The 72,089-nt window shown below is 40.7% G+C and overlaps 2 protein-coding genes and 1 long non-coding RNA gene across 9 annotated transcripts; all 3 read left to right on the top strand.

The window, feature by feature from the left end:
• The first annotated feature begins 7,675 nt into the window (after positions 1–7,675).
• On the top strand, positions 7,676–8,161 carry LOC149640871 (uncharacterized). The gene is made up of 3 exons (XR_016372081.1): positions 7,676–7,744; positions 7,810–7,839; positions 7,918–8,161. It is a non-coding gene; the product is annotated as an uncharacterized LOC149640871 (long non-coding RNA).
• Positions 8,162–10,720: 2,559 nt separating this feature from the next.
• LOC149640870 (uncharacterized) lies at positions 10,721–17,440 on the top strand. Its single transcript, XM_089850523.1, has 2 exons — positions 10,721–11,054; positions 16,436–17,440. The coding sequence occupies exons 1-2, from the start codon at positions 11,043–11,045 to the stop codon at positions 17,438–17,440; spliced, it is 1,017 nt and encodes a 338-aa protein (XP_089706649.1). The 5' UTR covers positions 10,721–11,042.
• Positions 17,441–40,452: 23,012 nt separating this feature from the next.
• On the top strand, positions 40,453–52,216 carry LOC149640869 (uncharacterized). 7 transcript variants are annotated; one of them, XM_089850559.1, is made up of 5 exons: positions 40,656–41,388; positions 41,467–41,519; positions 41,595–41,674; positions 41,732–41,838; positions 50,725–52,216. In XM_089850559.1, exons 3-5 carry the CDS (start codon positions 41,608–41,610, stop codon positions 50,734–50,736), a joined length of 186 nt encoding a protein of 61 aa, XP_089706685.1. In that variant the 5' UTR covers positions 40,656–41,388; positions 41,467–41,519; positions 41,595–41,607; the 3' UTR covers positions 50,737–52,216. The 7 variants fall into 7 exon arrangements, with proteins under 7 accessions (XP_089706681.1, XP_089706682.1, XP_089706680.1 ...); XM_089850555.1 differs by having other exon boundaries at positions 40,453–41,388; positions 41,595–41,838; XM_089850557.1 differs by having other exon boundaries at positions 40,472–41,388; positions 41,595–41,838.
• The last annotated feature ends 19,873 nt before the right edge of the window (positions 52,217–72,089 follow it).

Here is a 72,089-nt window from a genome sequence, read left to right as displayed (position 1 = left end):
GAGTCTCCGAGATGGGCAGCGTACGTAAAATCTCCAAAATTTTAGAAGGTATCTACTTTAACCCTTCCCACCCCGCCAGTTGCTGAAAAATTATATTTAGCAGTAAAATTAAAGGGGATTAGTAAGAAACAAGTACTAGATTGGTTAAAGGGAAAAGACGCGTACACTTTACATAAGAGAGTTTTTAGAAAGTTTAAAAGAAACAAGGTGGTTGTAACTAACATAGGAGATCAATATCAGGCGGATTTGAACGACATGCGTTCTTTGAGTCAGTACAACGACGGGTACAAATACATATTAACCGTAATAGATTGCTTTAGCAGAAGAGCTTGGGCCGTACCTTTAAAGTCAAAAAGCGGTGTTGAAACGGTTGAGGCTTTTAAGTCTGTCTTTAGAGAGAGGGTTCCTAGGAAGCTACAAACGGATAAGGGTACTGAATTTAGAAATTCCCAATTACAAGGATACTTGAAGGAGAAAGGGGTTATATTTTTTACAACTGAGAATGACGATATAAAAGTGTGTATGGTAGAAAGATTAAATCATACTTTAAAGTCACGCATGTACAGGTATTTTACAGAAAAGAATACCAACAGATATATAGATGTTCTAGATGACCTGGTAAATGCTTACAATAACTCGGTGCATTCCGCGATAAAAATGACTCCTTTGGAAGTTACTGGCACCAATGTCCTTCAGGTTTTTAAAAATGTACACGGAAAGTACTTTAGCGAAAAGAAAGTTTACGGGAGAAAATTAAAGGTGGGCGAATACGTCCGAGTAAGTAGGAATAAGATGATTTTTGATAAAGGGTACGAGCGAACTTACACAATAGAGGTTTTTAAAATAGTGGGAAAAATTGACAGACGCCCTCCGGTATTCAAACTAGAAGATTTAAACGGGGAACCAATAAAGGGGGTGTTTTACGGGATGGAACTTCAGTCGGTAGCTAGACCCGAGACGTACAAGATCGAGAAAGTAATTCGTAAGCGGACTAGGAGAGGACAAAAGGAGCTCTTTGTAAAGTGGCTAGGCTATCCCCCTTTAATGAATTCTTGGATTCCGGCTAAAGATGCAGTCTCCCTTTTACCTAACGCTACCGAGCAACGCTAGCATGAAAATTTATGACAACAACAAGACCTCCTCTTACACTACCAAGTTGCCCCAGGCTATAGAGCTGATCGGGGATGACTGGGAGGTAGCTCTAGTAGAAGTTTTGTACCCAATGTCCTTTTTTAACATACCCAGTGAGGAAGGTCACGTGCAGGTGGTCTCGCATGAAAATAAAAAATGTCGGGACGGAAAATCACAGCCTATTGTTAAAGCCGAGGCCTTTATAGTTCCCTGGGGTTATTACAAATCATTAGAAGCCCTCCTTAAACAAATAGCTTCCGGATTAAGCGGCTTTCAATACGGTTCAAAGTTTAAATTTGATTCGGATCCCCTCTCTGATTATATTTCTTTAACTATTCAACCTAACGGTATCTTGGCTCTTTCTCCCACTTTGAAAAGGATATTAGGGTTTAAAACCCCAAAAGGCCAAAGTACGTCTTTCTCTTGCCCTTCAGATAAAACCAGCCAATCGTATAGAAGCTCTGTTCCCGCTAATTTAAATTATTATGTTCCCGACCAATTGTTTATTTATTACGATATAGTAGCTAATGAATTTATAGGCGATACGGTAGCCCCGCTACTTCGTATAGTAGGCGTAGACAGCGAAAAACCTCACGGTTCGACTATAACTAAATCATTTAACTCTCCTCATTACGTTAATGTTGCTAAACGTTACTTTGATACTATAGACATTAATATAAGGAATAGTTTAGGCCAAGCCGCGTCATTCGAGTTTGGAACGTCGACCTGTAAACTACACTTTAGACCATGCCAAAACCCCAAACATTAGAGTCTCGTTGCGAGTATAGGAGGTATTATTTAGATCATGTAGGGGGTGGAGGGGTGTCAAAAGTATTTGTCGGGACCCCCCACCAAAAAGGTCACGGGATAGGGAGCGCCCTGAAAGGGTTATTTAGAGGGGCACGCCCCTTATTAATTAGAGGTGCAAAGTATTTGGCACCTAGAGCCATTAGTACGGGACAAAAGATTCTTGGTGACGTAATGCAAGGTCAGAATGTGAAAAGTGCCGCGAAAAAGAGATTGCAGGAAATTTATGAGAACATGACTGCTGCACAGCAAGGTTCAGGATTAAAGATAAAGAGGCGCAAAGTTAAACGCCTTTCAGTTTATCACCGTCATTCAAAGCAGACGCCACGCGATATATTTAGCTCCTGAAAAAATTATGTTTTCTCTCCAAGCTCTTAAGAGTGAATTGGACATTTTTGCCCCTGTGCCGATTCAAACTAGTGTCGAACATGCTCAAGGTGTATGGGCCAAACCCTTGGCGGCCATTGGTGATAGCTCTACCCTCGAATACCTCATCTCGGGCAATGGAGATAGCTACATCGATGTAGCCCACACCATGCATTACAACAAAGTCAAAATCACCAACGAAGGTGGAAGTGATCTTCCTGATGCAGCCGTGGTACCTTTCGTGAACAACGCTGGCCATGCATTGTGGAGAACTTGCGATGTTTTCTTGAACAATACCCGAGTTTCTTCAGCCGCCCAAAACTACGCCTTCACTTCTTTTATCGAAACTGTCTCAAATTACGGACCCGCGGCCAAAAAATCTCACCTCATGATGGCCGGATGGGAAAAGGACGAAGCCGGAAAATTCGACGACTTTTCAAATAAAGGTTTCGTCGCCCGAATGGCTAAAACTGCTAAATCGGCCGTGATTGAATTCTTTACACCCGTGTTTAGTGACGTGTTTAATATTCCCGAATATCTCTTCGTCGTGTTTACTCGCAACAAGGACGAGTTTGCCTTAATGTGTGAAGAAACAGCCACTCTCAAAAACTGTAAAGTCAAGATACTAGACGCTGCACTCGCGGTACGTAAAGATAAACTCAGTCCTAAAATATTGTTAGCGCATGAAGCAGCGCTTAATAACGGTACTGCCAAATATAATTTTACGCGCACCGAACTTAAAACTAAAACTATCTCTACCGGAAGTAGCACCGAGAGTTTTAACAATATATATCTAGGCCCTCAGCCTAATCGCGTCATTATTGGAATAGTCTCCAACGCGGCGTTCAAGGGCAGTTACGCTCTGAATCCCTTTAACTTTAAAACTTGGGATTTAAATTTTTTGTCTCTGTACCTCGATAACGAACAAATACCCTCGAAACCGTTGACTCCTGATTTCGGTAAAAACTTGTATATACAAGCATATCAAACATTGTTCGCGGGTACCGGTATTCATTATAAAGACGACGGTAACGATATTACTCCCAACGAGTTTGCCAACGGGTTAACCCTCTACGCTTTTGATCTGACACCGGACCTATCGGCTAGCGAAACAAACCACTGGAACCCCGTTAAGCAAGAACAATTAAGATTGGACATGGGATTCGCTAAACCTTTGCCCGAAGCCGCAGTCTGCATTGTATACGCCGAATTTCAAAGCATGATTCAAATCGATAAAAATAGAAACGTAATTGTAGATTATTAAAATGTCAGCAACTACCACCGTAGACTTGATTCTCGCTTTATCAGATACGCCCAACTTTTTGGGTGTTTTCGCATCAAATGGGTTACCTAAGGTTACCAGATATCACGCATCGTTAATTATAAATTTAGATCAGCACTATGAAAAGGGGTCTCACTGGGTATCGGCCTTCATAGATGGAGCTCGTGTAGGGTATTATTTCGATAGCTACGGTTTACCACCATTTCTGCCTAGTATAAGAAGATTTTTATCTTTAAACTGCAGAAAATGGACTTTTGGTAAACGACATCTTCAGAGGTTAGAAAGTAGCGTATGCGGGCAGTATAGTGCCCTCTATCTTATTCATGGAAGTAAGAAGAAAAGTACGAAAGCTTTCCTAAAAGCTTTTACCGCAAATCGAAAAATTAACGATATGAAAATTGCTAAACAATTTCAAAATCATATACGGCGACTAAAAAAGTGTAAAAGGAGCTTATTAACAAACCGTGTGGTTGCCTGGTGGTAATGCGTCCAGCTCTGTGTTGTTTCAACAACATTTGAGTTTCCATTCCAGGGTTCGACTCCCTACCAACGGCGCTTTATTAGTCCGGTATAGAAAAAACATCTTCAGATACGGCTTGAATCAAGTTTAAGGAGGAGGTTTTCTTTAAATATTTAACTAATTTTATTATTAATTTAACTTAATTATGTATGTTATTATCACGCTAATTAAATGTTTTTTGATTTAAAATCTGATTGTAATAATAATAATAATAAGCCTAGAATAACCTAGCATAAGCCTACCTTTCAGAATCTACCATAGCATAAGCCTACCAGGATCTACCATAGCATAAGCCTACAATAGCATAAACCTATCCCTACAGGTATCAGCCACGTGACGTCATCAAGAAAACCACCACCAGGTGGCTCAACAATTCAAATTTCCCGCCAACAACGTCACGTGACGTCATCAATTCCCCCCCTCTCCTCCCCCGCAACACAATCACGTGACGTCATCAATTCCCCCCATCTCCCCCCACCCCAGGGATGTCGGTATAAACCAAAAATTTTACCCCCTTCTTTTCCTCCTTTCAGGGGGGAAAGAAGGGGGTAAAATTTTTGGGTTTATACCGACATCCTCACTCTCTTTTAGTTTTTTCTAAACTCTAATTTTATAGGCTTAAACAGTAGAAGAAAAGGGAATGTATGATATGTATTTAGAAAATATAACAGTTTTTTCGGTTCAATTCAATTTATTTTAAACACCAAAAAAACAAATTAACAAGTAGATATAGATTAAAAATGAGTTAGTAAATGCATTCTGGTTTTTATGAACGTTATCTGACCCGAAATTACAGAAAAGAAATTGTAGTTTTAAAAGTAGTTTTCAAGATTTTCTTCTTGAAGAACATTGTTGAATTTCGTCTCGACCTGGTACGACGTTATTAATTTGGTGAAGTATCCTACCACTGCGTTGAGTTTCTCGGGTTGGCCATCCAAACACGGTATGCTTTCGTAATCCCCGTATAAATTATCATAAATTGCGTTATAAAACTCTATGATAATATCGGCCATGTGTGTAAACACAATTTCATGGTCATGTATCTTAAAAAGATGCTCCTTTACAGCTCCCGAAACGCGGTTTAGGGCCGCTGTTTCCATACTGTTCAAAACAATAGAGTCCTCCTTTAGCATGTCTTTAATGTGGCAAGTGTTATGGTATGCCACAACCATTGTCTTTTCATTGGGGTTATCGTTTAACACGATTTCAAAATTATTGGCTTCATGGGCGGCAGTCCAGCCCGCTAATACGGGATAACGGGGAATCAGCTTTTCCCATGTGCTAGTGGAAATGGCGAAGCTTTTTACCGATTGTTTCCTACAATGGCGAACTTCGGGATCCAACGTACAAGACAAGAACAAGGACTTAGTCAAAGTAAACAGTGAACGGTAAGTACGGCTGTTACGTTTATTGATTATCTAATAGTGCCGATACGTTTAGTCTAATTTTTTTTTCATAAACTTCACAAACCAACATCAGTCAAAACGAAATTGATCGACTTAGTGCTCTAAGTCCAAGTGACGAACTACACGTTATTTTAGACAGGGCCAAAGAAAAAATGTGAATGAATTTCTTATAAAATCAACTAAGATTTTAAAATAAATTCATACCGACAAGACCTCCGAACAACTTCCAATCGAATCTCAAGCCATTAAATGTCTGTTTAATTTCATCTATTCCCAGAAATATATAGAAATCATGGCTAACTGAAATATTGTCTTTAGACCTCAACATAGCGAGGCAAAGAATTAGACAAATATTGGAAGAAGAAAAAGCGGCTGCCAAAAATCAAGAAAATAAAACTCATCAAATCAAAATGGACAAACATATTCAACCATTCGTCCAACTCCAGGTCATTGAAGATTGCGTTTTAACCGAAGACGAGAGAGCAGAATTTGGGATTACCTTCAAGATTCGAATATAGTTTTAATAACTGATCCGGAAAGTAGACTTATTCATATTAGCGACGCCATTCGGCAAAAAGAAAATAGGATTGGTTTCGTAAGTTTCTGATTTTTTTCTTTTTTCTTCGAAACTTTCTCGTAACCTCGAATCATGTTTTTTCAGCCTGGCCATTTAGGGACTATTCCATTTCCACTTAGCGAGAAAACCCTTCAAATTTTGGCTCCTTCCGGAACCCTGAACTTTGTCTTGTCAAATTGGAAGAAATACGGTGTTTATGTTAAGATAGATAAAGAGCGACTGTTCTCTACTACCCTCGTTACTTTAAAATACAACGCTTTCAACTTAATCACAAAACAATTCTCCGTCTTGGTATTGAAGCTTTTCCTTATCATTTATATATAATTTAACACTTAAATAAACGCTTTATTTTAGGTCTCCATCTTTCAAGAGGCGTTTATCGAAATCGAAGAGTCCTTGCAAAATTATCTCTCTTTAGACGGCCTTAATTCCAAAGTCGACAATGTAAAATTAACTTTTCAAATGAACGTTGTGACGCCAACTGGCGGTGGCGAAGAGTTTGAAGTCGCTAAAAAGTTTATCGAGTCCCAACTAAGATTAGTTTAGGCTGAAACCCTTAACTTTTCCAACAATTTCGACCGATCGAAAAAAGGTGAGTGTCTAGATATCCTCAATTTTTTTTATACGTTTTAAAATCACATTTATTTCCTCAGATCTCAACCTCCTCCTCGAGGAAATTAATTCGAAAATTTACTTAAAACAAAATCCGTCGTCTCAAACGTCCTTTGTGGATCACTTTCGAAACAAAGTACGAAATTTTCCTCTAATCATTTGTACAGCAACCTTAGAAAATGCTTTAGGAAACGTTTCGAGCCTTAGACTCGTGATTCCCCAAGAAATCGAGCGTTAGGATTAGGGCAGCGTCATTAATCACCAACAATTAGAGCGTAAGGCTTAGCTCTGCATTGTTGATCACCAACAATTAGAGCGTTAGGCTTAGCTCTGCATTGTTGATCACCAGCAATTAGAGCGTAAGGTATTAATCTTCAACAAATAGAGCGTTAGTCTTAGCTCAGCGTCAATAATCTTCAACAAATAGAACGTTACGCATAGCTCAGCGTCAATAATCTTCAACAAATAGAGCGTTAGGCATAGCTCAGCATCTTGAATCTCCAACATTTAGAGCATTAGGCTTAGCTCAGCGTCATTAATCCCGATATAGTGGGGTGGCGTAGCGTTTGGCGCTTTCGCCTCGCATCAAAAGGGTCCCCATGGGTTCGGTCCCGGACAGTCGCACTGGGTGAAAACCCCGGGGGACAAGCCCTTCTTCGATACTTCATTCTAATTACTACATTTTTTTAAAATGGCGGCCGAAGGCGTAAAACTACCAGACAACTTTAAGCCTAGAGCCCTAATCCCCTCTATTGATTAGAGGGGATTGTATCAACCTCTCCCGGCTATCTACTACCCATGGTTAGCCATGCCTCGGCCGGGAGAGGCCGATTTAAACATCAACAGTGACTTGTAAGTCGACCTTGTATCTTTGGGCAATATAACGTGAAATTATAATTTCTGTTTATTCGTAGTTTAATATATCAAGTCACACTGTACCTGGCGGTACTTGCGGAGGTCATCGGAGATAACGATTTCATAGATGACCTGCTGAACCAAGTTAGGCAGGTCATCTATAACCATACAATTTTCATCCCCGATGAGTAAGTATTTTTAAAGGTTTTATTCCGCAAAAATTTTAATCTAAATTTTACAATTTTTATTACAGCCTCCTGGTCTTTAATTGCCGAGGGTTCCGGTAAGCTATATACGTTTCTTCCTCCTATATACACAATATTAACTAGTAATAACTAATTTTACTCTCTCTCTTCCTCAGTGTAACCCTCGAGCTGAGCCAGTTGGCTATGTTCCGCCGGACGCGTTTTTTGGAGGTTCCGCTCGCTGCTGCACTAGTGTATGAGATCTGGGAAGAAGTACTATTCCGAGGGTTCTCTGCACTAGTGCAGATACTCAACCGGCCGTTTTGTATAAAAAAATTTGTAAATTTTTTTAAAAAAATTTAGGTAGACCGATAAACGATACAAAATATTCTAATTTCCCTTTACGTTTACGTTTCTTGAGTATAGTACCTATCTTAAACAGTTTGGGCTTCACTGTTCGAATGAGCTGATCAGAGTAAAACAACCCGGTTATATGCTTGCTGTCCAAATCTTTCAAACGATATAATACGGGTTTTCTGAAGTTCAAAATAGAGGAAATGACAAATACTTCCGTTGAAAAATTTGGCTCATAACCTTTAGAAAATGCTGGTTTAAGTTTGCTTATTCTTACGTAATCTCCGACACGAAATTTGACGTCTTTTTTTAGTAGGCTTATTACTCATTTCCGGTTTGTAAATGTTTTTGTACACTTCCAGAACGTTAGAGGGGGAAACACTGTCGGGTGTCATTTTTATTACGGAATGATAAGAGGCATTGTAGCCTTTAACTATGTCTGTCAAATGATCTATATATCTATGAGAATTAAAATGAGTCAACATTTTGAATATTCGATGTTTAAAAGTTTAAATTAAATGTTCTACAAATGGACAGTGGAATTTTTCTGACGTCATAGAGCCGTATTTGATTTTATTTTTCTTAAGAAGTTTTTGCGTCTGCGAATTAATAAATTCTTTACCTAAATCAGACCAGATGGCTTTAGGTTTGCTTTGTTCGATGATAACCTCGAGAGCTTTCGTAGCCTCGGTCGCGTGTTTTCTTTTCATGGGTACTACAAAAGCTTTTCGGGAGAAGCAGTCGATGCCCACCATAAGATATCTGTAGTCGTCATTGTATTTAGCGATTGACCCCAGATCAGCCAGATCTACTTCGACTCTATCCGAGATGTTAAAGACGGGGATTTTACGCCTTTTGAATTTATGTATAGCTGTTTTATGCAGTGTGTAAACGTCAGTGGTTTCTAGAAAGGTTTTGACTTCGTTTCTCGAAATACCTTGAGATTTGACAACCTTGTACAATGGGTTTAAACCAGTGAACCCTTACCGGTGTTTGCTGTTGAGATAAGTATTCTTTAAAGTTTCTACTTTTTGGAGCTTCGATAAACCTCCCATAATGTATTCTCGGCTTTAAAAGGTTGTTTCTTCGAAATTAAAGGGCTCGTCTTATTGTCGAAAGTTAATTTCTTCTTCGCTCTTATATACGTTCGGGGTCGAAGCCGATTCTTCAGCGGTACAGAACTGGGCGATGCCTTGGTTGAGGGGGGCGGTGCTAATGGAGACGTTGATTTGCTTTTTGGCGCTAGAAAGTTTTGCACAAAGGGTTGAAATTCTGTCCACCCCGTCGGTAGATTACCTACGAGTGAAGGGGCTACTCCGTACTTATTGAAGAAGGTAGGTTGTATAGTAAAATAAACGAGCTGAACTATATCTGAATCTGGGATCTTAAGGTCGTTCACGAAAAGAACCCCTGAGTCATCCCAACGTATACTAGGAGCGTTACTTGCTAAGTGGTCGCTCCTCTATATTTCAGGGGAAACATATTAATCCAGCTGTCTTGTTTATTCGATGGGCGGGGTTTCGAGATGTTTTGGTAGCACTTTATCGCCTCTTCATAAAAAACCCATTTGGTTATTTCATCTAAAGATTGATTTGAGATAATCGTGCTCATCTCCTTATCCAACTCCGATAACACTGTATGGTTTTTGGAAATCTCATTATTTGATGTTATTAATTGATTTGATGGGCTATGACTTTGTTCAGGTTGTTGTTGTTGCTCCAAGGGTACTTATGTCATTTTATTAGCGTAAACTAGTGTTTTATTCATTTTGAGAATAAGCCACCTAAAAGGCTTGAAATTACGGGAAAGAGGACACTAAAGAAACCGCTTCCTGTTTGTTTAGATAATATGGTCCTTTTGGCTTTCCAATGAGTGTTTTTGCAAGCAATTTTGCGAATGTTTCTTATACTTACACAATTTATTATATACGTCTGGTTTCAGATTGACAGCTCCTTGTAAGGCGTTATGACAGCACTCGCTGATTGAATCAATAATTTCTCGATTAGAATTTTTAAGAATAGCTAATCATTGAGGTTTTTTTAATTGCCCCAACGCTGCTATCAAATTGATGTTTTAGCGGGTAAACTTTTCTTTTTATTACCCGATGTTTTCTTGACCTTTCGCGGTGGTGACATCGTAAAGAATGATTAAATTTTGGAAATGCTGTTTATTTATATCGTTTTTTTCTTGGAGTATAGATGACTATTTGTTCCCCCGGTAAAATATTTGTTCTTAACCTTAAATCGGAATGACATTTCTGGGTTAAATCGCAAAGTAAATACCCGTGTGGTTTTTCAGTCGCATCCAGATAACATTCTACAATAAATTTAGAGTTGTTGGGTGCCAATTGTTTTGAGAGAGCCACTAATTGCATAAGATCTCTCACAGTTTTCATAAGAATCATGTAATGCGCGTTTAAGGAGGCTGTTCACAAGTTTTTTTCAAAAATGTTTTGTAAAAGGGTGATGACGAATAATTTCCTATGGTGCGATTGCTTAGTAAATATTTCTGATAAAATATTATTTTTATTTTCTCACATGAGATCGTCTAAGACGTTTAATATTGTTTTAGAGCCATCGTATATAGTAACGTCGGGTAAACCTTGACGCATAATTACTCCCATTTCTTTCAATTTATCGTAGCAAGGCTGATATATACTATAATGCCAAACAACTAAATCGACTGTAATGGAGCAGCCGCCCCTCCAACGCCGTCTGCTTCATTTATCTTTATTTATTTATGTTTCTAATTTCTAACAAGAGTGGCGCCTTAAGCTCCACTAACGTTCTGTAAAAAACTTAAAAGAAAAAACAAATTGGCGGGGATAAAAACCCCCGCCGCCACTGTAACAGTAGCTCAGTCTACGCATTCCGTCTGCAGGTCGAGACGTGTTTTGTTTTCGGAATAAAAATATTAGTTCAAGTACTACGGCGTTTTATTGACAACAATGGACTATCTGGTAAATACTTAGTCTTGATCAATAAGATCTTTAAGCGGGTAACCTGGGAACTTTAATTTGTTAGTTTTCTTTAAATTCTTTGTGAAATCGTGAAGTTAGGCCCCTTTCCTACTTTTAAAACTTTACGGTTACATAAAGTGGCGAGCTTGCCAGGATCCGTTAGACTGACATTGCCATTTGTAATTAAACGCGTACTTGTGCGAACTACTTGTGCCATTGCTTGACCAAATTAACTGTCGCGTCATGAATCCGCCCGATCCGCATGCTTTGATCGCCGCGATTAACGCGCAGTTACCGGGAGTCTATACTCCCCCGACTGGGAACACTCCCCCTCCAAGCCTTGGAAATAGTCCTGTGCATGGTCAAGGACAAGCGGCTGGAGGTGTCCAACCTCCACCGCAGCCACCGCAAGGTGCGGCATCAAACATTTTGTATCAAACCATTCACACGCTTGCAGCTACGTTAGCGAACATCGGCACTAGACCAGCCGCAACAATTAGGCCGATACCTCCCCCTCACTTAATATTTAGCGGGGTCGAAGGAGAAAGCGCGCCGGAATTCCTTCGGACCTTGTCGGAATTCGCGGATTATCACGGCATGTCGGGAAACGACATTATCGCGCTTCTACCCCAAATATTAAGGGGCCGTGCGTTAATCTGGTTTAGAGACCTAAATAGGCCAAATCAAGCATTAACGTGTCGTGCAGTGAAAGGCGCATTTAGAGACTATTTCTTTTCTGGGCGAGCGGAGGAATCCCTCCGCCTAGAAATAGCGCAGTTTCAACAACCTGCTAGTGTCTCTTTTGACGCGTATATCGCGAGTATTACCGCGATGAATCAGAACTTACGTGTTCCATACACTGACTCAGAACTTGTTGGTATTTGTAAAAAGAATATACTCCCCGAGATACGCATACATGTCTTCAATGACAGCATAAGGACAATGCGCAGTTTCATAGAGAAGGGCCGCGTAACCGAAGAAATTTTACGGGCGACCCCTTCTAGCGCATTGTATCCTAGAGACAGTGCAAAGTTTACCCCGTGTAAATCCAGTGGGAGAAGAAATTCTCCCACAGCCGCGGTTTTAACAAAACCGCAGGGGGGAGGTGCGACATCAAAGGTTGCGACGCCAAACGCAAGACTTTCCAATAAACCGACACCGGCTCAGACAGAGCAAAACGACTTAAGTCACATAGAATGCTATAAGTGCGGATGCTTAGGGCATTATGCTACCGCCTGTCCGAGCAAACAAGAGGTCGCGCAAAAACACGCTTCGGGAAACGCGAAAGCGGGAAGGCAAAAAGGGGATCGTCTTCCCGCCGCGCGACGAAAGTAAAGCCCCCTATGGAATTTGGCTCTATGGATGTGCGTCGCTGTGAGGTTGATCCTCCCGTGGCCATAGATGCCGTATATTCGCATGGGACTTTCGCGACCAGACTAGATTCAGGCGCTGATGCTTGTTTTATCAGCTTATATCAGTGGCGTAATTTAGTCAAAATTTTGAAACCAGACTTAGTGCTTCCGGAAGAAGAAGAGACTCAGTGTATAGTGTTAGGCGATGGACGTTATACCTTCACGAAGGGACGCGCGCGAATAGACTTCCGCTTAGGACAGTTAAAACTAAAGCAAGAGTTTCACGTCGTTCCGTCATTGCCAAACGATTTTATTTTGGGGAAAAACTTCCTCTATAAACATCGTGCCATTTTGGACTTCGGTACAAAAACTTGTCAGATTGACGGAACAACGTTTCCATTCGTGTTAAATCTCCCGGGGTTAAAGACTCCAACACCTCAGATTATCGAGGACGTAGAACAAGCTGTCGCGTCGCCTACACTGAGTCCTAAACAGAAGGAAGACTTAAAAACTTTACTACTACGATTTCCAAAACTATTTTCGGAAAAAGCGGGTCGAACTAACTTAGTGTATCACGAGATACACACTACCACCGATGTTCCCGTTAGTCAACGCGCATATCGTGTTAGTGACGAGAAAAAGCGGATAATTGAAGACCACCTTCACGAAATGATCCGCGACGGTATCGTGAAGCCATCCGTTAGTCCTTACGCGTCGCTGGTGGTACTTGTCCACCAGAAGTGCGGAAAGATACGTTTCTGCGTCGACTATCGCGCTTTGAATAAAGTAACCGTGAAGGACCCTTACCCGCTTCCGAGAATAGAAGAACTATTAGGAAAAATGGGAGCCCCGAAGTTCATAACAGCACTGGACTTAAAGAGCGGCTATTGGCAGATAGACCTCCATCCGCAAGCGAAAGCGAAGACTGCTTTCATCACGCATGCGGGAAAGTACGAATTCGAAGTACTTCCGTTCGGTCTATGCAATGCGCCGTCGTCGTTTCAACGACTCATCGACGAAGTCTTCAGGGATGGACATCACTTTTCCATCTGTGTCTATCTGGATGACATCGTCATTCCATCCAGTACCTGGGCAAACCATCTTCAAGCCCTGGAATATGTCTTTCACCGACTGTCTGAAGCAGGCCTTACGCTTCAGACCAAGAAATGTCGCTTTGCGCAAAGCGAAGCGACCGTGTTAGGGCATATTGTCAATGAAAGAGGGATCCATATTGATCCCTCCAAGACTAGGGCTATAATAGACTTTCCAATCCCGAAAAACGTAAAAGGAATCCAAAGATTTCTGGGCATGGCGGGATGGCACTCACGCTTCATCCCGCGGTATTCCAAGATCGTTGCCCCGTTAAATCATCTTAAGAAGAAAGACGTTCCATTCCAGTGGAAAGAAGAACAGCAGAAAGCGTTCCAGGCCATCAAGGATGCGATCTGTATGGCGCCTCCTTTAGCGGCTTACAACCCAAAGTTGCCGTGTATCCTAACAACGGATGCTAGCGACGCCGGACTTGGAGCTTTCCTGTCGCAAATCCAAGATGACGTCGAGGTACCTATAGCCTATGCCAGTAAGCAACTGACCGACGTCCAGCGACGATATACCACCACGGAAAAGGAATGTCTTGCCATCTACTGGGGAGTTGGAAAGTTCAGACCATACTTGGAAAACATTCCATTTACTGTGATCACTGATCACAAAGCACTTCAGTGGTTGTTCACACTGAAAGAACCGAACTCTCGTCTTGTTCGTTGGGCAATGTACTTGCAAACGTATGACTTCAAGATCATACACAAGAAGGGAGTTGAGAACAAGGTTGCGGACGCATTATCAAGAGCGCCTGTTTCGCTATTAGCCATGTCGCTGGAAGACATGACTTCACCGTCCTCGTCAGAAGATTCCAGTCCAGCGGAGTCCTCTTCAATGACGTCGACCTCGTCCTCAACCCGTAGCGGATTAGCTCCTCCCGCCAATCACGCATTGTACCACTCTTTCACGCTGGAAGAAGTGCGGAAAGCCCAACAAGATGAACAAGCCACAAAAGACATCATAGTCCAGTTATCAGGAGATAATCCACAAAGACATCGGTACTACGAACTGAAGAACGATGTCTTGTATCGGAAGGCCTATGGTAGACAACCAGCAAAACTCTATTTGCCACAGCGGTTCCGGCGGGACGCCATCCGCTTGTTTCATGACCACCCTCTATCTGGACATCGAGGTCGAGATCGTACTTTCGACAAAGTACGAGCCAGATACTGGTGGCCATCGTTCCGGCAGGACGTGACCGAGTACGTCCGCGGATGTCCTTTGTGTCAGATGCACAAGGCCCGCAATAGAAAACGTCCAGGTCTCATGCAACCTACGGCCATTACTGAGCCATTTGACTTGCTGGGAGTGGACATAATGGGACCTCTACCGAGAAGCCGTCACCATCATAAATACCTCCTGGTTTTCACGGACTATGCCACCAAATTTGTCGAACTTTACCCGATGAAGAACATCACCGCCAGAACGTGTGCGAAGAAACTCGTCTCCATGATAGTTCGCTACGGATGTCCGAAGGCCATCGTAAGCGACAATGGAACGCAATTCGTTTCTCAGCTTTGGAAGGACATTCTTAAGATGTTCAAAGTAAAGCCACGATACATCACTCCGTATCATCCACAGAGTAACATCGTGGAGCGCACAAACAGAGTTCTGGGCGAAATCATTTCAATGTTCGTTGGTCGAGATCACCGAAGATGGGATGAGAACTTACCGTTCATTCAGTTCGCCATCAACTCGACTACTCACACCACTACAGGAAGAACTCCGTTCTACCTTAACATGGGTAGGGAACCGAGATTTCCCTGGGACTTAGACGTGGGGATGCCAGTAGCGGACTTTGTTGAAAGGTCCGCATCGCTCTCAGCTTTAGCAAAGCAACTAGCCTTGTCTAAAGAGCTTGCCAAGAAAGCGCAAGCACACCAGAAGCGCTACTACGATCAAAGGCGGGAAGGAATTGAATTTCCCGTTGGTGCGCTTGTCTGGAAAGAGACGCATCCTTTGTCTCAAGCGGCACGTGATGTCGCCGCTAAGTTATGTCCCAAGTGGGATGGTCCCTACAAGATCGCGAAGAAGCTAGACCGCTTGCGATACAAATTAGAAGACCCAGAAACCGGAGAAAATAAAGGGATTGAGAATATCGCTCATCTAAAGCTTTATTGGTCAAACAAGGATGTCTGCCAACCGGCCGGAGGCCAGTCATCCTCAACGTCAAGTAGTTCATCTTCCCGTTCTACCTCGTCACCGTCCGTACCTACGCTTCAGGACGCTGGAGTCAGTACTGGTGACGAACGTCGTGAGACTCGACGAGAACGAAGACGACGACTGTTGATCGACCAAGAAGCGCAGACCGAGTCGTCTGGAGAAGAAACGAGGAGACGTCAACCCTCAGCTTCATCCACTAATGGATCCTCTGATTCCCCGTCGGAAGAAGTTCCAGAGTCCTTCCCAGAAGTCTCTGATCTTCCTGAGGAATCTGAGCCAGACGCATTCGCCTTGTTCTCAGATCCTCCCGCGGTCTTCCGAGTGAATCGGATACCGCCAGACCTTTCTCCACCGTCCTCTCCTGATAGGAGCTCAAGGGAGCAGTCTCTCCCTCTGCCCTCTCCTCTATCTCACCCTGACACTTCCAGTTCTCCCTCCGAATCTGAGGAAGACGAAGTAGAAGTGTCCAACCCTGTTCCAATAAATCCAATGAGATTTGTAAATCCTTTTCGAAGAGGATGGAGACGTGAGATAGTGTTGAGGAAGAATCCTAAGCCTGGAGGTCCGGAGATGGACATTTACTATCATCCTCCAGAACAATATCCGCATAAGACTCTCCGGTCGCGCCCGGACGTTGCGAACTATTTGCGCGCGCATAACCTCACCGATGTGACTTCGCGTGATTTTACATTTGCGCGGCAAGCAATATCGCGAGAACCGTGGGAAACGTTTCGAACCGCAAACTAATAAACTGTTGATACCTTCCAGGGACCGATGGGCACCTTCGTGCTAGTGATAGAGACAAATGGCGCCCCGTATCATTCGGAGCAAGTGCCGGCCACCATCATGATGTCCGCCCCTTTCCCGCTAATTTCGTTCGGGGCACTGCGGCTGCTTCGGCGCCGCGAGGGAACCAGATTAGAAACCTGGCAAATCTTCGCCTTCCGCCAGAGATGGCCTGACAGTCCCCCGGACCTGCTTATAGCCCAAGGGCCGGCCTTGAGGATCTCGAGGGTGGGAGCTGAGACGTCCGCAGTAATATCCCCTCTCATCTTCCAAGAGGAGAGTCCCATTCTCATTTTGGACCTATTCGGCTTGAGGCAGCTAAGGGCCATGATCTGCCCATGTCTACGGTGTGAGGGACTCCTCTTCGCGCCGTGCGTGACTCGCGCGTTGGACGCCCCTCCTCGGGGTTTCATCGTCGCGGCGGCCGATACTGCCGCCGCAGAAGTCCAGACTGACCCCATCCCCCACCATCACCAAGAAGTCCAAGCGGACTTAATCCCTACGAGAGAAACCTTGGAGCAATACGAGGCGGCCCTAAACTGGACCCCTCCAGAACCTCTTGCGGCGGCCTTCATGCCGACCGCCGTGCCTCCGCCATCTGCTGCCGCAACCGCCGTTCCCGAAATACGAATCCGACCAGCCGATTTTGGTCGGGTGTCGCCAGTGGCGAACATCGTAGCCGAAAATCCGCCGTTGGGACGAGGGCGAGAAACCCATCCCAACGTCATGCCACCGTTTGGACGAGGTCGAGGAAATCGACCCGCTGAGATGCCACCACTGGGACGAGGCCGTGGTCGAGGGCTCGGGCTCCCCCTGTTCCGCCCTGTTGACACCACGGAAGTGCGCCCAGCTGCTACCTCGGATAGCGGACAAGGAGCCTCCGCCGCGACTCCACCACCCGCAGCTTCCGCAAGCCGCGCCGCCCAATATGGTACCGGACGAGCGGTACACCTTGTGTCGCCGGTGCCAAATAGGGCGCCATCATGAGAAGAATTGTTTCAAGCCCCGGCCAAAGAGAACCGAGGCCTATAAGGCTCGCCATCGGAATCGCGCAAAGAGAAGAGGTGAAGCCTCACCCACCGGAAGGACCCAGGACTCCCCCGCGTCCGACGCCCCTTGAGCGGACGCCTTTTTCTGGGGGGGAGAGTGTAATGGAGCAGCCGCCCCTCCAACGCCGTCTGCTTCATTTATCTTTTTTTATTTATGTTTCTAATTTCTAACAAGAGTGGCGCCTTAAGCTCCACTAACGTTCTGTAAAAAACTTAAAAGAAAAAACAAATTGGCGGGGATAAAAACCCCCGCCGCCACTGTAACAGTAGCTCAGTCTACGCATTCCGTCTGCAGGTCGAGACGTGTTTTGTTTTCGGAATAAAAATATTAGTTCAAGTACTACGGCGTTTTATTGACAACAATGGACTATCTGGTAAATACTTAGTCTTGATCAATAAGATCTTTAAGCGGGTAACCTGGGAACTTTAAATTGTTAGTTTTCTTTAAATTCTTTGTGAAATCGTGAAGTTAGGCCCCTTTCCTACTTTTAAAACTTTACGGTTACACGACTTTAGGTTCAAACATTTTATCCTTATTTTCAATTATTCGTTTACATAAAACTGTTTTACCAGATCCCGAAGGACCGAAAATAATCAAATTTCCAGGTGTAGTGAACGGTATCATAGCTAATGCTCGAATGAAATTTATTTGTAACTATCATTCGTACTTAAACGTATTCAATTAATAAGCGAACGCGCGCGTGCACCCCGGGTCGCGAACCCCAAACGCGTGGGGGGTAGGGGGCCCAAACGACACGCGGGGGGTGGAGGGGGGAAGCGCGGCTGACGTGGGTAGGCCACCGTGAACACGTAGAAATAATTTTGAAAAGTAAGGCCATCATGCTGCCTTTCACTATAGTAGCCTCTATAAGCTTTTAACATGTACTGTCACTATTTGAGATGTAAATAGGGTTAAACCAAAGACCCTCGTACGTTCAATCCAAGAAACGCTGAAGGGTTTTCTCTAAATGTCCCCAAAAAAATGAAAAGTCACCTGAGAAACTATAGTCCAATGGCAAGGTTTCTGATAATTTTGCCCGCGAAACCTTTCTACCCTCGTATATGCTAAATACCTCGAAGTCACTTGTTTGTTCTCGAACACGCCTTGACCCTAGTAAAAAGTATAAAATGAAGAAGTTGAGACCTCAAAGTTACCAGTTTCTCTCGGACCACCACCATGAACAACCAACAAAACGAAGCTATGGACCTTTCCGCAATCCGGTAAGAAAAACTTTTATTAAAAACTTAGTTTTTTTAAGAGAAGACTTAGAAAATCTCTCTCTATAGCTACGTCCACGGGGTTGATACCCCCTATTCCCCCGTCGAGTTTTCGGACTCTTCGGATACTTCCCGCTCTGGGAGCCCCGAGTCACTAGAGTGGTAGGGCCAAGGCCCAGGACACCGCCGCCACCTAGACCACTCTGCGTGGTAGGGCCAAGGCCCAGGACCCCGTCACCACCACCATCCACCCCCTCTCCCGAACCTCAACTAGAATATCAACCTCTCCCGGCCATATATTATCCGTGGAAAGCTATGCCCCGGCCGGGAGAGGACGACTTAAACGTCAACGGGGACTTGTAAGTGAACTTTTTGTTTTACGTTACACTACGGTATTATAAATTTTATTTATTTACAGCTTAATATATCAAATAATAAACTACCTGGCGGGACTAGCCGAGGTCGTGGAGGATGACGCTTTTATGCACGACCTGCTTCATCAAGTACGGCAGGTCGTGTATAACAACTGCGTTTTTATACCCCACGAGTAAGTTTTCATGCATTATTTTATGTTTCGTTTATCTAAATTTTAATTTTTCTCTTTTAGCCTCCTGGCCCTCAACTGTCGCGGGTTCCGGTGAGTTAATTTTTTTTATTAGTTGTTGTTATCCAATACTTTATTTATTAACCTTCCTCTCTTTCTCTCTCCCAGCAGAGTCACGCAGGAACTTGCGCAGTTGTTGACGTACCGCCGGGTGCGTTTTCTAGAAGTTCCCGCAGGCCACGCACGAGTGTACGAGGGCCGGGACGATGTGATGTTCGAGGGGGTCCGTACACTCGTAAAAACCCTCTCAATCGATTGAGTGGGGGGAGGGGGAGGGATTATTGTAAAAAAAATTGTAAATATTTTTTTGGATTTAAAATAAATTGTTTTTGTATTTAATTTACTTCTTTTTATTTAAAATAAGTTCCTACCAAAAAAAATCGACAAGTTTAATAGTTTTTCCTACACTGTAGTTATATCTACTTTTATATTTCGTAGGCTTAAAATTTAAAAAATCATTTCTGTGTAGTATTAGTTATATAAAATGGAACATTTTTTTCAGTTTTAAATTCAATTTCTTTTGAAACATCAATGCAAAAAAAAACAAATTATCAAATAGACATAAATTTAAAAATGAGTTAACATGTGCATTCTCTTTTTCAAATATGCTATTTGACCAGAAATTACCGAAAATACATTATAATTATAAAATTTACTTTCAAGATTTTCTTCTTCAAGTACATTATTAAATTTTATTAGCACCTGGTAAGACGTTACGAAATTGGTGAAGTACCCCACCACTGCGTCGAATTTTTCGGGTTGACCATCTAAGCACGGTATGCGATCGTGATCGCCATATAAATTATCAAAAATATCATTATAAAATTCTATAATGATATCAGCCATGTGCGTGAATACAATTTCATGGTTACTTAACTTAATAAGATGCTCCTTAACGGCGTTCGAAACTCGATTCAAGGTAGCCGTTTTCAGACTGTCCAAAACAGTGGAATCATCATTTAGTAAATCTTTAATGTGACACGTATTATGATACGCCACAACAGTTGTTTTTTCATTTGCGTTATCGTTTAAAACGATTTCAAAGTTGTTGGTTTCGTGGCCCGCCGTCCAGCCTACTAATACGGGTAGTCTGGGTATCAACTTCTCCCAGGTACTTGTTGAAATGGCGAAACTTTTTACCAACTGCTTCCTACATAAGCGAATCTCGGGGTCAAGGGTGCCGTTCACGAATCCCGTTGTCAGGAACAACTCTCTAGAAATGTGGAATCTACCGTTGATTTTTCGTTCGTTAGTTACGCCAATCTCCCTCTTACCAGCTTCTTGATTTTCCATCTTGCACGTTTAAGGTCTTCACGAGTTATGATACCCTCCTCTCTTGAGTTCTAGGGTTTTTATACTAAATTTCCTACGTAGCTATCGCGAAATATCTATTGTCCTTGACTTCTATTGTTAGACTGTAGGCGTATTTTTATGTCAATGTTCTGAAACCAAAAATTAAGGAATTCTAACATTCCCAAAATCAATAATATAAAGAATACAATAAGTAGTTTTTGGGGGTTAACCTCCAAGATCCGACGAATTCTTGACAACCTTTCTGTACTTGCCTCCATAACAGCTGACGAGTAAATAAATAACACAATAGTAAACCTGACCTATTTATCTATTATTACCCACATTCCTTAGCTAGACCTGTCAATATTTGATTGATTGACGAAATATTTTCCTAACATCTTCAAAGACCTAAGGTCATTGTTGAAGAACCCCCTCCCTTCATCAATTATAAGCGTATTTTTATGTAAGTTTTTGAAACCGGATATTAAGGAATTCCAGCACTCCCAAGAGCAATAAGATAAATAGCACAATAAGCAGTTTTTTTATCTCCAAGATCCGACGAAATCCTGACAACCTTTGTGTACCTGACAGTTGAGGAGTAAATAAATTACACAATAGTAAACTTGACCTATTTATCTACTATTCCCAACATTCCTTAAATAGACCTGTCACTATTTGATTTATTGAAGAAATTCTTTCCTAACATTTTTTCAATGTCATTGTTGAAGAAGCCCCCACCTAATGGAATGACGAACCAACTCTTTTGTTATAATTATTCCTTTTGTTGAATTATAAAATCTATTGTAAATTCGTTGTTTTGTTATACGACTATTTGGCACCCTGTCAATCCATCGGACGTCTATCCTATATCACCTATTGTTCACTGCCAAACAATATTAGACGTGTTTAAACATGTCGGAAAGCAGCGGCGATGGTCTTTGCTAGTACCTTGTATTGTTTGTCAATAATTTCGAAAAATATACTGGCGTTGACCCCCTTGAGAGGAGGAAGAGAGGGGGTAGGAATCTAGTATAAAGAACGTGAGAAAATAACAGTACTTCAAAGTCGAACATCAATCGTCAAAACCTCAACATGGACGCTGAAGCACTTCGCTGGATACTTGACGAAATGGCTGTAAATAAGCCTTGGAACATAGTCGAAATATACAAGTTTTATTATTTTCTCTGCTCATATTTACACTTAGATCCTGCTAATATACCTTCAACATTACCCGGTTTTATCACAAATGGCGGTTTAAATATTATTCAAACGTTCCTCGATCTAATAGACTATATGAAGAACGTTCCTCGTACACCTGAAACGTTTCAAACACATGACGAATTGGAACATTTATGTAATTTAATTCCTACCCCTTTAAAAATTTCTTACTTAGACCGCGTGAAAAGGCGGAAGAGAGAGATAGAACGTGATAACCGTGAAGAAGAATCTTTGAGACCCAGTTTCGATAATTCACAAACTGGCAGGGAGATTCTAGATAACGCGTGTCAACAAAACGAGGCGGAGAACGACCCTTTTGAATACATGTCTCTGAACGTTTCCGATTACGCCCCCAGCGAAAAGAGCTCCATCGTAGATTCAAAGGAGGCCGAGGCCAATGTTTCAAATCCAAGATATTTGCAGCCCCAAAGAAACGTTTCAAATCCCAGATATTTGCAGCCCCCAAGAAACGTTTCAAATCCCAGATATTTGCAGCCCCCAAGGGCACGTTTCAAATCCCAGATATTTGCAGCCCCCAAGGGCACGTTTCAAATCCCAGATATTTGCAGCCCCCAAGAAACGTTTCAAATCCCAGATATTTGCAGCCCCCAAGAAACGTTTCAAATCCCAGATATTTGCAGCCCCCAAGGGCACGTTTCAAATCCCAGATATTTGCAGCCCCCAAGAAACGTTTCAAATCCCAGATATTTGCAGCCCCCAAGAAACGTTTCAAATCCCAGATATTTGCAGCCCCCAAGGGCACGTTTCAAATCCCAGATATTTGCAGCCCCCAAGAAACGTTTCAAATCCCAGATATTTGCAGCCCCCAAGAAACGTTTCAAATCCCAGATATTTGCAGCCCCCAAGGGCACGTTTCAAATCCCACATATTTGCAGCCCCCAAGGGCACGTTTCAAATCCCAGATATTTGCAGCCCCCAAGAAACGTTTCAAATCCCAGATATTTGCAGCCCCCAAGAAACGTTTCAAATCCCAGATATTTGCAGCCCCCAAGAAACGTTTCAAATCCCAGATATTTGCAGCCCCCAAGAAACGTTTCAAATCCCAGATATTTGCAGCCCCCAAGAAACGTTTCAAATCCCAGATATTTGCAGCGACAAACGGCAAGTTTCAAATCCCAGATATTTGCAGCCCCCAAGGGCATGTTTCAAATCCCAGATATTTGCAGCCCCCAAGAAACGTTTCAAATCCCAGATATTTGCAGCCCCCAAGAAACGTTTCAAATCCCAGATATTTGCAGCCCCCAAGAAACGTTTCAAATCCCAGATATTTGCAGCCCCCAAAGAAACGTTTCAAATCCCAGATATTTGCAGCCCCCAAGAAACGTTTCAAATCTCAGATATTTGCAGCCCCCAAGAAACGTTTCCAATCCCAGATATTTGCAGCCCCCAAGAAACGTTTCCAATCCCAGATATTTGCAGCCCCCAAGAAACGTTTCAAATCCCAGATATTTGCAGCCCCCAAAGAAACGTTTCAAATCCCAGATATTTGCAGCCCCCAAGAAACGTTTCAAATCTCAGATATTTGTAGCCCCCAAGAAACGTTTCAAATCCCAGATATTTGCAGCCCCCAAGAAACGTTTCAAATCCCAGATATTTGCAGCCCCCAAGAAACGTTTCAAATCCCAGATATTTGCAGCCCCCAAGAAACGTTTCAAATCCCAGATATTTGCAGCCTCCAAGAAACGTTTCAAATCCCAGATATTTGCAGCCTCCAAGAAACGTTTCAAATCCCAGATATTTGCAACCCCCAAGAAACGTTTCAAATCCCAGATATTTGCAGCCCCCAAGAAACGTTTCAAATCCCAGATATTTGCAGCCCCGAAGAAACGTTTCAAATCCCAGATATTTGCAGCCCCGAAGAAACGTTTCAAATCCCAGATATTTGCAGCCCCCAAGAAACGTTTCAAATCCCAGATATTTGCAGCGACAAAGGGCAAGTTTCAAATCCCAGATATTTGCAGCCCCCAAGGGCATGTTTCAAATCCCAGATATTTGCAGCCAACAAGAAACGTTTCAAATCCCAGATATTTGCAGCCCCCAAGGGCACGTTTCAAATCCCAGATAATTGCAGCCCCCAAGAAACGTTTCAAATCCCAGATATTTGCAGCCCCCAAGAAACGTTTCAAATCCCAGATATTTGCAGCCCCCAAGAAACGTTTCAAATCCCAGATATTTGCAGCCCCCAAGAAACGTTTCAAATCCCAGATATTTGCAGCCCCCAAGAAACGTTTCAAATCCCAGATATTTGCAGCCCCCAAGAAACGTTTCAAATCCCAGATATTTGCAGCGACAAACGGCAAGTTTCAAATCCCAGATATTTGCAGCCCCCAAGGGCATGTTTCAAATCCCAGATATTTGCAGCCCCCAAGAAACGTTTCAAATCCCAGATATTTGCAGCCCCCAAGGGCACGTTTCAAATCCCAGATATTTGCAGCCCCCAAGAAACGTTTCAAATCCCAGATATTTGCAGCCCCCAAAGAAACGTTTCAAATCCCAGATATTTGCAGCCCCCAAGAAACGTTTCAAATCTCAGATATTTGCAGCCCCCAAGAAACGTTTCCAATCCCAGATATTTGCAGCCCCCAAGAAACGTTTCCAATCCCAGATATTTGCAGCCCCCAAGAAACGTTTCAAATCCCAGATATTTGCAGCCCCCAAAGAAACGTTTCAAATCCCAGATATTTGCAGCCCCCAAGAAACGTTTCAAATCTCAGATATTTGTAGCCCCCAAGAAACGTTTCAAATCCCAGATATTTGCAGCCCCCAAGAAACGTTTCAAATCCCAGATATTTGCAGCCCCCAAGAAACGTTTCAAATCCCAGATATTTGCAGCCCCCAAGAAACGTTTCAAATCCCAGATATTTGCAGCCTCCAAGAAACGTTTCAAATCCCAGATATTTGCAGCCTCCAAGAAACGTTTCAAATCCCAGATATTTGCAACCCCCAAGAAACGTTTCAAATCCCAGATATTTGCAGCCCCCAAGAAACGTTTCAAATCCCAGATATTTGCAGCCCCGAAGAAACGTTTCAAATCCCAGATATTTGCAGCCCCGAAGAAACGTTTCAAATCCCAGATATTTGCAGCCCCCAAGAAACGTTTCAAATCCCAGATATTTGCAGCGACAAAGGGCAAGTTTCAAATCCCAGATATTTGCAGCCCCCAAGGGCATGTTTCAAATCCCAGATATTTGCAGCCAACAAGAAACGTTTCAAATCCCAGATATTTGCAGCCCCCAAGGGCACGTTTCAAATCCCAGATAATTGCAGCCCCCAAGAAACGTTTCAAATCCCAGATATTTGCAGCCCCCAAGAAACGTTTCAAATCCCAGATATTTGCAGCCCCCAAGAAACGTTTCAAATCCTAGATATTTGCAGCCCCCAAGAAACGTTTCAAATCCCAGATATTTGCAGCCCCCAAGGGCACGTTTCAAATCCCAGATATTTGCAGCCCCCAAGAAACGTTTCAAATCGCAGATATTTGCAGCCCCCAAGAAACGTTTCAAATCGCAGATATTTGCAGCCCCCATGAAACGTTTCAAATCCCAGATATTTGCAGCCCCCAAGTAACGTTTCAAATCCCAGATATTTGCAGCCCCGAAGAAACGTTTCAAATCCCAGATATTTGCAGCCCCCAAGAAACGTTTCAAATCCCAGATATTTGCAGCGACAAAGGGCAAGTTTCAAATCCCAGATATTTGCAGCCCCCAAGGGCATGTTTCAAATCCCAGATATTTGCAGCCCCCAAGAAACGTTTCAAATCCCAGATATTTGCAGCCCCCAAGGGCACGTTTCAAATCCCAGATATTTGCAGACCCCAAGGGCACGTTTCAAATCCCAGATATTTGCAGCCCCCAAGGGCATGTTTCAAATCCCAGATATTTGCAGCCCCCAAGAAACGTTTCAAATCCCAGATATTTGCAGCCCCCAAGGGCACGTTTCAAATCCCAGATATTTGCAGCCCCCAAGAAACGTTTCAAATCCCAGATATTTGCAGCCCCCAAAGAAACGTTTCAAATCCCAGATATTTGCAGCCCCCAAGAAACGTTTCAAATCTCAGATATTTGCAGCCCCCAAGAAACGTTTCCAATCCCAGATATTTGCAGCCCCCAAGAAACGTTTCCAATCCCAGATATTTGCAGCCCCCAAGAAACGTTTCAAATCCCAGATATTTGCAGCCCCCAAAGAAACGTTTCAAATCCCAGATATTTGCAGCCCCCAAGAAACGTTTCAAATCTCAGATATTTGTAGCCCCCAAGAAACGTTTCAAATCTCAGATATTTGTAGCCCCCAAGAAACGTTTCAAATCCCAGATATTTGCAGCCCCCAAGAAACGTTTCAAATCCCAGATATTTGCAGCCCCCAAGAAACGTTTCAAATCCCAGATATTTGCAGCCCCCAAGAAACGTTTCAAATCCCAGATATTTGCAGCCTCCAAGAAACGTTTCAAATCCCAGATATTTGCAGCCTCCAAGAAACGTTTCAAATCCCAGATATTTGCAACCCCCAAGAAACGTTTCAAATCCCAGATATTTGCAGCCCCCAAGAAACGTTTCAAATCCCAGATATTTGCAGCCCCGAAGAAACGTTTCAAATCCCAGATATTTGCAGCCCCGAAGAAACGTTTCAAATCCCAGATATTTGCAGCCCCCAAGAAACGTTTCAAATCCCAGATATTTGCAGCGACAAAGGGCAAGTTTCAAATCCCAGATATTTGCAGCCCCCAAGGGCATGTTTCAAATCCCAGATATTTGCAGCCAACAAGAAACGTTTCAAATCCCAGATATTTGCAGCCCCCAAGGGCACGTTTCAAATCCCAGATAATTGCAGCCCCCAAGAAACGTTTCAAATCCCAGATATTTGCAGCCCCCAAGAAACGTTTCAAATCCCAGATATTTGCAGCCCCCAAGAAACGTTTCAAATCCCAGATATTTGCAGCCCCCAAGAAACGTTTCAAATCCCAGATATTTGCAGCCCCCAAGAAACGTTTCAAATCCCAGATATTTGCAGCCCCCAAGAAACGTTTCAAATCCCAGATATTTGCAGCGACAAACGGCAAGTTTCAAATCCCAGCTATTTGCAGCCCCCAAGGGCATGTTTCAAATCCCAGATATTTGCAGCCCCCAAGAAACGTTTCAAATCCCAGATATTTGCAGCCCCCAAGGGCACGTTTCAAATCCCAGATATTTGCAGCCCCCAAGAAACGTTTCAAATCCCAGATATTTGCAGCCCCCAAAGAAACGTTTCAAATCCCAGATATTTGCAGCCCCCAAGAAACGTTTCAAATCTCAGATATTTGCAGCCCCCAAAGAAACGTTTCAAATCCCAGATATTTGCAGCCCCCAAGAAACGTTTCAAATCTCAGATATTTGTAGCCCCCAAGAAACGTTTCAAATCCCAGATATTTGCAGCCCCCAAGAAACGTTTCAAATCCCAGATATTTGCAGCCCCCAAGAAACGTTTCAAATCCCAGATATTTGCAGCCCCCAAGAAACGTTTCAAATCCCAGATATTTGCAGCCTCCAAGAAACGTTTCAAATCCCAGATATTTGCAGCCTCCAAGAAACGTTTCAAATCCCAGATATTTGCAACCCCCAAGAAACGTTTCAAATCCCAGATATTTGCAGCCCCCAAGAAACGTTTCAAATCCCAGATATTTGCAGCCCCGAAGAAACGTTTCAAATCCCAGATATTTGCAGCCCCGAAGAAACGTTTCAAATCCCAGATATTTGCAGCCCCCAAGAAACGTTTCAAATCCCAGATATTTGCAGCGACAAAGGGCAAGTTTCAAATCCCAGATATTTGCAGCCCCCAAGGGCATGTTTCAAATCCCAGATATTTGCAGCCAACAAGAAACGTTTCAAATCCCAGATATTTGCAGCCCCCAAGGGCACGTTTCAAATCCCAGATAATTGCAGCCCCCAAGAAACGTTTCAAATCCCAGATATTTGCAGCCCCCAAGAAACGTTTCAAATCCCAGATATTTGCAGCCCCCAAGAAACGTTTCAAATCCTAGATATTTGCAGCCCCCAAGAAACGTTTCAAATCCCAGATATTTGCAGCCCCCAAGGGCACGTTTCAAATCCCAGATATTTGCAGCCCCCAAGAAACGTTTCAAATCGCAGATATTTGCAGCCCCCAAGAAACGTTTCAAATCGCAGATATTTGCAGCCCCCATGAAACGTTTCAAATCCCAGATATTTGCAGCCCCCAAGTAACGTTTCAAATCCCAGATATTTGCAGCCCCGAAGAAACGTTTCAAATCCCAGATATTTGCAGCCCCCAAGAAACGTTTCAAATCCCAGATATTTGCAGCGACAAAGGGCAAGTTTCAAATCCCAGATATTTGCAGCCCCCAAGGGCATGTTTCAAATCCCAGATATTTGCAGCCCCCAAGAAACGTTTCAAATCCCAGATATTTGCAGCCCCCAAGGGCACGTTTCAAATCCCAGATATTTGCAGACCCCAAGGGCACGTTTCAAATCCCAGATATTTGCAGCCCCCAAGGGCACGTTTCAAATCCCAGATATTTGCAGCCCCCAAGGGCACGTTTCAAATCCCAGATATTTGCAGCCTCCAAGAAACGTTTCAAATCCCAGATATTTGCAACCCCCAAGAAACGTTTCAAATCCCAGATATTTGCAGCCCCCAAGAAACGTTTCAAATCCCAGATATTTGCAGCCCCCAAGAAACGTTTCAAATCCCAGATATTTGCAGCCCCCAAGAAACGTTTCAAATCCCAGATATTTGCAGCGACAAAGGGCAAGTTTCAAATCCCAGATATTTGCAGCCCCCAAGAAACGTTTCAAATCCCAGATATTTGCAGCGACAAACGGCAAGTTTCAAATCCCAGATATTTGCAGCCCCCAAGGGCATGTTTCAAATCCCAGATATTTGCAGCTTCCAAGAAACGTTTCAAATCCCAGATATTTGCAGCCCCCAAGAAACGTTTCAAATCCCAGATATTTGCAGCCCCCAAGAAACGTTTCAAATCCCAGATATTTGCAGCCCCCAAGAAACGTTTCAAATCCTAGATATTTGCAGCCCCCAAGAAACGTTTCAAATCCCAGATATTTGCAGCCCCCAAGGGCACGTTTCAAATCCCAGATATTTGCAGCCCCCAAGAAACGTTTCAAATCGCAGATATTTGCAGCCCCCAAGAAACGTTTCAAATCGCAGATATTTGCAGCCCCCATGAAACGTTTCAAATCCCAGATATTTGCAGCCCCCAAGTAACGTTTCAAATCCCAGATATTTGCAGCCCCGAAGAAACGTTTCAAATCCCAGATATTTGCAGCCCCCAAGAAACGTTTCAAATCCCAGATATTTGCAGCGACAAAGGGCAAGTTTCAAATCCCAGATATTTGCAGCCCCCAAGGGCATGTTTCAAATCCCAGATATTTGCAGCCCCCAAGAAACGTTTCAAATCCCAGATATTTGCAGCCCCCAAGGGCACGTTTCAAATCCCAGATATTTGCAGACCCCAAGGGCACGTTTCAAATCCCAGATATTTGCAGCCCCCAAGGGCACGTTTCAAATCCCAGATATTTGCAGCCCCCAAGGGCACGTTTCAAATCCCAGATATTTGCAGCCTCCAAGAAACGTTTCAAATCCCAGATATTTGCAACCCCCAAGAAACGTTTCAAATCCCAGATATTTGCAGCCCCCAAGAAACGTTTCAAATCCCAGATATTTGCAGCCCCCAAGAAACGTTTCAAATCCCAGATATTTGCAGCCCCCAAGAAACGTTTCAAATCCCAGATATTTGCAGCGACATAGGGCAAGTTTCAAATCCCAGATATTTGCAGCCCCCAAGAAACGTTTCAAATCCCAGATATTTGCAGCGACAAACGGCAAGTTTCAAATCCCAGATATTTGCAGCCCCCAAGGGCATGTTTCAAATCCCAGATATTTGCAGCTTCCAAGAAACGTTTCAAATCCCAGATATTTGCAGCCCCCAAGGGCACGTTTCAAATCCCAGATTTTGCAGCCCCCAAGGGCACGTTTCAAATCCCAGATATTTGCAGCCCGAAGAAACGTTTCAAATCCCAGATATTTGCAGCCCCCAAGAAACGTTTAAAATCCCAGATATTTGCAGCGACAAAGGGCAAGTTTCAAATCCCAGATATTTGCAGCCCCCAAGGGCATGTTTCAAATCCCAGATATTTGCAGCCCCCAAGAAACGTTTCAAATCCCAGATATTTGCAGCCCCCAAGGGCACGTTTCAAATCCCAGATAATTGCAGCCCCCAAGAAACGTATCAAATCCCAGATATTTGCAGCCCCCAAGAAACGTTTCAAATCCCAGATATTTGCAGCCCCCAAGAAACGTTTCAAATCCTAGATATTTGCAGCCCCCAAGAAACGTTTCAAATCCCAGATATTTGCAGCCCCCAAGGGCACGTTTCAAATCCCAGATATTTGCAGCCCCCAAGAAACGTTTCAAATCGCAGATATTTGCAGCCCCCAAGAAACGTTTCAAATCGCAGATATTTGCAGCCCCCATGAAACGTTTCAAATCCCAGATATTTGCAGCCCCGAAGAAACGTTTCAAATCCCAGATATTTGCAGCCCCCAAGAAACGTTTCAAATCCCAGATATTTGCAGCCCCCAAGAAACGTTTCAAATCCTAGATATTTGCAGCCCCCAAGAAACGTTTCAAATCCCAGATATTTGCAGCCCCCAAGGGCACGTTTCAAATCCCAGATATTTGCAGCCCCCAAGAAACGTTTCAAATCGCAGATATTTGCAGCCCCCAAGAAACGTTTCAAATCGCAGATATTTGCAGCCCCCATGAAACGTTTCAAATCCCAGATATTTGCAGCCCCCAAGTAACGTTTCAAATCCCAGATATTTGCAGCCCCGAAGAAACGTTTCAAATCCCAGATATTTGCAGCCCCCAAGAAACGTTTCAAATCCCAGATATTTGCAGCGACAAAGGGCAAGTTTCAAATCCCAGATATTTGCAGCCCCCAAGGGCATGTTTCAAATCCCAGATATTTGCAGCCCCCAAGAAACGTTTCAAATCCCAGATATTTGCAGCCCCCAAGGGCACGTTTCAAATCCCAGATATTTGCAGACCCCAAGGGCACGTTTCAAATCCCAGATATTTGCAGCCCCCAAGGGCATGTTTCAAATCCCAGATATTTGCAGCCCCCAAGAAACGTTTCAAATCCCAGATATTTGCAGCCCCCAAGGGCACGTTTCAAATCCCAGATATTTGCAGCCCCCAAGAAACGTTTCAAATCCCAGATATTTGCAGCCCCCAAAGAAACGTTTCAAATCCCAGATATTTGCAGCCCCCAAGAAACGTTTCAAATCTCAGATATTTGCAGCCCCCAAGAAACGTTTCCAATCCCAGATATTTGCAGCCCCCAAGAAACGTTTCCAATCCCAGATATTTGCAGCCCCCAAGAAACGTTTCAAATCCCAGATATTTGCAGCCCCCAAAGAAACGTTTCAAATCCCAGATATTTGCAGCCCCCAAGAAACGTTTCAAATCTCAGATATTTGTAGCCCCCAAGAAACGTTTCAAATCCCAGATATTTGCAGCCCCCAAGAAACGTTTCAAATCCCAGATATTTGCAGCCCCCAAGAAACGTTTCAAATCCCAGATATTTGCAGCCCCCAAGAAACGTTTCAAATCCCAGATATTTGCAGCCTCCAAGAAACGTTTCAAATCCCAGATATTTGCAGCCTCCAAGAAACGTTTCAAATCCCAGATATTTGCAACCCCCAAGAAACGTTTCAAATCCCAGATATTTGCAGCCCCCAAGAAACGTTTCAAATCCCAGATATTTGCAGCCCCGAAGAAACGTTTCAAATCCCAGATATTTGCAGCCCCGAAGAAACGTTTCAAATCCCAGATATTTGCAGCCCCCAAGAAACGTTTCAAATCCCAGATATTTGCAGCGACAAAGGGCAAGTTTCAAATCCCAGATATTTGCAGCCCCCAAGGGCATGTTTCAAATCCCAGATATTTGCAGCCAACAAGAAACGTTTCAAATCCCAGATATTTGCAGCCCCCAAGGGCACGTTTCAAATCCCAGATAATTGCAGCCCCCAAGAAACGTTTCAAATCCCAGATATTTGCAGCCCCCAAGAAACGTTTCAAATCCCAGATATTTGCAGCCCCCAAGAAACGTTTCAAATCCCAGATATTTGCAGCCCCCAAGAAACGTTTCAAATCCCAGATATTTGCAGCCCCCAAGAAACGTTTCAAATCCCAGATATTTGCAGCCCCCAAGAAACGTTTCAAATCCCAGATATTTGCAGCGACAAACGGCAAGTTTCAAATCCCAGATATTTGCAGCCCCCAAGGGCATGTTTCAAATCCCAGATATTTGCAGCCCCCAAGAAACGTTTCAAATCCCAGATATTTGCAGCCCCCAAGGGCACGTTTCAAATCCCAGATATTTGCAGCCCCCAAGAAACGTTTCAAATCCCAGATATTTGCAGCCCCCAAAGAAACGTTTCAAATCCCAGATATTTGCAGCCCCCAAGAAACGTTTCAAATCTCAGATATTTGCAGCCCCCAAAGAAACGTTTCAAATCCCAGATATTTGCAGCCCCCAAGAAACGTTTCAAATCTCAGATATTTGTAGCCCCCAAGAAACGTTTCAAATCCCAGATATTTGCAGCCCCCAAGAAACGTTTCAAATCCCAGATATTTGCAGCCCCCAAGAAACGTTTCAAATCCCAGATATTTGCAGCCCCCAAGAAACGTTTCAAATCCCAGATATTTGCAGCCTCCAAGAAACGTTTCAAATCCCAGATATTTGCAGCCTCCAAGAAACGTTTCAAATCCCAGATATTTGCAACCCCCAAGAAACGTTTCAAATCCCAGATATTTGCAGCCCCCAAGAAACGTTTCAAATCCCAGATATTTGCAGCCCCGAAGAAACGTTTCAAATCCCAGATATTTGCAGCCCCGAAGAAACGTTTCAAATCCCAGATATTTGCAGCCCCCAAGAAACGTTTCAAATCCCAGATATTTGCAGCGACAAAGGGCAAGTTTCAAATCCCAGATATTTGCAGCCCCCAAGGGCATGTTTCAAATCCCAGATATTTGCAGCCAACAAGAAACGTTTCAAATCCCAGATATTTGCAGCCCCCAAGGGCACGTTTCAAATCCCAGATAATTGCAGCCCCCAAGAAACGTTTCAAATCCCAGATATTTGCAGCCCCCAAGAAACGTTTCAAATCCCAGATATTTGCAGCCCCCAAGAAACGTTTCAAATCCTAGATATTTGCAGCCCCCAAGAAACGTTTCAAATCCCAGATATTTGCAGCCCCCAAGGGCACGTTTCAAATCCCAGATATTTGCAGCCCCCAAGAAACGTTTCAAATCGCAGATATTTGCAGCCCCCAAGAAACGTTTCAAATCGCAGATATTTGCAGCCCCCATGAAACGTTTCAAATCCCAGATATTTGCAGCCCCCAAGTAACGTTTCAAATCCCAGATATTTGCAGCCCCGAAGAAACGTTTCAAATCCCAGATATTTGCAGCCCCCAAGAAACGTTTCAAATCCCAGATATTTGCAGCGACAAAGGGCAAGTTTCAAATCCCAGATATTTGCAGCCCCCAAGGGCATGTTTCAAATCCCAGATATTTGCAGCCCCCAAGAAACGTTTCAAATCCCAGATATTTGCAGCCCCCAAGGGCACGTTTCAAATCCCAGATATTTGCAGACCCCAAGGGCACGTTTCAAATCCCAGATATTTGCAGCCCCCAAGGGCACGTTTCAAATCCCAGATATTTGCAGCCCCCAAGGGCACGTTTCAAATCCCAGATATTTGCAGCCTCCAAGAAACGTTTCAAATCCCAGATATTTGCAACCCCCAAGAAACGTTTCAAATCCCAGATATTTGCAGCCCCCAAGAAACGTTTCAAATCCCAGATATTTGCAGCCCCCAAGAAACGTTTCAAATCCCAGATATTTGCAGCCCCCAAGAAACGTTTCAAATCCCAGATATTTGCAGCGACAAAGGGCAAGTTTCAAATCCCAGATATTTGCAGCCCCCAAGAAACGTTTCAAATCCCAGATATTTGCAGCGACAAACGGCAAGTTTCAAATCCCAGATATTTGCAGCCCCCAAGGGCATGTTTCAAATCCCAGATATTTGCAGCTTCCAAGAAACGTTTCAAATCCCAGATATTTGCAGCCCCCAAGGGCACGTTTCAAATCCCAGATAATTGCAGCCCCCAAGAAACGTTTCAAATCCCAGATATTTGCAGCCCCCAAGAAACGTTTCAAATCCCAGATATTTGCAGCCCCCAAGAAACGTTTCAAATCCTAGATATTTGCAGCCCCCAAGAAACGTTTCAAATCCCAGATATTTGCAGCCCCCAAGGGCACGTTTCAAATCCCAGATATTTGCAGCCCCCAAGAAACGTTTCAAATCGCAGATATTTGCAGCCCCCAAGAAACGTTTCAAATCGCAGATATTTGCAGCCCCCATGAAACGTTTCAAATCCCAGATATTTGCAGCCCCCAAGTAACGTTTCAAATCCCAGATATTTGCAGCCCCGAAGAAACGTTTCAAATCCCAGATATTTGCAGCCCCCAAGAAACGTTTCAAATCCCAGATATTTGCAGCGACAAAGGGCAAGTTTCAAATCCCAGATATTTGCAGCCCCCAAGGGCATGTTTCAAATCCCAGATATTTGCAGCCCCCAAGAAACGTTTCAAATCCCAGATATTTGCAGCCCCCAAGGGCACGTTTCAAATCCCAGATATTTGCAGACCCCAAGGGCACGTTTCAAATCCCAGATATTTGCAGCCCCCAAGGGCACGTTTCAAATCCCAGATATTTGCAGCCCCCAAGGGCACGTTTCAAATCCCAGATATTTGCAGCCTCCAAGAAACGTTTCAAATCCCAGATATTTGCAACCCCCAAGAAACGTTTCAAATCCCAGATATTTGCAGCCCCCAAGAAACGTTTCAAATCCCAGATATTTGCAGCCCCCAAGAAACGTTTCAAATCCCAGATATTTGCAGCCCCCAAGAAACGTTTCAAATCCCAGATATTTGCAGCGACATAGGGCAAGTTTCAAATCCCAGATATTTGCAGCCCCCAAGAAACGTTTCAAATCCCAGATATTTGCAGCGACAAACGGCAAGTTTCAAATCCCAGATATTTGCAGCCCCCAAGGGCATGTTTCAAATCCCAGATATTTGCAGCTTCCAAGAAACGTTTCAAATCCCAGATATTTGCAGCCCCCAAGGGCACGTTTCAAATCCCAGATTTTGCAGCCCCCAAGGGCACGTTTCAAATCCCAGATATTTGCAGCCCGAAGAAACGTTTCAAATCCCAGATATTTGCAGCCCCCAAGAAACGTTTAAAATCCCAGATATTTGCAGCGACAAAGGGCAAGTTTCAAATCCCAGATATTTGCAGCCCCCAAGGGCATGTTTCAAATCCCAGATATTTGCAGCCCCCAAGAAACGTTTCAAATCCCAGATATTTGCAGCCCCCAAGGGCACGTTTCAAATCCCAGATAATTGCAGCCCCCAAGAAACGTATCAAATCCCAGATATTTGCAGCCCCCAAGAAACGTTTCAAATCCCAGATATTTGCAGCCCCCAAGAAACGTTTCAAATCCTAGATATTTGCAGCCCCCAAGAAACGTTTCAAATCCCAGATATTTGCAGCCCCCAAGGGCACGTTTCAAATCCCAGATATTTGCAGCCCCCAAGAAACGTTTCAAATCGCAGATATTTGCAGCCCCCAAGAAACGTTTCAAATCGCAGATATTTGCAGCCCCCATGAAACGTTTCAAATCCCAGATATTTGCAGCCCCGAAGAAACGTTTCAAATCCCAGATATTTGCAGCCCCCAAGAAACGTTTCAAATCCCAGATATTTGCAGCGACAAAGGGCAAGTTTCAAATCCCAGATATTTGCAGCCCCCAAGGGCACGTTTCAAATCCCAGATATTTGCAGCCCCCAAGGGCACGTTTCAAATCCCAGATATTTGCAGCCCCCAAGGGCACGTTTCAAATCCCACATATTTGCAGCCCCCAAGGGCACGTTTCAAATCCCAGATATTTGCAGCCTCCAAGAAACGTTTCAAATCCCAGATATTTGCAGCCCCCAAGGGCACGTTTCAAATCCCAGATATTTGCAGCCCCCAAGGGCACGTTTCAAATCCCAGATATTTGCAGCCTCCAAGAAACGTTTCAAATCCCAGATATTTGCAACCCCCAAGAAACGTTTCAAATCCCAGATATTTGCAGCCCCCAAGAAACGTTTCAAATCCCAGATATTTGCAGCCCCCAAGAAACGTTTCAAATCCCAGATATTTGCAGCCCCCAAGAAACGTTTCAAATCCCAGATATTTGCAGCGACAAAGGGCAAGTTTCAAATCCCAGATATTTGCAGCCCCCAAGAAACGTTTCAAATCCCAGATATTTGCAGCGACAAACGGCAAGTTTCAAATCCCAGATATTTGCAGCCCCCAAGGGCATGTTTCAAATCCCAGATATTTGCAGCTTCCAAGAAACGTTTCAAATCCCAGATATTTGCAGCCCCCAAGGGCACGTTTCAAATCCCAGATTTTGCAGCCCCCAAGGGCACGTTTCAAATCCCAGATATTTGCAGCCCCCAAGGGCACGTTTCAAATCCCAGATATTTGCAGCCCGAAGAAACGTTTCAAATCCCAGATATTTGCAGCCCCCAAGAAACGTTTCAAATCCCAGATATTTGCAGCGACAAAGGGCAAGTTTCAAATCCCAGATATTTGCAGCCCCCAAGGGCATGTTTCAAATCCCAGATATTTGCAGCCCCCAAGAAACGTTTCAAATCCCAGATATTTGCAGCCCCCAAGGGCACGTTTCAAATCCCAGATAATTGCAGCCCCCAAGAAACGTTTCAAATCCCAGATATTTGCAGCCCCCAAGAAACGTTTCAAATCCCAGATATTTGCAGCCCCCAAGAAACGTTTCAAATCCTAGATATTTGCAGCCCCCAAGAAACGTTTCAAATCCCAGATATTTGCAGCCCCCAAGGGCACGTTTCAAATCCCAGATATTTGCAGCCCCCAAGAAACGTTTCAAATCGCAGATATTTGCAGCCCCCAAGAAACGTTTCAAATCGCAGATATTTGCAGCCCCCATGAAACGTTTCAAATCCCAGATATTTGCAGCCCCCAAGAAACGTTTCAAATCCCAGATATTTGCAGCCCCGAAGAAACGTTTCAAATCCCAGATATTTGCAGCCCCCAAGAAACGTTTCAAATCCCAGATATTTGCAGCGACAAAGGGCAAGTTTCAAATCCCAGATATTTGCAGCCCCCAAGGGCACGTTTCAAATCCCAGATATTTGCAGCCCCCAAGGGCACGTTTCAAATCCCAGATATTTGCAGCCCCCAAGGGCACGTTTCAAATCCCAGATATTTGCAGCCCCCAAGGGCACGTTTCAAATCCCAGATATTTGCAGCCTCCAAGAAACGTTTCAAATCCCAGATATTTGCAACCCCCAAGAAACGTTTCAAATCCCAGATATTTGCAGCCCCCAAGAAACGTTTCAAATCCCAGATATTTGCAGCCCCCAAGAAACGTTTCAAATCCCAGATATTTGCAGCCCCCAAGAAACGTTTCAAATCCCAGATATTTGCAGCGACAAAGGGCAAGTTTCAAATCCCAGATATTTGCAGCCCCCAAGAAACGTTTCAAATCCCAGATATTTGCAGCGACAAACGGCAAGTTTCAAATCCCAGATATTTGCAGCCCCCAAGGGCATGTTTCAAATCCCAGATATTTGCTGCTTCCAAGAAACGTTTCAAATCCCAGATATTTGCAGCCCCCAAGGGCACGTTTCAAATCCCAGATTTTGCAGCCCCCAAGGGCACGTTTCAAATCCCAGATATTTGCAGCCCCCAAGAAACGTTTCAAATCCCAGATATTTGCAGCCCCCAAGAAACGTTTCAAATCCCAGATATTTGCAGCCCCCAAGAAACGTTTCAAATCCCAGATATTTGCAGCCCCCAAGAAACGTTTCAAATCGCAGATATTTGCAGCCCCCAAGAAACGTTTCAAATCGCAGATATTTGCAGCCCCCAAGAAACGTTTCAAATCCCAGATATTTGCAGCCCCCAAGAAACGTTTCAAATCCCAGATATTTGCAGCGACAAAGGGCAAGTTTCAAATCCAAGATATTTGCAGCCCCCAAGGGCATGTTTCAAATCCCAGATATTTGCAGCCCCCAAGAAACGTTTCAAATCCCAGATATTTGCAGCCCCCAAGGGCACGTTTCAAATCCCAGATATTTGCAGCCCCCAAGGGCACGTTTCAAATCCCAGATATTTGCAGCCCCCAAGAAACGTTTCAAATCCCAGATATTTGCAGCCCCCAAGAAACGTTTCAAATCCCAGATATTTGCAGCCCCCCAAGAAACGTTTCAAATCCCAGATATTTGCAGCCCCCAAGAAACGTTTCAAATCCCAGATATTTGCAGCCCCCAGGAAACGTTTCAAATCCCAGATTTTTGCAGCCCCCAAAGAAACGTTTCAAATCTCAGATATTTGCAGCTCCCAAGAAACGTTTCAAATCCCAGATATTTGCAGCCCCCAAGAAACGTTTCAAATCCCAGATATTTGCAGCCCCCAAGAAACGTTTCAAATCCCAGATATTTGCAGCCTCCAAGAAACGTTTCAAATCCCAGATATTTGCAGCCTCCAAGAAACGTTTCAAATCCCAGATATTTGCAGCCTCCAAGAAACGTTTCAAATCCCAGATATTTGCAGCCCCCAAGAAACGTTTCAAATCCCAGATATTTGCAGCCTCCAAGAAACGTTTCAAATCCCAGATATTTACTTTTTTCAAAACCGATTTTGAATCCAACATATTTCTATTATTTCCAATTCGAGATATATCTAAACTAGATTAAATTCCTATTTATTTGTAATATCAAAATCTATTCAAATCCTTTTATCTCAAACATGCCTACTCATAATAAACATTGCCATGAAACAAAGATTTCAAACCGCTATATATATTTTTCAAACAAATTGAAATGGAGAAGTTACGTCTGGCGTGGCTTACAAGGCCAAGCCTACCGTACCACGATATTGAAATATTTAAAATATATTGAGCATTAATAGTACAAGTTCTTACGAAAATACTTTGCTTATTTCACTGCCTCCTATTCGTTCTACAGTAGTTAGTTTGTTTACACATAATGTTGAATTGTTTAAACTTCCATCGACATCAGCGAGAAACAAAGGTTTCTGTGTTCTAACTAAGAAAGCCGTATTTACGTTCCGAGAGCGCATTAAGGCTTCTCAGAGAAGTCCGCACTTCTCTCGGAACTTCATATACTTTTACTGTAATGAATTAAACCAACTTGAAGTCACTTTCATTACAATATAATCTAATTTCAACCCGTGTTAAGCGGCCAGGTGACAATGGAGTACCACCGTGCCGCGCGGTCTTCCGAGAAATGGAAACGAAGAAATTATTGCTGAGTAACGTAGAGAGACTAGAGAGAGAGAGAGAGAGAGAGAGAGAGAGAGGCGAGAGGGGAAAATCGAGGAATGGCGATTCGTCAGCGTGCTTGCCAAAGCAGGGGTAATTTAGAAGGGATAAGACACATTACCTAGAAAAGCATTACACTTCTCGTCTCCCGTGCAGGGTAGGAAATAAGACAGGTTTACAAGTCCAAAACCAGTTTATTTATTCCAAAACTTGGGGTCAGTGGTCCCAGAGGCCACTTTATTAACTATGGTTTTTGGAAAAAATAGATGGTGGGACCAGTTTATTAATTCGGGGTTCCTTATTGGAATTTTTCTAGCTCAACACATTTTCTCCCAATTCTACTCATAGGTTGTTATTACTTTTTGGTTACAACTTCCCTACAAAAGTTTTGCAGTCTATTGACTATTGATCTTGTCTATCGTCTATACTCTAGAATGAGTCTCTTGTAGTCGACAGTCTTGACCATAGCCAGTACTAGTTGTCAGTAGTCGTATCAGTATTAGTAATATACCAAATACCGCATAAATTACCGTTTTATATCTTACCGTAATTTTACAATGGTAATTTACCGGTAAGTGGTAAATTACCAAACATTTTTACTACGCATTAAATGTTCATTTTACTCTTAAATGATCAATTATTTTTGTGTTTACTTCCAAAATGACTCACCAGGCGCTATTCGCTAGCCAGTACCAGTGTGGGAAATAAGGTGGTGGCACAGGGCAAATGACCAGTTTAAAAATTGCCTGGACCAGTTTAATAATTAAATAGGAAAACTCAAGGGTAACCAGAGTTCAGACATTAAAACTCAATCATTTTCATTATCCTCTTCTTTAGTTTATCAGACGACGTGCCCTGGCAGTCGGTCATGGACCAGTTTATTTATTCCAGATTAGGGGGGTCGCTGGCAGGGATCTACATAAGGATATTATTTTTAGTAGTCAGCCTGACTAGTGAGCCCCCTATCCCAATTTATTTTAGTAGTCACTGACTAGTGAGACGCATGGTTTACGAATATTTGGGACATTTTTTTACTAGACAAGTTGATTAGTGAATCCCCAGATTTCGATTTATTTTAGTAGTCAAGGCACTTATTTTAGTAGTCAAATGCCTTGACTAGTGCCTTATGTAGAGCCCTGGTCGCTGGCCTAATGTCCAGTTTAAAAAAATCCTTATTTCCCACCCTGATGTAAAGGTTCTATTATCCCCTCTGACCCTATTTTACCCCGAAAAGCCGTAGCCGAAGCTCGAAGTCATTTAGAATATTTTAGCAGACGACGTATAGGATGAATTCTCCTATTTCTTAGATTTTGGTGTGATTCACGAATATGTTAGTAGTTTTGGGGTAATATAGGGTTCCCCCGTTTGCCGTGAAAGGCTGGAGAAGCTGGGTAAACGTAATCCTTGACTTGTAAATGATACTCCTTAAGTTTAACTGTAGGTTTTGTGGTTTTAAATAGCGCTGTTATAATTTTGTTACAATTTTAAACATGGAGCCAAGTTTTATTATTGTTATTCGTACAGTTTCAAAGTGAGATATAAATAGTCCATATTCCTCCACCATGGATTTATAATAGAAGCTTACGCTTCCTGGATATTTCACTGTAGGCTTCAGTAAGGCATTTTGATTTTAAACACATTTATGTCATAAAATTCACGCGGGTGGGGACTGGGGGGCTGATGACGTAGAAATTGAGGCAAACTTTTTTCTCTCGGCGCGCGTGCGCGCGCGCTTTTCTTAAAATTGTTTCACGCGCGCTATTAAAAATTTAAACTCAAGCGCGTGAAAAACTTCCACCCCCCTCTGAATTTGCCTCAAATTCTACGTCACAAACGCTTGTGCTGGTACTAGCTCGCGCCAGTTCAGACGAGGAATAAATGTTGTGCGCGTTTTAAGGCGAGTGGAATATCCAGGAAGCGTAAGCTTCTATTATAAATCCATGCCTCCACTTACTCATCTTTTCCAATGGGCAAGGAAAAGAACCAAGGCTTAATGATTATAAGCTGCGTTAATTAATTTATAATTAATAACACATCATTCGGGAATAAGAATTATTAGGGTAAGTCTTCTTTATTAAAAATTTTATCATTAAGTGTTCTACATTAATTTGGTTAATAAACTACCATTTGGACTATAGAGTAGTGGCACTCCATGTTAACTACCCATAGAGCTTAATACAGTCAAAGGCAAGTAGGTGCCATTACTCTATTTGACCTTTAATTATTTCTACATTAAGGTGATTATGACTGTAAGTGTTATTTTAAGCCTAACTAAGAGGATGAAACGCAAGAAAAGTCCATTGCTGCATCGTAAAAGCGGCGGTGGATCGGGGCCAGGAAGCGATGGTAGTAGAACGCCTAAACAGAGCACACCTCCGACCTCAAGTTCTTCTTTACTTGTAGTACCCAACAGTTCCGTGGTCTCGTCTTCGGGTACGCCCGCGCAAAGTCACGCCAACGCTGCTCTTCCCGCTGAAGAATATTTTAGTAGCGAGGAATTGACGGATTGGGTAAGAAGCCCCCCCCCCATTCCTTTCACTCTTAATTTGGTATTAATAACATTACGAACCCTCCTTTCATGAGCTAATTCGGACCACGGGCCTCGAGACTTCCCGGAAACTTCTCGCAATCAAATTAATAGGGACTTGGCAGTACTATGTCATGCAACGTCAGGCTTCCTTCCACTAGTGCTAAAAAACATACCAGGAGGAGGGGCTTATATAGCTTTCATTCTGTTAAAAAAACATACCATAATGGTGCTGGGGCGGAGTTAAACCCGAATTGCCAAGTCCCTATGTAAGCAGACAGTCGAGCAGACGACGATTGTGTCGTCGTCTGCTCGATTGTGTGACGACTCTCCCACTATATATAGGAGAGAGAGAGCCGATAGAGAGGCAGTTGCTACCGGGTATTCGCGGAGACCAGTTCGGTTATAATTTAGTTTGATGCTGTTTGAGTAGTTACTTGAGTTTGTGTTTCCGTATAAAGATTTATTGAGATTATATTGCGGAATAAAGAAAAGAGGTTTTAACGCTATAGAGAGGTAAATAATTTGTTTTATTAATGCACGATGTACGCTCTAGCCTTTTTGGCCGTTACATATGGTGGCCCATGGGGGGAATATGTAAGCAGACAGTCGAGCAGACGACGATTGTGCCGTCATCTGCTCGACTGTGTGACGTGCCTCCTACTATAAATAGGAGAGAACGATTAGAGAAGGGGGCAGTTGCTACCGGGTATTAGCAGAGACCAGTTCGGGTTTTTGTAATAATTAAGTGCGGGAAGAATATTTAATCGAGTTTGTGTTTAATATTGATACCGCACTTGCGAATAAAAGGAAAGTTCTTACGATATAAAAAGGTAACTTTATTCAATTTATTAACGCACGATGTATGCTCTAGCCTTTTGGTCCGTTACACCTATTCGCTCTCGTTGCTGGAAAATGCTTGGTTCGTGATTTAATTCGGACCACAGACCTCGGGACTTCCCGCAACTATTACCGAATTATTTAACTGATCAGGAAAATAGACATAAGAATGACATTTTTCACCAATAGAAGTCGCTATATGAAAAGTTTGGGGGCGGAGTCGAAATATAAGCAGATGAAGAGGACGCTTATTACATTGATCGGCTTTTGATATTAGATCAGGTTTCCACGCAAAATGAACCTCCGTTCGTTGACAGAGCCGCAATTCAGATGTAACTGGTCAATATTTTTGAGAGTGTTAAGGGCCGTTTATTCTCCTAAAGTTTCCCGTGCTCGTTACCAACGGAATAAGTATTAGGGCCAGTTTGACGTAGGGTTTTGCAACTTGCACTGGCACTCTGGGATGTAAGAATATTTTTTAAACCAGTCCTTGGGACCAGTGACTCCCCCCCCCCTAGTGTTCAAAATAATAAACTGGTCCAGCTTTGGTCAATGCCTACGACATGTATACATAAATCTCGTAGGCGTTGCTTGGGTTCTATAGATTTGCAATTGATAAAGTGGTCCCAAGGTCCAGTAACCCCCCACCCACTGCCTTCTCTAATACTAGGCCTTGCGATAGGAATAAAAGGGGGGCGGCAGTTAGGATTTCACAAATGGCACTAGGGCTGCGTTCAGTAACGCTCAACGGAGGCTCCGTTGAATGCGCATTCGCCACTGAACGATTTTCGGAACTTCCTGTTTGACGTCACGATTGTAAGCGAAGAGGCATCGAAGTCATCGGCTGTAAGAGCCGATTACTTCGTTGAGTAACGCATTTGTGGCGTAGCAGCAATGGAGGAAACTTATCTCCCTGAACGATTTCGAGAAGTTAATTTGATGGATAATTTCGTAACTATTTATAAAATCGGTGTATCAGCGACTGAATGCGAATGAATAGTGTCTGTTAATTATTTTATGAAATTTTTTCGATTATATCTATGAAGCTTAAAAAGTTATTGGGTTTTAAAGCTTAAGCCTTGGTTAAGTTACGGGTCAGAGTTTGCTCTTATTTCGACTAGCACGTCCTCGCATATCCATTTCCATGAACTGTAAGCAGACGATACAACGCAAAGTTTGAAAAAAACCGTTCAGTAGCCTAATACGTCACATGACATCACGTTGATCAACGGAGCTCAACGCGTTTCGTCTCCGTTGATCGTTACTGAACGCACCCTAGATGTCGCTTTTCTGAGGTTTTAAACTGGCGCCAAATTCAAAACTATGGGAAATTTGGTGTATGTTTTGACACGTGTCAATGGCGTCTGCATGGAAATTTCAACCCATCACAGCCCTTAAGTTTTTCCCAAAAACTGCCAATGCCAATGAAATACCTTAAGTTTGATTTGGATTGACCAATGAGCGAGGAGATTTCTTTGGCAGCTGAATTCGGACACAGACATTAACTCCAATATTTTAATTACCCACTTCTCTAGTTTAGCAGACGATGTGCCCTGGTCAAAGGTCATGGACCAGGTTATTTAGTCCAGTTTAAAAAATCCTTATTTCCCTTCCTGGTCCGCCATAAGCGAAAGACGCGACGTCATGCGAGACTGCGCAGTACGAATTTACTATCGTCATCGCCTCAGAAAAGAGCCATCTAACGGTTACTAAGCGCAAATTCAAAATGTGACATAAAAATTGCATCTGTTGTACATTTCAAGGCCTAGTATTAGAGAAGGCAGTGCCCCACCTCTTGAATATAAAAAGTAGTCCAAGCAATTAATAAACTGGTTTTGGAGCAGAGGAAGTGTACGGCTATTTCCCAGACTTGTCTACAGATTATATTTCTGACATTTTAGTTCGCCTTTATTCTCCACTAGGTGAGCTCTTTGCTAAATTTCGCAGTGTACGCGCACCCCTGGTACAACGTTAACAAACGTGACGTCACGCTTTTGGGAAGGATACAAAACTTATGTTTTTTCCATTTCAATTTCCTCGAATGACTTTCACAATTTCCATATGCGAAAACCTTTATTGTTCCTATTTTTAATTACTTTATTAAACTTAACTTTTAAATAGATGGAAAAGAATTAACATTAGTCCCAAGCCTTAGCGAAATGAGACCAAGCGGCCATTTTGCTTGTTTACATTGTACCAGCGTGGGAAATAAGGCGTTGGCACGGGGCAAATGACCAGGTTAAAAATTGCCTGGACCTAATTATAAACTGAATCAGAGGTGGGGGGGGGTCAGTGGTCCACAGGAGAACTAAGAAAACTCAAGGGTAACCAGAGTTCAGACCTTATCTCAACTATCCCCTGCTAAAGTTTAGCAGACGACGCGCCCTAGTCAATGGTCATGGACCAGTTTATTTATTCCAGGTCCAATGTCCAGTTTCAAAAAAATCCCTATTTCCCACCCTGAATTGTACCGTGACCCTCTCTCTCCAAGACCTTGTCGTCTGCTATCTCTTTTTCTTTATTATTTTGAGACACTTAAGCGAGAAAATTTTAACATGGGAACCGCCATTAAGATTCTGGTCCATTATATAGAAGGCTCATGCTTTAATGAATGATCCCTTTATAGATGAATAGCATCTAGCGCCATCACGCGACGAAATAAGTAAGGTAAAGCCCCCCCCCCACCTTCAGCCAAGCTTGAACTTGTGGCCCAAAGATGCCATATTGAGGGAAATTTCCACAAGGGAAAAGGGAAATTTTGACTCCTGAAAACTGTAGAAAGGGAAAAGGGAAATTCCTCCAAAAATTTGCTAACTCTAGAGTAGGGAAATTCCATGGGAAGAAATATTTTATTGAAAGCCAACAATCTCAACATAGAAATAGAACAATTTCATCAAATAGCCCCTTCCAAAAAGTTTGACTGCCTGCCCTTGTGCATCTTGTTGTTTAAGTTCTTCGCGCATGCGCACTTGGAGCTAAAAACGTCATATCTAGGTTGTGAACTAGGCTATGCGGGGAAACTACTTCCTGTTTGTAGGAAGAACTGAACTGACTCAGACTAAGAACATTTTTTCAAAACTTTTTGGAAGGGGCTATGGACTTATTATTTGGCGGCGACTATTTAGGCCCAAGAATTGTGCCTAAATAATTTGCTGAATTGTCCGGCAAACACTAATAATAGCTCCCGTACGGTTTATCAGTAGCCAGTAAAAACGACGTCATGAAGCTCATGCACATGCGTGACTTCTTATAAATCGGAAAATCAAAAACCGTACAGTAAAAAAACAATATGTATCTGATGCACTCGGTTACTGAACATAACCTTTAAGTACATATTGCACTTAGAATATTCTTTCAGACAGTTTTGACAAATTCAATTTATTTGGATTTGAATTAAACTCCGTAAATGCTACAGTATCTCGAATTGTTAAGGTGGCGTCCTCTACTGGTTTATGGGAACATTAAAGTATTTTATGTAAAAAAAGGTGAATACCAGGCTTTAGATGATCTTGAGTACGGACGTTAGGAGTCGAGACATGACGCGCACGCGCAATGCTAAAGCATAGACACACTGCTAATGTTTTTCTATTATTTAATTACAAAAGAAATTGGATAACTACCATAAGCGAATTAGCGACTTAGAAACCCACGGTATTAGTAGTAGAGGGGTTCTACGCGATGTTGGACAAGGACTTAAGTAAGTCGTTCGCGCAATTCATTTGTTTACGCGAATAAAACGCTACAAGTTAGGAGCGTGGTAATACCGCTTTTTGGGGATCGAATTGCTTATCAAATACCAAAGATCATTGAGTATTTAATTAAGACTTGGAAAATTGTATATTGAATTATTAATTGCCACTAGGGGTCTGCGAATAGCACTTTTTGGGTATCGAACCGGTTGCCGAATACCAAAAAATGTTCCTTATCGAATACCGAATAGTTAGGCCTTGGTTATTTTTAGTAACCGACTAATCGCTAATAGTTAACCCTATTACTCGCGAATAGTTAACCCTAATACTCGCGAATAGTTAACTCTAGTAATCGCGAATAGTTAACCCTAATACTCGCGAATAGTTAACTCTAATAATCGCGAATAGTTAACCCTAATACTCGCGAATAGTTAACCCTAATACTCGCGAATAGTTAACCCTAATACTCGCGAATAGTTAACCCTAATACTCGCGAATATTAGGCTTAACTATTGGCGATTAATCGGGTGGTAACCCTAATATTCGCGAATAGTTAATTCAAAGCAAGGACAAAAACCTTTTGAAGTTCCTAAATTTCAAAAATACCTCTCCTCTTTGGTCATCTAGCATTTCTTAAAATTTCCTAGGCACTTGCTGGTAGTTTAATTTCGATGGGAGACAAATAAAATCGGGATGATATTTTTTAAAATAAGGTGGGTCTCTCAGTCTCAAGTGCAAAGGGCTTAAATTTATGGCAGTCGAACTTAAACCGAATAGTCAATTCGGTATTCGATATTCGTATCGAATAGTGAAAATGGGCTTATTGAATACCGGATCGCAATATTCGATTTAAACGTTTAACCGCACACTTGTAATTGCACATTGTATGCGTGAACGTAAAAAACCTTGCTACTTTGTCCGCTAGATGCCACCTAAGGAGTAGTCCCAAGCTAAAGCGAAGTATGCTGGGTATTTTAAACTGCCAACCAGTCCGTATGGTGGAAGACCTTTCTGTAATGGGTATAGGCTAGCTTTTAGTCTCCAGTCAATCTGGTGATCCTCCAAGGTGGAATCATGGACGAACAATGCTAAAGAATGGGTTATAAGGAGTCAAACTTGAAAAATACTCGTTAATTCGCCGTTTAGCGGCAGAAAGTAGCCGTTTTTGGAATCAGATGAGCTAACAACGCCTTGTTTTGTCTAGATGGCGCTGTCTTTTTCCGGAATTTGCCTCAGTATTTTTCATAACCCCACCCACCACTATACAAGCCGCAGGGTTGGCAAGTTTTTGCCAGGGGTGGAAAAAACCGCGGTTTTAACCAGGGCGGCAAAAGCTAAATTTTCCGCGGTTTAAACCAGGTTAAAACCGGTGCCAAAAACTTTTTTCCGCATTTTTTTCCACTTTTTAAGGTTTTTTCCTGAATTCTATGCAAAGTATTTGACTAATTATTCGTTAAATATTCGCGCACAACTTGAAGCTAAATTAATATAAAAAATTAATATCAGTTATCACTATGCCTTTAATTTACTAGCATTGGGTACAAGGGCCACTACTCTAGAGAGCGTTAGAAAATTCAGTTCTTTTTCCACACGCTTCTTATTGGCCATGTAACCAACCAAATATAGTGACATGTTATAGCTCAGCCTCGATAGATAGAATGTTTTCTACTCTGTCTTTCATTAATGGAAAACTTTGAAATAGGTTAAAGAATGAAACCGCTTCTAATTCTGTTTTGTTGGCAAATGCTCGTGGAAAGACACCTGGCAAATTTGAATACTAAACATTAAATACATCAATAACCACCTCAAATTTAAAAATTAAAAATACTGTTGTTATTTTTCTAACATTACATCAACAAACATCACGAAAATGCACTTAAAACTCGCTAGTTTACCACTTTGTAACCATGAATTTAGTTTTTGCCGGTTTTTTCCACGTGTCCCGGCAAAAACTAGTTTTGCCCGGATTTTTGCCAACCAAGGGGCAAGTCAGCTTAATTAACATTGGTTGCGCTCTATGGCCCGTTTAGTATTGTTCGTCCGTGGTCAAATAAGTCCTTTCGATCCCAAATATTTAAGTAACACAAAGAAAATGGAAAATTGTCTTACGTTTTACATATTAAATCTTTAAAAACGTTTCCATAAATAAATTGGTCAATTTCCATGCTACCTTAGACTCATAGCACCTGACCCAAGGACAGGCAAAGCCATGTTAAACCCGCGTTAACAAATGGCAATTCGTAGTACGCGCCCCCGTCTAATTTAGAATTTTCGGGTTTTATTCATGGTTTAATCGATCAAGTAATCAAATTACATTAACCTAATCATTAGGTTACTTATATAGTTTGATGTTTTTATTACGATTAGCCATACTTGCGCGTTAATTAATTTTCTCAACAAATTAAAATTAGTAATTGAATGGTAATTGTTTGAATGGATTGAGCTGGTTTAAAAAATGCGTGGGATCTCGTATCTTTAAACACGATTGTCCTTCTTGGAAAGTGCGGAGAATGTTTCTCAAATTGAAAGCGGGGCAATTAGACGCGGGATAAGATGTATTTCCCAGGGTGTCGGGTGCTCAGAATTTAGAATAGAATGCGATAAATAGAAGACGCGTGCTTTTGCTTTTCATTTTCCAGCTTACGGATAATAATTTAGCAGTCTTAAAGGTAGCGCGATAGTTTTTCCATGGATAAAGAATGCCCGAGAGCGTGAAATTTGTTTTCACGCTATAGGATAGGCAACTCCCTATCTCGAACGACAGCTTATTCTGTATATACTCATGTTACAACATCGGTTGTCAGCACAAACCTAGGTCTCGATGTAACCTAGCCATGTACGTGCTGTCAAGAGACAAAAAACTTCAGGATCTTCAGGATTTAAAATCGTTTAAAATATCCCGAAGTTTTTTAGCCTCTTGTCAGCACGAACAAGGCTAAATTACATTGAGACCTAGGTTTGCGAGTGCTGACAACCGATCTTGTAATAGAGTATATACGGAATAAGCTGTCGTTCGAGATAGGGAGTTGCCGATCCTATAGCGTGATAATAAAATTTCAAGCTCACGCGCATTCTTTATCCAGGGTTTTTCGCTACATCGTTTGGTGAACATTTAACGATGGGCTATTATTTTCACTTGGTCTGAAAGAAAAAGAATCGTTCGCCTTTTTAAAGGGAGAGTGAAAACGGAAAAGAATGATTTAAATAAGAGTGCGGTGCGGATGCGCAATGGCACATATTTTTGAAGAAACCTTTTAAATGACATCCGTTGGGAAATTGTCACAATCAATTATAGCATTTCGCTGACATACGCTGGGAAATGCTATAATTGATTTTAAATTTTAGCCTCACTTAAGTAGAGAATGAAAACGAAACCCTTAACCAAATTCACTTCAATCGCTTATGTATCTGCCATTCGTAACCCTAAGCCAAATTCTCTTTCAAACGCTTACGCGTCAAAGGCAGTCTATAGGGGCTATCCATAGGTGATTTCAAAAGGGGTCTAGGGACTATTCGCTAAATCATTGGCGATTTTTAAGGTCACTCGAGTTGCTACTCACTTATTCAATGGTGACCTATACTCAATAATTGGTAATATTTAAAGGGAATCGAGGAGCTATTCACTAATTCATAAGTAATGATTGGCGATTCGAGCGACTACTAACTCAATCATTTTCGATTTCAAAAGAGTCGAGAGGCAACCTACTTATCATAGCCGATTTATAAAGGGAGTCGAGGGGCTAATCACTTAATCATTGCCTGTTTTAGTGGGTGTCGAGGGGCTACTCACTTTATCTTTGGAGATTTTAAAAGGGAATCGAGGGGCTACTCACTTAATCATTGCCTGTTTTTAATGGGAGTGAAGGGGCTACTCACTCAATCTTTGGCGACTAATAAAAGGGAGTCGGGGAGGCTACAGAATGATTCCTCTCAAATGTATGGATTCTTGTTACTATACATGGGGTACGATAGTATAGCTACGTAGATGGTTGCCGTTTTTATTATAATGGGGAATACCTTTGGAAAGAGTCGTATGGGTGAAAAGGTAATATATAGGTAACACTTTTAGCCATACATTACCAGGGTCAAGCTTGACTCAAATAACATTCTTGATTACCCCAAACCCCTTTGGCCGAGAATGTTATTTGGGTGAAAAAGTAACGCATAGGTAATATGGTATTAGCCATACCTAACCTTTTAAAACCCCTGATCTATTCAAACACTTACTGTTGTCTCGTTACACCGGCAAACTTAACGCTGTTACTTATACCGCTGATTGGCTTATGTTAAGTACAGGTGACTACTTCTGTTTATTCATTGAATATCCGTTTATCGTTTAGTCTTCAAGATGAACTGCATCACCATTGGGTTCGTGAAGGAAGAAATAGCTAATTGCCACAAAAGGCCCATGCCGGGATCTTCGAGCAAACTGTTCAACATGGGCCAGTTGGTTGACGCCGTGCTCGCTACTTTTGAAAAAAATTTCAACCATGGCGGCTGTGTAAAACTGTTCCCGATTCATCCGCGAGTGACAAATCTAACAACTCTAGCGCTTTCAGAAGATCATTCCGTCAATGGCAACCCCCAATTATTTGGAAAAGGGTGGCTTATGAAGTTAAAGATCCAAATGACGATCAAATGGAAGAGGAAAGCTATACGATGTTCGTTAGAGAGAAAATTAACCTCCTTCCCATACCAAATCCTTTGAAAATGTACCTGAACCATGACCGCAAACTTTAATAACCCTGAAAGATTCAGTCGAAACTCTTTTTTTTTCTTTAGTTCTCTATACCCCTTTTTCTTATTGTTATTTACAAGAGAAAGTCTCTCTATAAAAAGAAAGATTACTTCATAATTATTGAGTTTTTTTCTTTCGAATTTTTTAAGAATGCACGCAAAATTAAAAACATCCTTGTCAAAATTTTCTTTTATAAAGGTTTTAAGGTAGTTTTGATTATAGAAATGTAACTATAATTAATTACTAGTTAGTTAATAATTTTAAGCAAATAAAGAATATTTGCTCGAATGTTTAATAATTGATGGGGAATACTTTTTTTTTTACCATTTTGTTGTTTCCTTTAAAACTAAAAACGGGGTTACTTATTTCTCCCACTAACAAGACTTAAGTACTAGATCCTCTTTATAAAGTTGATATTAATCTCAAATCCTTATAATTTCGTAAATATTTCTTGATAAGTAACGGTTATGAAACAGAAATTGCTTTTATTTTAATACGTATGTCGCGAGTAAAGAATTAATAATAAACCAACAACCGAAAAAAAGCATATTTCTTTTCTATAGTTGTAGAAGTTTCTTTTCTTTAATAATAAGAAAGAAAGAATTCCTCCCTTAAAGTATACGGGAAGAAGCAGCCAGGGAAGAAGGGGACTTTTTTAATCCTTAGATGTTGTCGAAGAAAGCGCAAATATACATCAGAACGGTTTTTTTTAAAGGTACACGGTGACATTACGAATTTTCTAACGCTTCGTCGCTCATAGTATAAAGGTGTAGTATAGCGTTTCAGGTGTAACCACCTGTTTTTGTAGATTTGTTTTGTTTCTTAAAAATATTTGACTCTCCAAAAACCTATTAAAAAACCTCATGTTATTTAGACCCTAATTTCGAAAGATTAAATGCATTAAACATAACTGAATTATAAAATATATCAAGTTAAAGTTAGGCTGTCAATAAAGAAAACAACACCCCACCGTGTCACGTGATTCAAAACAAAATTTCTCTGTCACAAGGAAAAGCAAAACTCCGCACGAGATTTTGAAAATAAAAATTCTCATGGAATGATTCGAGGATATTCCATGGCTTTTATTGTTTTTGTATTGGGATCTCATATTTATTTATGTCGGCTGCCGTTTAAACTGCATATGTGCGTCTTTGTTTCGCGGTCCTCGGGTCTCCTTGGAAGTTATGGTGGTATGTACAGGGTGTTTACGATAAGTCTGACGTAAATTAAAAGGTGTGTTCTTAGGGTCAAACTGAGTCAGTGGCAAGTGTCACCAGAACATGGATGGGGTCTACAACATTTAGTTACGTGCAGAGATATGAGTTCCCAAAACATGGATTGGCCCCTATCGTCGTAAATAAAGTTCTGCTTACACTTTCCACTCAGTTTGACCCTATAAGAACACAATCTCTAATTTATGGCAGACTTATCAGAAACACCCTGTATCGTAAGTACTCTTTCGAAGTGCTCATACCGAGTTTAGGTTATGGATTAGGTTTTCATTGAGAAATCGAGGGATTAAACTGAGATGCGTTTTTTTTCTTCTCTCTAAACATTTGGCCGGAGATGGGTTGGATGTTTTAAAACTTCCCGTAAAGAAATGAAAAACGTTTCAGTATATATGAGAATGCTTTTAAAATTATATAATGTTATTGCCTAATTTTTCTTAATACTACTATATGGGGGGGATCAAATAGGAGCTCGGAGTTCGACGAATAACGATTGTTTGTTCGCTTATTCTTGGTTTAGATGTAGTGTTGCCACTGGTTTGGGAAAAATGTGTGGAAAAAATTAGGAATTTTAAAGTTGACATCGGAGAATTTTATTTAATGGGGAAGATTTTTTGGGTTTTTGGGATTGTAATAACGAACGTACTTTCCAAATTAAGAGTTGACTCTAGACAAGTGTCGCGAGTCATTTGCTCTAGCTCCTTTAGTGCACACATCATTCTTAACAAATATCCCTGTTAACATTGACAACTAATTTTTCTTGTTGTTATTTGGTCTAAAAAATAATTACGGAAAATCAAATGAAGGAAATACAGGTAGTATACCACTGAAAATTATTTCAAATTGTAGCAACCGTATGAAAGGTCAACCCCCTATTTTTCCTGACCAATATAACAATGTCGCTATGATCAAAAAGAGTAGTTGAAAATAGGTATGGTTGCACTTTTGTAGAGAGGGGAACCCTTTATGGTGAATACGGTCTAAAAAGGGGCTTCTATATGACATGTTGGCCATCAGGCTAGCGTCATGACAATCGACATCACACCCCCTACCAGCGAGAAAAAACTCAACATCCCTGCATCTCTCCAAAATACCATTGAATAGAATAGGTTCTCGAACGATTTCGCTAAATAGGGGCTTAACCCCAAGGTTCGTAAAGAAAGCGCTATATAAGGTTGCCTCGATCGCGCCGTTTTCTTTTGATTTTTTCTCGTTATTTGATTGGTCTCTCCCTGACTCTCTCTGTGACGTAGTACGTGGAGATTCTGCAGACGACGATAGCTCAAATATACAGCGTAGAGGCTATAAGTTATGGACAAGGCTTAGATAAAATCAATTAATTTTGATTAGTTCCTATTTTTTAACTTGTTTTAATGACCTAAATAAAATATTTAACATGCCGTACGGTGGAGCAAAGTGTGCAATAACTGGATGTGATAATAAATTTTCCGTAACTTCTAAAAATGTGGACAAGAATCATATCAGTTACTTTACATTACCAAAGGACTCAAAAATCCGAAGAATATGGATTTCTAAATGTTACAATCCTAAAATTAATACTACTTATGCAAGAATTTGCTCGGAACATTTCAAAGACGAAGATTTTGTAAGAGATTTTAAAGCTGAACTGATGGGAACGAAGCCTAAAAGACGGTTAAATTCAAGCGCAGTTCCTTCTATGAAGTTACCATACCAACAGTCTGTGTGTGTGAAAAGTTCAGAAGCAAGAGAGTCTAGAGCCAGATGTAGTGAAAGAAGAAAACTTATTGATGAGTTAGTAAATTCAGAACTGTTAGAATCTACCAACATTTCTTCCAAATCAAGTATATTATCTAATGAAACTTCCAACGTATTTACTATTGATACGCCCAATATTACTCTTGTTACGCCCAATACTACTATTGGTACGCCCAATGTTCCTATTGATACGCCCAATGTTCCTATTGATACGTCCAATGTTCCTATTGATACGTCCAATGTTCCTATTGATACGTCCAATGTTTCTATTGATACGTCCAATGTTACTATTTCCTCTGGCTCAAGTGTGTCATGTAACAACATTATCAACGTTAGTATTACTACCGAATCGTCAAGTACTAACAACACGACCAATAGCGTATTATTCAATGTTAATACTGAAATTATCAAAGTCTGTGATAATTTACACGATTCTAGTCTACAAATTAATTCAAGTGAGAAAGTATTAAAGCTTTACAATGAAGATATGAATGTTTGTAAGGAAAAATCAAGTTGCTTGAAAATGGTTCCTATTAATGAAGGTCAATGTTTAAAGTGTTCTCGGTGTTACTGAAATTGTGATGGCATAGAAGAATTAAGAAAAAGTAACATTTTCTGGAAAAACTTTGAACGTTCAGAAAGAGAGAAAAGAACGTTAGCCAAGCACTTAAACAATGCTAAACATCGGTTTTGAAAAAAAAAGCGAAAGAATAAGCTTCAATACTATGAAATTGCTCGTCAAAACGCTACTATTCGCAGTTTGAATAAAGAAGTAAAGCGTTTACAGAAAAAAGTTAAAGACAGTGAGAAGTATCACGGAAAATACATGGGGCGTTTAGAGAAAATATTTACACAAAGTCAAATAAAAAACTGTTGGGGAAGAAGAAAGTCAACTGGGACCGTGAAGTCATAGCGAACGCTTTCACACTCCGTTATCTAAGTAAACGAGCGTATGTCTATTTGAGAGACCAAAAAAATATTCCACTACCTGGTATATCAACTCTACAACGCTACGCTTCCCAAATATATCTAAGAAAAGGCTTAATTGCTGATGTTATTTCATTGATAAAGTCAATAGGTCAAACTCTCTCCAATACAGAGAAACTTACTGTACTATCATTTGACGAAGTTAACGTCAAATAGTTTTATGAGTACGACGTCAAAAATGACCAGATAATTGGCAAACACAAATATCTGCAAGTCATAATGGCTAGGGGTTTTTTTGGAAAATGGAAACAACCCATATATTTAGAGTTTGACCAGAAAATGACCAAGGATATTTTATCAAGCGCCATTACGGAGATGCAAAAAGCTGGATTTACGGTTGTGGCTTGCGTCAATGATATGGGAGGAGGGAATATGGGACTTTGGCGTGAACTTGGTATAAATATAAATAGAACCTGGTTTGACAACCCAGCCCTTCCGAATGAGAAAATATACTGTTTCGCTGACGCACCGCATGCATTGAAACTAGTCAGAAATTGGTTTTTGGACACTGGATTTGATTTAGAAGGAGCTACTGTTAAGAAAGATTTTGTTGTGACTGTATTTAACCAAGACAGAGCTGAATTGAAGATGTGCAACAAGCTTACCAAACTTCACCTTGAGTGTGTCAAAACACAGCGGCAAAACGTTCGCCTAGCTGCGGAACTGTTGTCAGGAACTGTAGCTACGGCTGTTAAGAGACTGCCTTCGTTACCCGATGAAGGTGAAGAAGAATCGCGAACAAAAACCGTTGAGTTTCTTGAAACCGTCAACAGTTGGTTCGATGTCATGAATAGTTACAGCCAAAATAATGGTACCAAAAGTGGGTATGGTGTGAATTTCAAAGAGCAGACAGCAGCTTTAGAAAATATGAGCCACCTGATGCAAGCGATAAGATGTTTCAACAAAAAAAAGGTGTGCCGTTAAATAGTTTGCAGCTTTTTCAAAAAGGAATTATTATATCCAATAAATCAATTCAATCTCTCTGGTATGATCTGAAATATAAGTATGGAATTAATTATATTTTGACACACCGTCTGAATCAGGACTGTTTGAAAAATTTCTTTTCCCAACTACGAACACGTGGTGGGCTTGATGATCACCGACACCATTAAACGCTCTAGCTCGAATTAAAATGATTATTCTGGGTAAAAACCCCGGAATCCTACAAAGAAATTCCAACACGCAATCACAGACCAATGATGAGTACTTGGTTACAAAAGTATTTGAACCAACAGATGTAGAAGAAATTGATGATGTTGATGAAATTGACTTTCTTTTCAATGCTGGCTTAGATTCAACTGCAAACTGTGATAGTACAATTCTAACGCCATTCAATTCAACGCCAATCATTCGACCTAAACTAAATAATATTACCAATTGCATTCAGAATGTAGCGCTTTCACCATCCAAAACAAGTACACCAAAAACGAGTACCTTTGAGCCTTCACTACAAACAACACTAAGAAGAAATAGCGAAAATCAGAATCCGGAAAGAAATAAGCTCCTCTATGATTTTAATGAACAAGAAGAAGGGGGTATAGAATATTTAGCGGGTTGGGTTGCGAAGAAATACATAGATAAATACCCTAACTTAAATTTAAAATCAGTTTGCTCTGTCCTAGAGCACGACTATGCAGTTCCTTCGTGGGTCACACAACTCTCGTATGGTGGAACAATTGTACCATCAAATCAATTTTTGAAAGATGTTAAACAATATATATATATATAAATTTAAGGTTTTTTTAGCTGCTTTTATATTTTAGTTTGGTTCCAGAATTAGCTGGTTTAAAAACTTCATACGGATAAAAGTACGAATTTTCACAAATGTAACAATTAGATCTCTTGGGTATGTCGTAAATTGTTGACACACCTTATCCACACATCTGACGTCACATCTATAGTACGCGGACCATAAGCAGACGAACTTTCGTCGAGAGACAGAAAATTGAAAATTCCTAGCTCCGATCGAGACCCCCTTGGCTTAACCCGACACCCATACAATACCCCGAAAAAAATATATCTTGGGCCCTTTAGGTTTTCTGATTTAAGCCTCAAGTGTTTAAGAGTTTTTCTAACATAAATACGCTTGTATAATCTTCAAAAGATTTTTAGCTTCAAGCCGATTTCTAATGGAATATTTCTCGCTTACTTCGAAGTGTTTTGTATCGTCAAAAGCAAATAGAAAGCGCACGCGGAGAACTACGTTAGCTGACATTGCTATCGTTGGGTAGATCAAAAGTTGAACCATAGCTTCGTTGCCCGATGAGGTAATACTGAATGCGGGCTTCTGTATTGTTAATTACATGGTGTTTCTGATAAGTCTGACATTAATTAAGGGGGATGTTCTTTGGGTTCACGATTTTGAGTCGAAAATGTAACTTCTATCTCCATTTTGTTTGCCACAAGGGAAGCTGTTTTCGAGCTAAGATTGGATGGAGTGTTTTAGGGATGACCACTTAATTAAATTAGAAATCATTGTCTTTCAATTTCTTACTTAAGTTTAAGGGGTCATCCGTAAAATACTCCATCCAATCTCAAGTTTATGGCAGACTTATCAGAAACACCCTGTATATTTAAATAGATTTTGTTAAATTAATATCTCGACCCCCTACTCGATGCATAATAATGCCAGTAATTAACATTATTGCGTAGTAGATAATTAGGACTATCGTCCCTTCAACGGGTTTCCACGTATCATTCACCGAACCAAAGTTGTGACGTATACCAAAGTTGGTAGGTCAAAATATAAAAATGTTTTCGTTCCCCCTATTTCTAATTCTAAAGCAAATTTGGGTAAAATGTTTTCGTTCCCCCTATTTCTAATTCTAAAGCAATTGACTTCTCAAATAATATGCCTTTTCCAAAACATTACTGTTATGTTAGGTTAGGTTTGGTTTGGTTAAGTTAGGTTAGGTTAGGTAAGGTTTGGTTAGGTTTGGTTAGGTTAGGTTACTTCTATTATTCGAACCTTACATGAGGGATTTCTACAATTATAGTAACTAGTTTTATCCTTTTTCTTATTCAATTGAAACAAGTAGCCATTATTAATGTAAAGAAAGCCGCCTTTATTAGCAATTCTCTCCATTATCAATCACTCTTCAAATTAAATTTTGCATTTCAAACATCAATATATATATATATACAACGAAAAGTGTAAGGTAAAAAAAAATTCCTTAAAAAAAGTGAAAACGTTTGCTTTTTAAATTTTGATATATATTTTCCCAAAACAGCACATTTGGACTGTTTTCGGTTGAATGGGAAATGCGTTCGGTCGAATGGGACACAAGTATTCCACTACATGTTGTAACCTTCAGAAATAAACTTCCTTTTTTGTTCTTCTATTTTACGTACACTAACATGTTGTGCCAGTACTTTTGCTTTCTAGCATAGGAATTAACTAAGTATTAGAAATAATTCCAATAGGTTATGGGCCTCGTACGCGGAAGAAAGTAAAGGGTACTGAACGAATTAAACAGAAACTAAGTAATCAAAGGATTATCAGGTTAGCTGTTCCCAGTATAATAGGGCGGTGTCGTTAGTAAGAACAAAGAATGGCGTCGGAGATAATGAAGGCTCAGTTCGCAAAACTGAATAAAAACAATTATCAGACGTGGAAATTTAATATGGAAACGTGCTTTATTAAAGACGAGTTATGACACGCCGTATCTGAAGCAGCACCGGAGCCCGTTACGGATGCTTGGACAAAGGCAGATGGAAAGGCGAGAGCATCAATTAGTTTACTCGTCGAAGACAATCAACTGCAGCATATCAGAAACAAAACGACAGCAAAAACCGTTTGGACAGCTCAAAAGGACTACCACCAGAAAAGTACCTTATCATTCAAGGTATTTCTGTTAAAGAGGCTTTGAAGAAGTCAGCTTAGCGAATCTGGAAATATGGAGGCACATATCGATGCTCTAATGGATCTCGTAGACAGATTAAGGGGATTAGGACAAAACATCCAAGAAAATCTAGTGATGGCATTCCTGCTGTGTAGCTTACCTGAAAGCTACGACACGCTAGTGATGGCATTAGAGACCAGGCCAGCAAGCGATCTAACGTTAGAGCTAGTCAAAGGGAAATTGATTGAAGAATTTAAAAGACGGGAAGGCTCTATGGAGAAGCAGACTCATAATGGCGAACGGCAAACAGCGCTACAAGCTTACGCTGGTTCGGGCAAGAAAAAAGGCGGTGCAGCTAAAGGCTCTCAGCCGAGAAGAAAAACGGGTTGTTATGTGTGCGGGAAGGCAAACCACTTCCAACGGGATTGCACACTGTATAAAGCAAGACGCATGAATGAAAATCAAATAAACACGAAAGAACACGCGAGCTTAGCCACACAGGTTCCACCCAAAAATAGTGAAAGTTATGCTATTTTTAAAATCACAAAGAAACCCCCAGGAAACGGCTGGTACATAGATTCGGGGGCCACATGCCATATGACGAATGATAGAAGATTTTTCACCCATCTGGACGAAACCTTTAAAGATGTAGTTTACACGGCTGATGATTCAACGTTAGAAGTAGCCGGAAAGGGTTTTGGTATTTTACAGTGCCGTAAAATGAACAACCAGAGCATTGAGATAAAAGTTACAGATGTCTTGTATGTACCAAATCTCAATGGCAGTCTAATATCAGTTCGCAAACTGACCGAGAATGGCTTACGTGTGAATTTTGAAAGCAGACGTTGCACGATTTCTGAGAATAACCAGATTATAGCAATTGCGAATTGCATTGGAGATCTATATCAACTAGATCAACCAGAAACGGCTATGTTGGCGAACCATGGAGTAGCGAAAGACTGTATTCACGTCTGGCACCGTAGATTAGGACATAGAGACCCAAAAGCTCTTCAGACGCTAGTCAATAAAGAGTTAGAAACAGGAATCAAGATGTCAAACTGCAACTGCAAAAAGACGGTTTGTGAGACCTGTGCGAAGTTGCAATTTTCAAGCAGTACTATTGGAATACCTCAACACCACTTACGCAATTACATGGCTCTATGGCACCATGTCCTAGCCATTCCCGGACAAAGAGCAAAAAAAAATTTACTTTCGGGACACTCGAGTATTCAACCTATATTGAGACGAGTGGCTAAAAGTGCGCCTCTATTTAGGATAGATAGAAACTAAAATAGCAATATTTTGGAAAAGGTGGCAATAAAAAAGCTTATTAGCAATTATTTAGAAAATGTCGCAATATTTTGAAGAAAAACATACAATTTTGGAAAAGGGGAAATTTATTCAGTTGATTTAATTTGATAATAACAAAAACAGGCGCACATTTAGCCACTGATATATTGAGAGCCAAATGATACAGGAAAAAGTAGCCTCCCCGTTTGTTTTTATGTTTGTAAGCTAAAATTTATGAGTTGCCATTTTATAACAGGGTTGCCACAGATTTTTCATTTCAAAATTCCCTGACTTTTCCAGGTTTTCCCTGACCAATTTTGAAATTTACACTAGCTGAAAAGTCAGAATGGAACCTTTAAAAATTCCTTATTTATCATCTGCTTTGTACAATTATGCTAAATTTATCACAGTTTTTAATTGAAACTACTATTTAATACTTAATAAAACTTTATTAGGAACTATCTGAAACAGTTTAAAAAAATCACTTGTATTTAAGACTAGAATAATATAGGATTGAACATGTTCATGGCAAAAGATGACTCAAGGTCTTCTCCAATTTTAGAATTTCTTTGTCCACCTCTTCGTTTTCTAGTATGTGGGTTTGACTTAACTTTGATTTCTTTGCTCGAAGCTCCTTCTACGTCTTTAGATGTCTTTTTCTAGTATCTGCGACTTTAACGGCGTTTTCCTCTTTTTTTCCTTTTCTTCTAATTCATGCTGGTATCGAATTCTGGATCCTCGAATGGACCTTATTAAACTTGCATCCACTGTAACATTTTTTATTCCTCCAAGAATTTTAACTCCATCGTAGACTTGTCGCAGAGCGATAATTGAGTTTTCATGTAAATTCTCAACAAGTAAACTTTTGTTGATTGAAAATCCGCCCTCAACAGAGGCATTTCCATGTGATAAAATTAAAACAATTTTTATAACTTGCCAAAGATCTTTATAGTCATCTTCACCGTCAAATATATCACGATACAATTGATCAAGGGCAAAATGCTTCTCCTTATACTTATTAAAAATTTCTTTGTGCTTCGTTTTTACCAGTCTAACAAAAGAAACGAATTGCCGTTTCGATCTTTCAGCAACACTTTCGTTTATTCGGTTGCTTTCGTGAAGAATCTTCAAAGCTAATTTTACACGATCTTTGGCGATATCCGGTTTTTCAATGACGACTCTTGGGTCAAACGCAGATATACCTCGCGTAAGGCTATATTTTAATGGTGATCTTTCCCATATTTTTGAGACAGTCGCAGATAAAAATTTGCTACATTCCATTTTGAATTCGACTTTCATACGTTCACTGAGGTCTTTCTCTCCAAAATATTTTGCAGCGCCAAAACCTACATCCACATCTCTATACGGAAGTAGGTTTTCTGATTTTTCTGAAAAGTCAATTGCAAGAAGCTCTTTCAAAGTTGTAGGATTGTCGATTATGTTTCCTTTAACAAATCGTCGCAAGAGAAGTTGAAGAAGGTTCATGAGATCCATGTACAACAGAGGCGCCAAGGGCTCAGGAGATTGAAATTTTCTTAAGAATGGCTCAAGTTCGGAAGCCACAGTCTTAAAAAACGCCAACTTTGCTTGCATCAAAGGATCTTCCATGCATTTTTTTTACGTTTTCAACTGAAATGGTCCCTGGCAATTTTGACGACGAAATGAATTTCTTGATGAATTGGTAAATGGTTAATGCTCTTTCGGCACAAGAGGCATTTTCCACCCAACGAATTTGGCAAAACTTCTTTGGAAAAGTTGTGCTTCCGGTAAGTGATGTATAATCTGCTCTCCGTGCTGGATAGTCCTTGAGAAGGAAATAAATACCTCTTAAAAATTATTAATGTTCCACTTAACAGCTTTGTGACCAGTTTGAAGGGCGCCGTGAACAACGTGTAGGCCGCATGAACATAAGTCGAGCAACTTAGAGGTATCAGCCTGTGAGCTGTCTTCTAATTCTGCTTTAAGCTTCGTAATAAAACTCCAATTAGTATTTGGTCCGTCCATACTGATCTGAAGCATATTTTCCAGTGGCAAACCGTCAAGGCCTTCTTTGAACTTCGCAAGTATATCGTCAGCTTTAGCATGACCCATAAAAACAGACTTCAAATACCGTGTTGAAGTTTGACCAACTCCACTCCAGAACCGCACGTGTATATCCATCTGGGCTCTTTGGCTTACTTTATTTAGAGCTTCGTCAAAACAAACAACATAAAGGGAACAAGTTGCCAAATTCTGGCGCAAAACATTGTCAAAATAAGGTGCCAATCCAAAAGTAACGATATAACTAGCTATTGTTCGTCCTAAGCTAAATTTCTCAGCAATTTGACTATCAGGGAACAATTTTTGAAAATTTCGGAGTCATGGTTTACAGAATTATATGATGCTTGAGTAAGTCGCATTGTCCACAAAGCTTCAGCTTTAATAACCTCTTCCTTCAGTAGAAAACTGCTAATTGAGCTTTTCTTGGACGTTATTTGATTTTCAGTCTCTTTCTTTGAGTTATCACAGACTTCGCCAGCAGAAGTGGAAGGGCAGGAGCTTGCGAATACATTGAACGAAGATTCTGGTTTCATTTTTGTATCTTCACCGACGCATGCAAGTTCTTTCTTTTTTAGTAAAGGGTCTATTTTGGTTTGTTCCTTACAAGCAATTCCTTGATTAACTTTTTTCCTATGGCCAGAACTTGTCTGATGACTTTTTATTGCTTGGACACCCATGTTACTTAGGGAAAATTTTCTATTGCAAACCTTACAGTATGCAGAAAATATATCATTATTTACAGGCTTCAGCCACAAAGCCCATTCTTCGTGAAGTTCTTCATTTATCCAATCCAAATTAAATCTAGTCAGTTTGTTCGGCATTTCTCACAGATTTTGAAACTGAGATGCGCTTTTGTTACTAGATTAATAATATTCATGTAAACTAAAATTTGTATTGTTTATTTCTTACCATCAGACATACAGTTTTGGGCTATTTTCAAGAATAGCCCCTGCTCACCCAAATGTAATAAATCATATACCAAAAGAAAGCTTACGTCTCCCTCTATTCATTGCACACCGTTAAACTGAGCGCAAACGATAATTAATCGATATAATTTATAATATTAGATAGCTGTGCTGTAGGCACCGCAATATACAATGGAGGCCTCTTGGAGGGTAGCCGGGACCTTAAAGGTTGTTAAGCACATGCGCACGCGTTACAAAAAACTAGAGATAAATATAGCTTCAAACCAGCTAGGTTTTAGCGATCCGGTGGCCCAGTGGTTACGGCGGTAGTATTGTGGAGTCGATGATTGTGGGTTCGAACCCAGTCGAGAATAAGTCGAAATGTTATTTCGTTATCATAACGAAATTATACTTATTTGGTGAATTTATATGCATTTCAGTTTAAATATACTGAAATTGTTGGAGTAATTGTAGAAATAAAAAAATTTAAGTTAAATTTTTATTTCGTTTTTTGCTTATTTTCAATGGTTTTTTTGGAAAAGGAAATGAAAAATACATGTGAAAATGGTTTTAAACCATTAATTCATATGCTACCTCCTTTTCCAGAAATTTTCAGGTGTTTTTAGTTTCTCTTTTTCTTTATCCTTATCTTTTTGTCTGTTTCCCGTCTTTTTTTCACACATTGGTGTGAAAATGGTTAGGAAACAAAAACCATATGCTACCCTCCTTTTCCAGAAATTTTCAGGTGTTTTTAGTTCTTTTTTTGCTTTCACTGTCTATAGACTGCGGAAGCATTGCAATTACCCCTTGCGGCTGGGCGTCTTCTCCCCCCTTCTCCCCCCAATTTTGCTCCCAATTTTTGGTGTAACCTGAGAGAATCCATCATAAATAAAGTTACTTTCAATTCAAATTTCCCGCTCGAAATATGAATTTCAGTGACATCTATACTCTATGCAACGTACTTTACTTTATTTATTTATGAAATTATTTTCCTCCTCGACCGGGTTTCGATCCCGCGCCATCGCACAGAGCTTTCACTCCACGGATTGACGCCTTTACGCTCTCGGCCGTCTAGTCTTATAAACAAGCTCGAGTTATGTTGCTTAAACCTAGCATCTCTCTCACGTCGGCGGCCGGCGCGTTCCTCACGTCTTGCTTAGTTGGGGCAGGGAGGAGGGAAATTTTTTCGAGGCGGCGAGTCTCGCGTTTCCATGGTAGCGCGCCTGTACAACTATACATGCCGAGAATTGAAATCTCTTGGCGGGAAATTCGCGAATGGTAGATAGGCAGTTTAAAACGGGTAGCGCTACAATTATAAAATACGACGCGTTTTTAGCAATAGAAGGTTTACAAAATTATTTTAGGAATTGTACTCGTCAGAAAGTCTGAAATATAATAAAAACTAAACACATTTTTAAAGTAAGAGATATTTGATTTTTAAACCAAAAGAAATTAATACCGTAGTCTCTAGAGAGTGTATCAGGGTAACTTCTGTAACTAAGCAAGTTTATGATATTACCATCTATGTAAGTGTTTATATTTTAAGTTACTTAAATTAACTTGCAAGTGCTTCCAGATAGACACATTTTGGGGGTTAACTATACCTGTACATTTAATTTGGGAATTTGGGTGTTGGGATTAGATAAGCTAAAGCCTAAAGCTTTCATTTTCTCTTTAAGCACGTTACAATTTTGGACAAACAAAAATGATAATTTGATGTTTAATTTGAAGTATTGGCATTCGCAATAAAATCTTTCTATAAAGTTTGATTACTCAAATAATCCTAATAATAAATTTAACCAAGCACAAGCGCTTTCTAAGGTTCTTTTGACATTTCAGTAACAATTTCGGACAAAGAAAAATTATCATTTCAAGTTTAAATTTGCCTATAAATGTTAATGATATTTTATTTAATTAACTCTTAATTTTAATAAGTAATAAGAGTAATCAATTATAGCCCAGGACTTTTAGGGTTTGACCTAGAACATTTGAACATAAAGATGAAAATTGGTACATGTGTTGTTTTTGACCCAACAAAAAATATACTAAAAGTCCCCTGCTGTAGAGCGCGAGCTTTCGCCGCCATCTTGGAAAATGGCCGCCGAGAATGCCAGCTACAATGTATTCCACGTTCTTCTTCAAAAATTATAAAAATTGGTACACATTATGATTGGAACCACATGAACATCATGGCCAAATTTTACAGCTCTATGATCAATAGTTTGGTCGCCATATTAGAAAATGACCGCCGTTAATGCTAGGTAAAGTATATTTCACCATGTTATTGGAAAATTATGAAAATTGATAGGTATTACAATCGGAGCTGTGTGAACCTCATAGTAAAATATTGAAGCCATTTATCAGATAGTTTGGTCGCCATGTTGGAAAATGGCCGCCATCAATGTCATATTTTTACAGTGTATGGCTCAAAAATTATGAAAATTGGCAATAATTATGTTGAAGACCGTCTTAACATCATACTTGAATATTGAAGGCGTGCTACTGATAGTTTGGGCGCCATCTTCGAAAATGACTGCTGGAAATGCTAAATATATTTCAAATTTATAAATCTTTTTGAAATTCCTTTTTTGAGTAGATGATTTTCTTTAACGTAATAAACAACAAAAAATGGATATCTCGAAGTCGAAATTATCGACGCCATCTTTAAAAAGTCCCACATGAAAATCATTGCCCTAAATTCTGAAAGAAAGAAAAGTTATTCTAAGCTGTTATGCTCAACATGTTGATTAGAGAATATGATTTAATATGGGGTTTATACATTCTAGTGTTGTTTAAGATTAGAACTTAGACAAATCTCTAGCATTTCATACATATTCATCGTAATCCTGAAGATTTTTCATAATAATTGCATGTCAAAACCCTTGATTAGGCGCTACACCTAGATGGGGGCCTTATCAGCGCCCTTCCCATCATATTCCAAATTGAACCTGCGGAACCGCCGTCATGGTCAGGAGGTGGTCGGTGACAGGGAAAGATTAAGGTAGCAGAAGACTCGAGGTGACGGGGGAGTTCTCTCCTAGAAAAAGTGCCATACGGCCGAAACAAATAGTGTATCCGCGACCCCTAGAGGGTTGCCAATAGGCAACACCTGGGCGGGAGCGAAGCGGCCTAGCAAAACCTTCACGGAACGGGGCAAGGAACGGTCTGAACCAAGGGTGAACCCAAGGAACTCCCGAACCGTCACACCGAACTCGGGCTCCCTGCGCCACGACAAATCCTTTGAGTTAAAAAGGTTAAGAGAACACTTCTTTCATTTACGTGTTGTAACTGGGTGTGGTTATCATAAGGCGTGGTTTAAAGTAATGACAGATAATCAACATCTTACAAATTTGTTGCGCTTTTTTAATGACCATATTGCATCTAGGGAAGCCATAGCTGCTGCCGAAGAGAGATTTCTTTTCGCTTTTTTTAGGGTGATAATTGACACGTCACGCTTCAACTATGTAGATATTACACGTATATGGAACCGTTGTCACATATACTGTCAAGTTCTCATTTGATCTCGCTAAGCTTAATCCAACAACCGACACCGCAAAACTACATTTTTTCCGAGCGTATCTTCAAGTCCAACAATAGCTAGGAAACGATTTAATCCCATTCACACCATTCTCCTTCCGGCATCAGATGATTTTGTAACACTCATTATTTGTAACTGCAGTCTGCAGAACATCTTGTATAAAGAACTGTGAATGTAGGCGATCTGGATTTGCTTGCTGGGCAATGTGTGGTCATTGTCAAGGTATTAGCCGTAATAAAAATCTTCAGGATGACGAGAAATATGAACGAAATGTTAAAAATGTGTCTTAAATCTTATCCTTAACGACCCCAGAATGTTTATACCCCATATAAAACGGTTTTTCCTCACCAAAATCCGAGTAATATGGCTTTCATTTCTTTTTTACCAGATTTTAGGATAGTAATATTTCAGGGACCATTTTTGAAGATGGGTCGATAATTTAGACTCGAAAATAGTTCTTTTTATGGCGTTTTATATGTTCATGAAAATCATCTACTCAATAAAAAAATATCGAAAAAATTTATATATCGGTAATATATTTGGCACTTCGAGCAGTCATTTTCGAAGATGGCGCCCAAACTATCAGTAGCACGTCTTCAATATTCAAGTGTGATGTTTAGACGGTCTTCAACATAATAATTACCAATTTTCATAGTTTTTGAACCATATACTGTATCTTAATGGCATTGATGGCGGCCATTTTCCAACATGGCGGCCAAACTATCTGACTAATGGCTTTAATATTTTACTATGAGATTCACACAGCTCTGATTATAAAACCTATCAGTTTTCATAATTTTCCAACAAAATGGTGAAATATACTGTACCTAGCATTAACGGCGGCCATTTTCCAATATGGCGACCAAACTATTGAACACAGAGCTGTAAAATCTTGCCATGATGTTCACGTGGGTCCAATCATAATGTGTACCAATTTTCATAATTTTTGAAGAAGAACGTGGAATACATTGTAGCTGTAATTCACGGCGGCCATTTTCCAAGATGGCGGCGAAAGCTCGCGCTCTACAGCAGGGGACTTTTAGTATATTTTTTGTTGGGTCAAAAACAACACATGTACCAATTTTCATCTTTATGTTCAAATGTTCTAGGTCAAGCCCTTTTTTGGCCTATCTGTCCTGGCCTATTACTGATCATCACTAATCTTAAGAAAAAAGTTCAATATTATTTTTATAAATAATCCTATCTCAATATTATTTTTATAAATAATCCTATCTCAATATTATTTTTATAAATAATCCTATCTCAATATTATTTTTATAAATAATCCTATCTCAATATTATTTTTATAAATAATCACATCTCAATATTATCAGAAGGGAATAAGAGAGAAGGGACACACTTTATATCTCCATAATGCTTTACACTCGTAACAACAGTCTTACTAACCTCAAGTCAACTACCCTTCACTGATTGGCTATCTAACTTCTGTCGTAGCTGTGACGTCACATAAGAGGGTGACGTCTCGGTTGACGAATAAAAAGTAGTTTTGCTTACAACTTTACTGCGCAATTAACTTAGATACACGGGAATTGAAAACATACCAAAATCAGATAATTTGAAGGCGTAATAAATAGATGAAAACTAATTATTCTTAATTAATATTAAAAAATACAAATTTGAGGTTATAATTACGCAAGAACGAAACATCGACAGCCCTAAGCCTTTGGAGAATGAAAATCTAGCAGACGAATGGGCCGATACCGCGGAGAACTTATAGAACTATTTTTGCAGTAAATTGGTTAAAAGCTGTGTACTTGCGCAAAGTTTTCGCGGTTTTCTCGAGGTTGGTCGGACTCTCGTTACCAAAGCAGGCTCTAATGTCTCCCTTCTCTCTTATTCCCTTCTGATATTATTTTTATAAATAATCCTATCTCAATATTATTTTTATAAATAATCCTATCTCAATAAAAATAAGCATTGGTAATATAATAATTACGCCGTTGCGTCATCTACGTACGTACACTACTATTTTAGCAATAATTTCGAAGCAATAATTATTAATTGTTAACTCTGTATTAAATTTAGTTTTTTTAATTGTAAATTTTATGTATGAGCAAAAAAGTTTATATTAACATTGCCATATGCATTTAAAATTAGGCCGACATGATGGCGCTAGATATAGCCTAGATCTGACGTAGGCTACCCGCCTTTATTTCCGAGTATTCCACCCCCATTTTTGCTTATTACTATTCCTCCATCACCCATGTCGTTTTGAGCTCGCACACAATTGATAAACAACAAAATAAATACGCAAAAAAATAAATAAGCCGGAGTCATACCAGTTCTATCCGCTGGAGGCCGCCACAAAATCATGGTTTGGCCGATAAAAATTGTTTTTATATAAAATTGACAACACCTCGGGTTTTCTTGCTAATGCTAACGGAGATCGATCTCATTGTTAGTTACTTAAAATGTCCAAGACAAATATTTTTTGTGGAACAAAAATGATAATTTAAGCTTCAAATTTTTGGTTCTTGCGCTTCGAGTTGCAAAAGCATTTGTCTGACCCTTGCCGGCTGGGTGCCTTTTCCCCTTTTTATTCGCGTGCGGAATCGCATTGAAATTTATAAATAGTACCTAGAACCATACCTAGGTGGCTTTGCAACCTCCACTGTATTTTAGTTATTTAAGAAACTATTAAGATTAGTGATGATTACTCTTATTATAAGTTAAAATTAAGAGGTAAACCAATTATTTTTATCGTTTTTGTCAAAAATTGTAACTGAAAATAACCTTAAAAAGTGCTTGGTAAAATTTGTTATCATGGGTTATTTGAGTAATTAAACGAGAATAAGAAATATTTTATAGCGTATACTTATAATTATCTTTTTGTTTATCCAAAATTGTAACTGAAAATAATCTTGGATAGTGTTTGGTCAAAATTATCAATACGTTTTTCAAACGGCAATAAAATAGAATGCGAATATAAAAACAAATAACTGTAATTAATTAGTTTTCTTAAAACATTTGTTTTAAAAACAAAGTTATCATTAATGTTTATGTGAAAACAAAATCACACTAAATTAATTTCATTCATAATCGAAAGGATATTTAATAAATAAGAAAAGAATAACGCAAAATAATTTTCCGGGGTCGTATCAGTATTAGCCGCTAGAGGGCGCAGCGAAAGCGTAATCTGGCCGGAGCCATCTTGTTTTACCTTATCTTTTTCCCTGTTTCCTGTCTTTTTAGCCATATCGTAGTATACGATAGGCTCTTAGTTTGACCCGAGCCGTAGTAGTACTAGTAGTAGTCGTGGCCGGAGTTTTCGCTTTCGTTATCGTCGGATTTTAGCTTAAAAGGAACTTTATATTACCACAACCCACCCATAGGGGTAACTGGGCTCGGATAGAGATTTAATTTTAATTAAAATTTTTTCAGGTCAGACCCGGGAATCGAACCCGTGTCGCTGGTGTAGTAGACAAACATTCTAACCACTAAACCATAGAGACTTGATAAAAACCTCGAGTTTTTTATTATTTATTTTTATCTCTAAAATGTCGGGGTGATGTGGGGTGGGGTACCTCTTAATCTGTGGGATTGGATACTTTTGAATTTTTATCTGTGGGGTCGGATACTTTTGAATTTTTATCTGTGGGGTCGGATACTTTTGAATTTTTATCTGTGGGGTCGGATACTTTTGAATTTTTATCTGTGGGGTCGGATACTTTTGAATTTTTATCTGTGGGGTCGGATACTTTTGAATTTTTATCTGTGGGGTCGGATACTTTTGAATTTTCATCTGTGGGGTCGGATACTTTTGAATTTTTATCTGTGGGGTCGGATACTTTTGAATTTTTATCTGTGGGGTTGGATACTTTTGAATTTTTATCTGTGGGGTCAGATACTTATGAATTTGTATGTTTGGGGTTTTTATATTTATTTTCTTTTTATTTATGTGTTAATTAAATAGATAACGATTTTCCCCGTTTCCTACCGCGCTCCTCATGTGTTTCGTTCTCGTTCGGTAGCTATCGTCATCTATGATTCTATGTTATGTTTGACTGGAACGTTTTGGCGGTTAATTCAAATGTGGGTTTAGATAGAGCTAACATAGTGTTAAATGAGCGTTATGCGTTTGATCATTTTAGCATTGCTAAAGGTAATTCGAGGGGATAATCACTATAACTAAACTTTCTCTTTCAAATGTTTCTGGGCATAAGTCCTTGTTAGAAATTTATAAGATGCGATAAGTGTGCATCGGCATAAGTCTATGTTGTAAACTCATCGAGGGGATTATCACTAAAAACTATCTGTTCTTCGATTCGCCGGAATATTAGAATTACAGCATCAGTAAATTTATACGGTTATAATTTAATCACTGTTTAGAGTGGGGAATCGAGGGGCTATTAACTCTGATTTTATGCACGGTAAATCAATTAAGCATAGAAAAAGATAGCGCTATTCACTCATTAGGGTAAGGTATAGAGGGGTTATCCACTCATTAGGGGTAGGGTATAGAGGGGCTATTCACTCGTACGATATGGCTACTATTACGAGCCCTTGGGCCGTCTTGTTTTCACACATTGGTGTAATTTTACTTCTCTAAAATGTTAAGAAAATTTCTGAAACATTCATTTCTCCTCAAAATTTTGTTTGCACGGTCATCCAAAAATTTCCAAAAATATTTCAATTTAAAAATAAAAATGTCGAGTTCTTCGGAGAGATCTTCATCTTCGGAGGATGAAGTTTTAGTATCCGAAGCTGAGCTAATAACCTTTTTCGAAATACACGATATGTGTAAAAAAACTTGATGTTATTGATTGGTTAAGAGAAAAGAAATTAATCGCCAATTCAAGAATTTGCAGCGTTTGCAATGAACCGATGGTATTATCCGTTAGGGAAAATACTATTGACGAACATGCTTGGCGATGCCAAAGAAAAAGAAAAGTGCCCAAAAAGAAGGAGAGAAAGGTGTGTTCCACCGAAATTTCAATAAGGAAAAACTCTTTCTTTGAAAGACCGAAATTAAGTTTAAGAGAAATTCTTCTCATTGCCCATTATTATGTCTACAATGTCAACCCGCAGACGTATGTCTCGCGAAAACTTTACATCTCGGCACAAACTCTTGTCGACTGGCTAAATTTTGGTCGAGAAGTTGCCTATGACGCGGTCTTTCGCCGAAATGAAGTGATTGGTGGCGTAGGAAAAACAGTGGATGAATCCAAATTTGGGAAGAGAAAATACAATCGAGTGAAAAGAGTGGAGGGACAGTGGGTCCTGGGAGGAGTAGAGAGGGAGTCGGTGAGATTTTTTATGGTGCCAGTAGAGAAAAGAGACGCCGCGACACTGGTTCCGATACTGAAGAACTGGATCCTTCCTGGTACTACAATCCACACGGATTGTTGGAAATCTTACGATAAATTAGACCAGGAAGG

Source organism: Phalangium opilio, unplaced genomic scaffold (assembly GCF_054372755.1).
Source record: "Phalangium opilio isolate 3A_F unplaced genomic scaffold, DU_Popi_V2 ptg000092l_1, whole genome shotgun sequence".
Classification (NCBI taxonomy): domain Eukaryota; kingdom Metazoa; phylum Arthropoda; class Arachnida; order Opiliones; family Phalangiidae; genus Phalangium; species Phalangium opilio.
This window is presented reverse-complemented; position numbering and strand designations above follow the sequence as displayed.

What these genes read in the sequence shown, in the direction of transcription:
- LOC149640869 (XM_089850556.1), top strand. Translation starts at nt 50,733, where the DNA reads ATGAACTGCATCACCATTGGGTTCGTGAAGGAAGAAATAGCTAATTGC.